The sequence below is a fragment of the Acomys russatus genome, chromosome 15 (assembly GCF_903995435.1).
Source record: "Acomys russatus chromosome 15, mAcoRus1.1, whole genome shotgun sequence".
NCBI classification, from domain to species: domain Eukaryota; kingdom Metazoa; phylum Chordata; class Mammalia; order Rodentia; family Muridae; genus Acomys; species Acomys russatus.
Window position 1 is genome coordinate 8,434,525 of NC_067151.1, and position 72,089 is coordinate 8,506,613.

General features: G+C 40.6%; 2 protein-coding genes across 2 annotated transcripts in view; both read left to right on the forward strand.

Moving 5' to 3' along the window:
* Nucleotides 1-12,287: 12,287 nt before the first annotated feature.
* Nucleotides 12,288-52,598, forward strand: LOC127199608 (SLC35A4 upstream open reading frame protein-like). The gene is made up of 2 exons (XM_051157748.1): nucleotides 12,288-12,413; nucleotides 52,251-52,598. Exons 1-2 carry the CDS (start codon nucleotides 12,288-12,290, stop codon nucleotides 52,596-52,598), a joined length of 474 nt encoding a protein of 157 aa, XP_051013705.1.
* Nucleotides 52,599-68,574: 15,976 nt separating this feature from the next.
* Eif5a2 (eukaryotic translation initiation factor 5A2) overlaps nucleotides 68,575-72,089 on the forward strand; it is a 13,505-nt gene continuing 9,990 nt past the window's right edge. Inside the window, exons 1-3 of the mRNA XM_051157001.1 lie at nucleotides 68,575-68,696; nucleotides 69,263-69,463; nucleotides 69,983-70,087. Coding sequence (XP_051012958.1) covers nucleotides 69,299-69,463; nucleotides 69,983-70,087 — 270 coding nt within the window. The 5' untranslated portion in view covers nucleotides 68,575-68,696; nucleotides 69,263-69,298. The remainder of the gene's footprint in view (nucleotides 68,697-69,262; nucleotides 69,464-69,982; nucleotides 70,088-72,089) is intronic.

The following is a 72,089-nucleotide window of genomic DNA, read 5'->3' on the forward strand; positions in this document are numbered from 1 at the left end:
TATGGTACCACATATATGTATGTGTGTAGGATACGTGCATGTGGATACAGATGCCTCCAGAGGCTAGAGGTGTTGGATCCCTCTGGCCTAGAAGGCTGTGAGCTGCCTCACATGAGTGCTCTGTATGAGCACTAACCAACAAGCCGTCCCTTCAGTCCCAGAGTGAATTGTAACAACCCAAACACCTTGTAGCCTTTGAGTTCCCTTTTAAGACAACCACTGCATAAATTAAGTGTATTCTATGCACCACATAGCCTGCAAAATGGTTTAACTGCATTTATTTGAGGGGTAGCATGCCATGTCATATGTTTAGGGGGGACAGAACTCAGGTCATCAGGCTTGGTGGCATGTGCTCTTACTACTAAGGCATTGCACAGGCCCCTGTATCAGATATCTCTTTAAATAATTTACCTACAGTACATCTATTATGTCATCTTCAGGTGAGCACAGTTATTGTCCCATTATGACAGTCGAGGATTCTCGTGGATCATTCCTTTCCTTTCCTCTCTCTCCAAGCATCCCAGCAAACGCTCACCCAGTGTCCTCGGTGGACTAGCAAGTACAGAAAGCACAGTTCTGGAGGCAGAGAACAAACTATGAATGACATCCTCACAGCTCTAGGAACTTACACCTGCTCTCCAAGCCTTCGGTTTCTCATCTGTAACTGAACTGCTGAAAAGAAAGCCCCCATTAATAAACACTCACTCATTGACTGTGGTTTCCTTCCAAAGAGGGAGCCAGCCCCTGGTCCTGAGCACAAATGATGCAGAGTATATTCCCACTGTAAAAAGTTATAAATGAATTGTTAATAAAATGATATGTTTTTCAAAAATAAATTTGGATTAATACAACCAATCCATACTCTATAATTGAGTGGGAAAGCTTAACATGCTATAATTTGAAAAGTTGTTTTTGAGTTCCACTACCCAAAGGTAGTTCCACCAGTCAGAACCCCAAGCAATGCTCTATTTCCTTCCTTCTCCACCTCTGCATAGGCAGAAATAACTCAGAAAGATGCCAAAAAGCAGAGCGGACAATAGACATTTCACAAAAGAAGAATTGCAATTGACAAACCATCACATGTGAGAAAAGGTCTGGGTGCTAGACAGCAGTGCTTTCATGGCTAGTGACTACAGGAAAGAAGTATTTTTCTTTTTTATTCTCTCTCCTCTCTCCTCTTCTCTTCTCTCTCTCTCTCTCTCTCTCTCTCTCTCTCTCTTTCTGTCTCTCCCCACAAGCACACAAGCATGCAAACACACACGTGTGTGTCAAACACATGCCTGTGTACACACATGCTCATGCCTGCATGTCAACGTCATAGGACAGATTTAGGTGTGGATCTCTTCTGTCACATTCAGTGGGTAAAGGCACTTGTCACCAGGCCTGACAACCTAAATCAATTCCCAGATCCCAACTTTCAACAGTTGCCCTCTGTTCTCCACACACGACAGCCTGGTGTGTCAGGAGAAGCAGAGTTAATGGATAGTAGTAATAGTGAGAACACCATGGGGTGGTTACTGTGACCCTAAGACTGCTGAAGAGTAGGAACTACTCCTGTCCAAGTAGGGAGCTGACAGAGAAGGCCAGTTACTCTACAACAGTTTGAACCACAGCAGCTCTGGGCAGGAAATTGCTTTATTAGACCTTGTGAGATGCTAACAGAAGCCCGGTTATAAAAAGGGTCAGAAGGGGCCCACAGAAATAAAATAGTAATAAAGCTGTATCCCGAAATTCTTCAAGTTACATAGAAAAGCACAATGCAAACATGAATGGAGACTGCAAAATTTAAGGCTGAACTGAAATGGGCTCCACCCAAGTATTTCCGAAGTGACCTCATCAGCAGCTTGCCTGGTCAGCTCTATTTGAAAAGCGCTAGCACCCCCTGGTGTCAAAATCCCAGAACCACCCCGAGAGTCCTGATTTTTCAATCTTTTGAAAGTTTTGAACATCCGTAAAATGTGAAAGAATGCTACAATAAACACTTTTATAACTTCAGCCACGGCTATCAGCTATTTTCCATATTTCTACCGATATATTTGCACATATATGCTAGACATTTGCAAGTAGATGGCAGATGCTAAAAACGGCATGAATATTAATTATGGGGTAACCAACCAATCACTTTCTAATTAGATTTAAGGCAGGCTCTGGAGGAGGAAACACGTGCCTGGTAATTTTAAATCTGACAATGAGTTAAAATGGCTGAGGAGCTCATAGGCTCCATGTGTGAAAATACTACTATTGTTTGCAAACGGACAAAGTATCAAAGCACCCTCTAAATATGTATCTCTTTACCCAGGATCAGTGGAGCATGCAGTCCTTATCAGAGAGGCTTTCTTGGGCTTAGTGGATGGTGTTTAACACAGAAACTCACAATTAGTAAAAACACAGAGAATGAGTGTCTGTGGAATGCTGGGACATCTCCATGTTTGTAAATTGTAAACTGGGATCTAATAAAATGTCCTCCTTTGTCCTGGCTGTGGTTCAGAGGTCTCTCTCGACCTACAATGATCCTTTCTACTGTGAGGGGCTCCCACGGTACTAACATTTATACGGTCAGCCACGCTGTGAAATGGCCCCCTTTCTGCATCTGTCCAAGTCATCATCCCGTGAATAAATTAACATGAACTACGTTGGCAAGAATCCTGTGTACGTGAGTTTTTGCTTTTCTTGCTGCATCGTCTCAGGAAATGCAATGCTAGACTGTTCTACTAAGGGTCTGCTAGTGTCATGAGCGGTGTGCTACTTAGAGAGTGTGAACACCTGCTAACACAGTTTTATGCAAGTTTTAACTTACGCTGGTCATTCTTTCTTGAGTCAGTTGCAACACTAGACTAGATCTCTATGGCTGGCATTCCTTTAACATGTATGGCTAAACAGACAGCAGATTTGTCCTAACAGTAAACCAAGATGATAAAAAAAAAAAGAGAGAGAGCACAACTATGGTACTGGCAGTATCCTAAATACTCTTGGTGAAATCTGTTCCCCTGACAACAGAAAAACATGTACAACTTGGCATATTGTGTGTGATCACACCAGTATTACAATGCTGGGATCATTTTATGTGCACTGTAAAACAAAGCAAATAAATACATTCTTCAAAAGTGCACTTAAAATGAGACAGACACAAATATTGTGAGATGCTGTATTTGAAAACAGTGTAGATCACAGTGGCATCTGGGGGCAGAGAATTATTTTATTAAGACGTTGTAAGATGCAGTTAATTATCAGATATATGTGTGTGAATGTGTGAGCCATACTACTAATTCTTCTATGTTCTTAATGATGAACATTTAATTATGATGTGGTCAAAATCACTTGTTTAATGGCAATTATTTGTCTATATTCTGCCCAAAAAGCATTTCTCCACCCCCAAAAGATAATTTAAATATTTCTTGAGTCTTTATAGCTTTGTTATAAGATTATGATTGGTCTCAATTCCTGTATTTGATACTAGACCAGGCACTAAGATTCTTTTGTGGATATTCAGTAATTACAAAATTATTAGTTGAAAGCACTGTCCTGAGAGAGCTGGAGAAAAGGCTCGGTGGTTAAGAGTGCACACTGCCCTTGCAGAGGATGCAAACAAGGTGTTCCCTGCAGCTGTGGCAGGCAGTGCACAGATGCCTGTGACTCCAGTTGCAGGAAAACCCATACGTCTCAAGGGTCCTTCTTAAGTACTTATGTTCTGATGGTATTATAAATGAAATTAAATTTCCATCAATATTACTTATATAAAAATACATTTACAGTTACATTTGCTTAGCGTGTGCGTGTGGCAGTCAGAGAACATTTTCATGGGCTCTTCCACCATTTGGGTCAGAGTGGGGAAACAAATTCAGACAATCAGGCTTGGCGGAAAGTACCTTTACCTGCTGAGTCATCCTCCCAGCTCACAAATGATGCTTTGCACATGATTTGTGTATTGAGACCCTGATGATAGTTGTGCTATAAATTCCCCATAATTTTCTATACTGTCATGTCTCCTACAGAAAGAGCAGTGGGCAGAGAAAGAAAGAGGAAGGAAAGAAAAAACACAACAGATTTTCTCTTGACCTTTTATCAGTAACATTATCTTGCCTTATTGCTATGATGAGGACCTTAAAAAAAAAAAAAAAACAGAAATGACAGTGGGTATACCTGCCTATTTGTCTCTCTTATGGAAAACACTCCATGTTGTACCATTATGGAGGTTGTTTGCTTCAAGATTTTCATATGTCAATAGTATCATGGAAGTTCTCTTTCATTTGTAGCTTCTAATAATTTTTCACTTAAAAAATGGAGTTTGCCAACATGTTTTTTTTTATTTCATAGTGTTCTTTTTCTGTTAGCATATACAATATGCTTTTATATAATGCTGTATTTGATGTGTTAATATTTCATTATAGATGTTTGTGCCTAAGTTTACGAGAGATGTTGATCACATTTTTGAGTAAACTCTTTCTATGTAGCATGCTAGATTTATGCTGGCATTATAAAATAGTTTGGGAAGTATATTCACATAGGTTATCCAGAAAAACAGAACCAGAGGGATATTGATAATTAGAATGCATAGGCCTAAAAAGTTGGAAAGCTGATTTTGTAAGTCTAAAGGCAGAAGAGACCAATGGCCCAGCTCAAAGATGGTCAGAAATCTTGCTCTAGTTAGGCCTCCAAGTAGGCAAGACCCACCCATATCCGAGAGGGCAGCTTGCTATGCTCACTCCAACAGTTCAAGGATTAATCTCACCCACAGACAACTTCACAGATACATCAAATTTGAAATGAATTTATCTAGTTTTTTGTTTGTTTGTTTGTTTGGAGTTTTTTGGATTTTTGGCTTTTTGTTTTTTGGATTCTTTGGTTTCCTGATAAAGGGTTTCTCCGTGTAGCCTTGGCTGTCCTGGACTCACTTTGTAGACCAGGGTGGCTCAAATTCACAGAGATCCACCTGTCTCTGTCTTCCTGAGTGCTGGGACTACAAGCATGCGCCACCATCCCTGGCTCATTTACCTGTTTTTAATGCCTAATGATTTTTGAAATTTTACCACCGAAGCTTTGGCCTACCCAAAACATTTTTAAATGCTTTCCAAATATTTATAGGTGGAATGGTTATGAGTAAGGCATGGTCCAGTCAAGGTAAGACAAAACTTTTACAGCCATCATAGCACTCCAGTCTCCTCTTGGTCTTCAGGAATAAGCAATGCAGCTACAACATTAAGAGCCCTCTTCGCATACTGATTCAGAGGCCGGAGAAATCCATGGACATAAGGTTGGGTCTGAATACCAGTCTGTGTCTCCGCTGGGTTGAGTGATGCAGGCTGCACTGCAGAGGGCAATCTTCTCTATTCAGCATTGTTAAAGTAACTTTTATTCTCCCGATCTAATTGTTGCCTTAGAGACACGATGTGCAACTCATAAAGGCAAGCACCAAGAGGGTTCTGTTTTCCAAGAACCTGTTCAAAAGATTACAAATACGTCTTCCCATCAAGTATTCGGGTGTTATCAAAAATGTTCTTGCAAAACAATTACCTTGGAAGCATGTGTTTTATTATTTCTTCACTCTTTTTATATGTTTGTTCTTTGAGAATCTCACATACATAATCAATGTGTTCTGATTATTTTTGTCACTCTCCTTTTCTTTCTATCTTCTGACAGCTCTACTTCCCAAATTTGTGCGTTTTTTAAAAATTTATGTTGGAATGAGTATTGTCTGAGTCATTTGTTATGTGAACCTGGATATGTAACTCTCCATTGGATGCTGGTGAGCTTCTATGTGCATACACAACTAAAGGTCGTGATTCACCTCTCTCAGATGCAGGAGACAGTATGTCACAAGTACGAACCCTGATTCAAAAACCCTACATGCAAATATTTCTAAAATCCAAAACATGCGATGACTAACATGATACTATGGAGAAAGATTTCCCACCCCGTCTAATGTAACATGCTATAGTAAAAACACAAGTATATCATGTAACATTTGCTTCAGGATACACACACACACACACACACACACACACACACACACCTCAAATATACAAAATATTTGTATCTATATTTGCTTTCCACCCTCAAGACATCTAATTGTGTATATATGTGTGTGTATGTGTGTATACACATATATATATGCATATGTATATATATTAATCAAACTGAAACCTGTAAATTTTTTTCATTTAAATTTATTTTTAATGTATTCACTTTACATTCCAATCATAGACCCCTCCCTCATCTCTTCCCACTCCCACCCTCCGTCCCTCTTCGCTTCTCCCTCCCTCTTCGCTTCTCTCTCCTATTCCCCTCCCCTCGTCCTCAGAGAGGGGGCACCCTTCTCCCCTACCAACTGACCTTAGCCTATCAAATCTCGTGAGAACTTCCTGCATTATCTTTATCTGTGACATGATAAGGCACCTGCCAGGAGGAGGTGAGCCACCTGCAGGCAACAGAGCCCATGGCATATACTCACTCACAGGGGGATATTAGCCATGTAATACAGAACAATATTACAACCACAGACCTAAAGAAACTAACCTTAACTACTAATTCCAATGTTTCTGATAGGAGATAATCTGCCTTGAAAAAGGAAATAATGCAAATCATCTCTTATATGCTTGATAATCCTCTTCCCATAATATAAACAACAATCTCAAAATAGTTTTAACTACTACTGCAACACAACAGAAGGGGAACAAATGCATTGTCTTTTGAGAAACCAACCACTTTATTTTCCTTTATTCTCAAAAATCAAAATGAAATTCACTTACCTTCCCAACTACACTATATGGCAAATGATCAGTATCTTTTTTTAAGTTTGAAATGAGTTGATTACTATCTTTTAAAACAAAATGTGAGGTTTCCAACTGTGGACTGAAGAGGAGGTGAGAAGAAATAACCAAAAAGGGTGGACAGACTGACGGACAGCTGGGCCATTCACTTATTTCAGGCCTGCATCAGTCAGACACTGAGTCACCAGTTTCTAGGCTGGGAGCTTAGAGTGACTGATCAGAGGAAATGTGCCCCGTTGGTTGTATCTATAATGTGTAGACAAACTCTGTCTTTCACTTTTCACTTTTCTCACAATTTATGGAGTAGGTCTTCAGGGATATTATTCACTGGTGACCAGAAAGTGTATCCTCAACACTGGATAGACTGTTTTATTGATGTGTGTCCTACAGATCATTCATTTACATATTTATGCTATAATATTAACTTGATGAGGTCAGTGCCAATTTCATATCTTTCAGAATAATATGAAGACCATGATCATGGCCCCTGGAGATTATATGCGATGTGGTCACAGGAAACATGTCCATGGTCATACATGACAAAACAATTGTGTATAAGGCTTCAATCACAGCCGTTTTCTCTAGCATCTGCAGGACCACCAAGCAAGACCTACTTGGTAGCAACAGTTTCCCCGATTAGTGCAGGCGTAGTGTCTGTTTTTCATTTCTTCACACTAATTTGGAAGTTATAAGCTCAGAAAGGTTTACATATGTGGCCCCTTCTGAGCAGCCATTAGAATCAGGGATTTTTCCCTCTTGCTTCTATAGTCTATCTGTAAATGTTTTTAATATGTTATTTTGAAAAAATTTCCACAAACTTGCAGTACTCATAAATCAGCTTCAAAGTTGCTAGAATTGCTGGCATGTGCTACCACACATGGCCCTTTTTCAAGTTTGTTGCTGTACTTTTCCCAGATTCAAATAGCAGAACAGCATCTTAAATAATTTATGGTTTAAAACTTCGACTAAAAGATCTGTGGAAAATGTGTACAGAGGAAAGTCCACTAGGCCCGACCCTACTCAAAGAAGTATGTACTGCTGATAAATTCTGAGAGTAAGAGAAATCCTCCGCTGTATATGTTTTGTGTGTGTGTGTGTGTGTGTGTGTGTGTGTGTGTGTGTATAAATCATCTAATTTGCAAAAAGAAAACCAGACCAATTGGTTATCTAATACCAAATGGACAGTCTGAAAACATACATAAAAGTAACATTATATTGAGTAGATTATATTTATGTAGTTAGAAATATATATTTCCACACAGACATACATGTATATTAATATACATATATGTATGTAACAGCCATTAATAATTTTGAAAAGCCATGATTTTAAAAGAGAACAAGGAAAGGGGATATAGGAGGGTCTGGAATAGGAAAAAGGGGGAGAAATAATGAAGTAATTATTATATCAAAAAATAAAAGAAATGAAAACCCAATTTTATTTCTATATGTTAAGGCCTAATCAAAGTGTAGCCTATCATAGTAAGGCAGGCATAATGCACATACTTACAGGTTATTAGACACCAAAACATCACTGAACTAGGAGAGATGCCATTTGCTCCTTGTCCAGCCTCTTCTGAGTTCCATGGGGCCCTGGCGTAGCAAGTTTTGACATATTCCTTCCTTCGGTGGCAAACTCCTCAAGGGTTTCCATGTAGGAAAATAAAGATTCTCTGTTGGAGGTTTGTCTGGTGTATTTTGATGCTAATTACTGCTTGCTGTCTCTGTCCCACTTGTACCTTGGCTAGAGCCTAACCTATTTGACCAATAAAGGGACACCACACCTGGCCGGGCAAATGGAATAGGTGTGGGTAAGGTTCTGGGAGCATGGGGAGACAGGGAGAGTCTAGGGAGAAAGAGGGTTGGGAGGAGAGGGAGAAGAAGGCTGTACCATCCTGGGTTAGCTGGAGGAGAAGCATATGGCTGGCATGGACGGAGACTTGGCCCAGATGATGATAATTAGCAAAAATTTGGGATTATGGAAGGGAAGTAAGTTGATAGAAATCATTAGAAGCAGATGGCATGAGATTGGGGCAGGTATCCCATACCTGTCCCACTATGGGAAGTAGTTTAGGGGATTAATATCTGCCCTGCCCCAGGTCAACTAAGGCTATTTTAAAATGTAACAGGTGTTTGTGTCTTGATTGATTGCTAGCTGGTTAGAAAATACTGTCATAATAGTAATTATAGGCTTAATAATGAACATTTTTAGGCCATACTGGTGAATTAACCACAACAATTCTTCTTCCACAGGTATCCACCTAAGAGAATGGGTATTCAGTGGATAAGTTAGAAGACCGACACTGATACCAAATTTCAAAGGGTACCTGGTGTTAAAACACAGGCTCAACTCTCAAAGCAGGATTCTGCTGTGTTATAGGCAGATTTAAAATGGAATAGAGGAGGTCACTTAGGAGGGAAGTATTTGGTAGAGATTGAAGAAGCAGACTTTTTTCAGAAGTTATTGACTTGAGGGTCATGAGAAGAGCTGGAAGATCGTGACTGGTATGGAATAGATCAGTGGCTCTCAACCTTCCTCATGTGGTGACACACAAACGAAATTATTTCATTGCTACTTCATAACTGCAATGCTGTTACTGTTATGAATCCCAATCTGATAGGCAGCCATCTACTACGCCAACTCTAAAGGAGTCAAGACCAACAAGTTGGGAACCAGTGATCTAAAGTGAGGAAAGGGATGAGCAACAACATAATTCTACTTCAATTGAAATAATTTTTAAAAGTTGAATAATAAAGAATACCCACTGATTTTAAGAATGGGGTTTATTCTTGACTTAAAAATAAAAGCAGCATGGGATAAACATTGAGATGTAACAAGAATAAATTAATTTTAAAAAATGGGAAAAATAAAAAAATAAAAGCAGCAAACACATTGCAAGGCATAATAATGGAGAAAAAAATAAATAATCAAATACCAGAGGGATTCACAAAAAAAAAAAAAAAAAAAAAAAAAAGACAGATTCATGGCAAACAGGAAATGAAGGCAAAAGTAGGTGACTCCTAAAAATTAGCTATTGGAGTAGCAACATGAATGTTGTTATTTAAATCTAGCTGCAATAATATGTGTGCAACAACAGGACGGATACTTGTGTAAAACATTGTGAAATTTACATTTATTCCCATATATTAATTTCTAATACTCTTATACCATCAAAAGTCCACTTGAAAAATACAGCACAGGATATTTTAAAGAGCAAAGTGCTTTCCTGAGATGGAGTCAGAAAGCTGCATGCACAGCAAAGTCAGACAGCTTCGAAGTCTATAGAGGAGGATGCATACTCAATAGCATAGAGAAGAAGACATGCTTATTCATACATAGCAAGGTTCACATAGTAAAGCCTAGAGACACAAAGAATTGTGATGGAAACACCCGGGGAAATGCTACGTAAAACTCATAATTCAATATGTAGTATACCTTGGACACATGACAGTCATGGACATATCATGCAACATTAGAACGCCTAGCTCTTTAAAATGATGGAATTTTGGTGATATTGTGCCTTCTCAAAATTGTGTAGTTTCATTAATGTGTGTAGTTATACAGAAATAATTATGATAGCAAACATTTTCTGCTGAATAATTCTTCTTTTAAATGACTGATATATTATAGTAAAAAATATAAAGAAATACATCTGTTGGGAGCCGAGAGACCCTGGCTGAGCTGAGAGACCCTGGTTGCGTTGAACCCCAGCTGACCCTTTCCAGCCAGCCTATACAGAAAGAACTAATCAAACATTTTGCCTGGCAACGGACAAACCCCAAACATCGTGCTTGGCCCCAGGAGAGGGAACTTGGCCCTGAGAAAAGGAGCACTCAGTGTACCGTGGCTTTGTAGCCTTTCTCAGAAGTCACGGTACATGAACATCTGACGTGCTGTGGTCTCTGGGAGAGGACCGCGGGGCCACCTGTCTCCTCCCCCCGCCCCACACATTGTCCCAGGGGTTCCTACCCCAGAAGATTCTGTACTTTTCCACTGCTCTCCCTCCTTCCCCCGCCATCCCTGAAGCACACTTTAAAAATCATACACCTGCTTTCAGTAAATGACTCTTGATAAGACATCCTTTCTTGAGTCGTGTCTTCTCTTGCCCGTTCTTCATTCACAGGCCGCGACCCCCTTCGAGACCCCGAATAACTGAACCCGCAGGACGGGGACATACATCTATGTATCCAAATGCCATAACTAAACCCATCCATTACTTTGGGAGTGTACACAAATAGGTGTGAAGAAAATAATTAAGTTTTCTTTATTATTTAAACTACTTCATTCATAGGGAGCATGCATACCTAGAAATAACAATCTCTATTCTCCTCAACGTGGCATACAGAGGATTTATGCAGGCTAGAAACAAACAAAGACTAAACCAAGCAAAATAAAATAAAAAAAAACCAAACAGCTGCATTCATCAAGAATTTGTGAGATAGGATGTGTTCACCATGAGAAGTCATTTCCCATGTCTCTGGCAAAAGAGACATATTGCTCTCCATTGACCTGTGCCTCCTGTAAAGGTATCGACACCCATGCTGGCCTTCAGGTTAACTAAAGGGAAGTAAAAGTGATTGTTATACACCACAAAACCCCCACTTCTATTTCTGTCCCTTCCCAAACATTTCTATCTCATCTGTACTCTGCTTACTCCCAACATGCTTTAAACCCCCATCTCTTTATGAAGGGACAGTTCCTTTACCTCCCCCCACCCCTGTCTCTGCTTTTCTCTCCTGATAGTCTCTTTTCTCTCCTAGACAAGCATGGTCCTATCAAGTCTGGTGTTTTTCCTCTGGTCTGAACTCTTCCGGATGTCTCTGAACATTTTTCCTCTCAAATCCATATATTTTAAGTGACCAAACATGTTACATCTTTCAAAGAATACATACATGTATACCATAGTTTTTACTTAGAAAGCACTAAAGAAAGATCCCTGTGAATCAAAGTGTGGAAAAGACACAACAGCCAATGGTTGTCATCACACACATCAAGCAATGATGTAAAGGTATGTTAATAAATAGTACCAACGAGTTTCTTGATAACAAAATTGAAAGTAAATTAACATGTTCGGAAGTCATTCCTGCATAACATAATCTGAATCTGTAAAAATATTAAGAATTGGGGGGATTCTAAGATGGCAGTGAGCGGTGTGGACCTCGGTTAGATGCCAGAGAAATCAAGTCAGAAAATTGGACTTATTTCTTTTTTATTTTTAATATACTTTACTAATTTATTCATATTACGTCTAAATTGTTATCCCATCCCTTGTATCCTCCCATTCCTCCCTCCCTCCCATTTTCCCCTTACTCCCCTCCCCTATGACTGTGACTGAGGGGGACCGCTTCCCCCTGTATATGCTCATAGGGTATCAAGTCTCTTCTTGGTAGCCTGCTATCCTTCCTCTGAATGCCACCAGGCCTCCCCATCCAGGGGACGTAAGTTCCCCACCCCACTACAGTGGGAGAAACTATAGGGCGCCAGAAACTAACTAGGGGCAATCTTGTGCACCCCCAAACATGGGGAAAAAGCACAGACCCCCAGGGGAGCAGAGCAGCCGCAGTGGCGGCAGCGACAGCGACAGCACAGTGACAGTGATAGCAGTGGGGGCTGTGGTGCCAGCAACACCAGCGGCGCTTGCTGAGGTAGGCTGTGGGGAACAAAACACCTGCAGTGGTGACTGGTGGCGGGGGTGGGGGGTGAGGTATTGGCGAGATTAACAGTGGGAAGTGGCAAGCAACAGGGGCTGCAAGAGTCTGTGAGCAGCGACGGTGGGTGACAGAGAGTGGACCAGCACCTTGTCTCAATAGTGGGCTGCAACCAGCGGGGAGAAAGGGAAGGTCAGATTGCTGTATGGATCAGTGCACCAAAGCAGAGTGGCCTGCCTACAGAGCAAAAGATGAACAAAACAGAAGTCACACCGCATCTGACATCCAAATCACAGAATCATTGTGTGATGAATCCCTCTGAGGAGACAAGCAGCCAGAGGAGCCCTATAAAACCATGGAATCTAGGTGGCAGAGCTCAAAGAAATATAGATACAGGAAGGCAGAGTCTGAGAACCCAGTATAGAAAACAGCTCTCTATCAAAGGTACTCATCCCCGAGACCACTAGCTCAGAAAGCCCAAGCCCTCTAAGCAAATGCCTAAAGGAAAGAATAAGAGGTCTAATAATAAAAATCAAGACATTATGGCTCCACCATAAAGCCCAGAAACCAACAGATATTCTACTATGGCATGGCAGAGTCACAGGAAGATGACCTCAGAACCATGCTTATACAGCTATTTGAGAACTATAAAGAGGAAATGAATAGATACTTCCAAGAATTCCAGGATAACACAAACAAACAAATAGAAGCCATCCAGGAGAAACAAGAAACCACAAACAAACAGGTGAAGGAATTAAATAAAGCAAGTCAAGATATGAAAACAGAATTAGACAATATTTTTTTAAAATCACAAATCAAGAAAAAAACTGAAATGGAACAATTAAAAAAGGAAGCAGGAATCCAACAGACAAGTATAACTAACAGAATCCAACACAGAGAAGAGAGAATCTCAGGTGCTGAAGACACAATAAAAGAAATTGATTGAGATATATATATATCTCAATATCTCAAAGAAAATCTTAAAACAGAAAAATTAATGACACAAAGCATCCAAGAAATCAAGGACACCATGAGAAGGCGTAATCTCAGGTTTATAGGAGTTGATGAAAAGAAAGATGCAAAGTCCAAAGGACCAGAAAATGTCTTCAAGAAAATCATAGACAAAAACGTCTCCAATCTACAGAAAGAGATACCCTTGAACATACAAGAGGCCCACAGAACACCAAATACACTAGACCAGAAAAGAAATTCATTCCGGCCCATAATAATCAAAACACTAAACCTGCAGAATAAAGAAAAGATACTAAAGGCTGCAAGAGAAAGGCAAAATAACATAATGGTAGACCCATCAGAATTACACCTGACTTTTCAACAGAGACTATGAAAGCCAGAAGAGCCTGGACTGAGACCACAGATGCAAACCTAGGCAACTATATCCAGCAAAACTTTCAATCACCATAGATGGAGAAAACAAGATATTGCATGACAAAACCAAATATAAACAGTATCTAAACACCAATCACGCTCTACAGAAAATAGAAGGAAAATGTCATCACAACGAGATCAGCCACACCCAAGAAAATGCAGCATACAGATAATTGCACATCAGCAAAACCAGACAGACACTGCCACACATAATCACCACTAACTCCACAATAAAATGATCCAATAACCATTGGTCAATAATATCTGTCAACATTAATGGCCTCAACTCCCTAGTAAAAAGGCACAGACTAAGAAAATGGATGCAAAAACAAGATCCTTCAATATGTTGCATTCAAGAAAGACATCTCATCAACAAAGATAGATATTATCTGAGAGTAACGGGCTGGAAAAAATTTTTCAAGCAAATGGTCTCAGGAAGCAAACGGAAGTAGCCATTTTAATATCTGACAAAATAGACTTTCAATTAAAACTGATCAAGAAAGATCAAGAAGGACACTTTGTCCTAATCAAAGATAATTCCACCAAAAGGACATCACCATCCTAAATATCTATGCCCCAAATATTAGGACACCTGTATTTGTAAAAGAAATACTTTTAAAGTTTAAACCACTCATTGAACCCAACACAATAATAGTGGGAGACCTCAACACCCCACTATCACCAATGGACAGATCCTCAAGGAAGAAGTTAAACAGAGAAATAATCACACTAACAGAGGTCATGAATCAAATGGACCTGACATTCACAGAGCTTTTTACCCAAATAGAAAAGAATATACTTTATTCTCTGCACCACATGGAACCTTTTCCAAAATAGACCATATAATTGGTCACAAAGCAAGCCACAATAGATACAAAAAATTCAAATAATCCCTTGCATCCTATCAGACGACCATGCCCTAAAGCTGAGCATCAACAACAATAGAAATAAAAGGCCTACAAACACATGGAAACTGAACAATCTTCTACTCAGTGACAACTGGGTCTGGGATGAAATAAAGAAAGAGATCAAAGACTTCCTAGAGTTTAATGAAAATGAAGGCACAACATATCCAAACCCTTAGGACACAATGAAAGCAGTGCTAAGAGGAAAATTCATAGCACTAGGTGCCTTCACAAAGAAACTGGAGGCATCGCATATAAGCAACTTAATGAAACACCTAAAACTCTAGAAGAAAAAGAAGCAGACACACCCAAAAGGAGCAGATGGCTAGAAATAATAAAACTCAGGGCTGAAATCAGTAAGTTAGAAACAAAGAAAACAATTCAAAGAATCAACGAAACCAAGAGCTGGTTCTTTGAGAAAATCAACAAGATAGACAAACTCACCCTTAGCCAAACTCTCTAAAAGGCAAAGGGAGAGTGCACAAATTAACAAAATCAGAAATGAAAAGGGAGAAATAACAACAGTACCAAGGAAATCCAAAGAATCATTAGATCTTACTTCAAACGCCTATATGCCACAAAATTTGAAAATCTAAAGAATATGGACAATTTCCTTGATAAATTCCACTTTCCAAAGTTGAATCAAGATCAGGTAAACAAATTAAACAGTCCTATATCCCCTAAGGAAAAGAAGCAGTCATCAAAAGTCTCCCAACCAAAAAGAGCCCTGGGCCAGATGGATTCAGCATAGAATTCTACCAAACCTTCATAGAAGAACTAATACCAATACTCCTCAAACTGTTCCACAAAATAGAAACAGAAGGAACTCTACCAAACTCAATCACCTTAATACCTAAGCAACACAAAAATCCAACAAAGGAAGAGAATTTTAAACCAATCTCCATTATGAACATAGATGCAAAAATACTCAATAAAATTCTGGCAAACCGAATACAAGATCACATCAAAAATCTCATCCATCGTGACCAAGTAGGTTTCATACCAGGCATGCAGGGGTGGTTCAATATAAGGAAATCCATCAATGTAATTAATCATATAAGCAAACTGAAGGAAAAGAATCACATAATCATCTCTTTATATGTGGAAAAAGCATTTGACAAAATCCAACACCCTTTCATGTTAAAAGTCTTAGAGAGATCAGGAATACAAGGCACATACCTAAACATAGTAAAGGCAATATACAGAAAAATCTATAGCCAACATCAAGCTAAATGGTGAGAAACTTAAGTCAATCCCACTGAATTCAGGGACATGATGAGGCTGCCCATTCTCTCCATTGCTCTTCAATATTGTACTTGAAGTCCTAGCTAGAGCAATAAGACAGCTAAAGGAGATCAAGGGGATACATATAGGAAAGGAAGAACTTAAAGTTTTCCTTTTACAGATGATATGATAATATACATCAGTGATCCCCAAAAGTCAACCAAAGAACTCCTACAGCTGATAAACAGCTTCAGCAAAGTGGCAGGATACAAAATGAACGCAAAAAAGTCAATAGCCCTCCTGTATACAAATGACAAAAGGGAAGAGAAAGAAATTAGGGAAACCATTCCCTTCACAATAGCCTCAAACAATATAAAATATCTGGGTGTAAATCTAACCAAGAAAGTGAAAGACCTTTATGAAAAAACTTCAAGTCTGTACAGAAAGAAATTGAAGAGGATATCAGAAAATGGAAAGATCTCCCATGCTCATAGATTGGGAGAATCAACAAAGTAAAAATGGCCATCCTACCAAAAGCAATCCACAGATTTAATGCAGTCCCTATCAAAATACCAATATAATATTTTACAGAACTGGAAAGATCAATCCTCAACTTCATATGGTAAAACAAAAAACCCAGGATAGCTAAATCAATCCTATACAATAAAAGATCTACGGGAGGAATCTCCATCCCTGATCTCAAGATGTACTATAGAGCAACAGTAATAAAAAACAGCATGGTACTGGCATAGAATTGGCCAGTTGACCAATGGAATTGAACTGAGGACCCAGATATACATCCACACACATATGGCCATTTGATTTTTGACAAAGAAGCCAAAACGATACAATGAAAAAAAAAAAAAGAAAGAAAGAAAGCATCTTCAACAAATGGTGCTGGTCCAACTGGATGTCTACATGTAAAAAAAAATGCAAATAGATCCATATTTATCACCCTGCATGAAACTAAAGTCCAAGTGGATTAAAGACCTCAACATAAAACCAGACACACTAAATCTGTTAGAAGAAAAAGTGGGTATGACCCTAGAACTCATTGGCATAGGAGACAAATTCCTGAACAGAACACCAACAGCTCAGGCTCTAAGATCAATAATTAATAAATGGGACCTTATGAAGCTGAGAAGCTTCTGCAAGGCAGAAGACACTGTCAGCAGAACAAAGCAACAGCCCACAGATTGGGAAAAAAATCTTTACCAACCCTACATCTGACAAAGGGCTGATATCTAAAATATATAAAGAACTCAAGAAATTAAACACCACCAAACCAAATAACCAAATTAAAAAATGGAGTACAGAACTAAACAGAGAATTCTCAAAAGAGGAATATCAAATGGCTGAGAAACACTTAAAGAAATGCTCAACATCCCTACTCATCAGGGAAATGCAAATCAAAAGGACCTTGAGATTCCATCTTACACCTATCCAATTAGCAAAGATCAATAACTCGAATGACAACACATGCTGGAGAGGATGTGGTGAAAGAGGAACACTTCTCCACTGCTGTGGGAGTGCAAACTTGTTCAACCACTCTGGAAAGAAATATGGTGCTTTCTCAGAAAATTGGGAATAGCTGTACCCCAAAAGCCAGCTATACCACTCCTGGGCATATACCTGAAAGATGCCCCACCATGCAACAAAGACATTTGTTCAACTATGTTCATAGCAGCCTTATTCGTAATAGCCGGAACCTAGAAACAACCGAGATATCCCTCAATTGAAGAATGGATTTAAAAATTGTGATACACAATGGAATATTACTCAGCTATTAAGAACAAGGAAATCTTGAGTTTTGCTGGCAAATTGATGGAATTAGAAATGATGATCCTACGTGACATAACCCAGACCCAAAAAGACATGCATGGTATATACTCACTCATATGTGGATTTTAACCCAACATAGATATCCTAGTGGAGATTCCACCCAACAGAATATAGGGACAGTTACAGAGACTTAAAGCTGGACACTGGACAGAGTCCCGAGTGTGTAGGGTGGCCCAGGCAGGCCACAGAGGAAGAGGTCATATATAGCACAGAGGATACTAGATAAACTAAGATCAGATGTTAGGGGAGGAAAGCTCCCCTATCTAAGGACTAAGGGAGGGAGCGAAAGGGGATGAGAGAGGGGATGGGATTGGAGGTAGATGAGGGAGGGGGTAGGATCAGGAGGGGATGAGAGAAGGGGCCACAATGGAGATGTAAAGAACTCAAACTACAGAACAAGCAGGTAATTTACATTCCTAATCCCACTACACGGGAATAGTTCTGAGACTGGCAGAGATATAAATGTAAAGGCATAGAGAGGCCTCATGTTGACCACAGATTCTCTGTGACTTAGTATTAGAGGCCACTACTAGTAAGGCAAGAAGGAAGATTTTCAAATGCCTTATGTTGACCCATACAATGACCAGAAAACTAGCTTTAATTGTTCTGTGCATCCCGCATACCTCATACAATTATGATAGAACTGTATAATGCTTGTGAGAAATTATGTTTTCAGAACAAAATAACCAGCTGGATCAGACCTGACAGGAATCATTCCTCCCAGCACAATGGACACTGATATCATGCATCCTCCTAGTTCCAACCCTGGATGATTCTGTTGCTTTTACTCATCAGAGTTGGACAGCTTCCTGGACAACATTGTAGAAAACTTCTGATCCAATTTGGACCACCATTTCAATCTCCTACTAAGCCTGGAATCTCTCAACATTTAGAAACCATTATCTCCGATTCTCGGGGGCCCACTCCAAGGTATTATGTGCCCCAATTGAACCTGAAGCAACCTTAAGAGAACAATGCCCCATTCCCTCAAAGGGGGGCGGGGGTTGTATAGGTTGCTGTTTGCTTGCTTGATCTACAAATGCTTATTCTCATAAGTTATTATTGGTCTTAATCAGAGAAAAAATTAGGGGAAACACAGAAACGTCTCTCTTTGCCTTTATCTTGCATATGTAGGCAAGGAGATGGGAGCTGAAAAGAAAGAAAGGGAGATTTCGGAACATAGAGAGAGGATAGAACAAAAGCTAGATGATTGAACCTACTCCTTAACTCAAGGCCTTAATTGTTACTTATAATGAAGGTTATATCTAAGTCATTGCTATAGAATTTAGTATATTGATACAAAACATGGGCATGTCAAATACTTGGCAGATTTTAACACAAGAATATATAACCTAAGTCTAACAGATAGATATAACTCTATTGATTTAAGAAGTAAAATAGTTGAATAAGGTCTTCAAAAGCCTCAGAGACACACAGAATATGGCATTTAAAGTTACAATCCTAAATTTCTTTGACAACAAGACAAGTTAACTCCTGACAACACCCAGCCAACCTCAAAGATGATGATGAGCATCAAAGAGCCTCCTTATGGACATGGCTTCAAAGGTGGCAAAATAGCCACAGGGCAAAATGTCCTCATTCCTGCCACAAAAAGAATCTGCCTAAAAATGGGCAACTTAATGCAGGCAGAGTCAACAGCCACACTCTGCCAAGTCAGGGTAGGTGAGTCCTCAATACTTCCTGCCCTGCAAACAAGTCTGGCAGAGATATTAGACCAGAAAACTGAAGATGAGGCTCCAACGTTATAAAGTGTATTGGGTGACTGGTCCGGCAGTAAACTGCCTTAAGTCAATTTGTACAATTTGGAAGCTGCTAATCCACACTGCTGGTTCACTCAGGAATTTAAGTTTTATTCCTTCTCAAGTCTCTGAGGGGCATTGAAGACAAGATAGTGTAGTTTTATAACCAAGTTTAGCTGGTTAGGGGACAAGATCATTTTGGATCAAGATAAAGAAGTTAAGCTATTAGAGTTGAGATAGGATAGATATTGAATCTCATTCAGAAATTTAGACCCAACAAACAGGAAAAACACTTACTTCAAACGAGAGGAATGCAGATGGCCAAGCCACTATGAATGTAACATGTATAGAACTCATTATTCTCATGATTGTCACATGGTTCACCCTGCTGTATGTAGTTTGTTTTATACATGTGTAATAAAATAAAAGTATTAAGAATTGGACTCAAAAGAACAAAATATATTTTGGAAACAGTAACAATTTGCTGAAAACCAAAGCATTCTTAGATTTTTGGCTTGAAATCTGACCAGTTACCAAGTAAGCTTTCTGGTCATAGTAGATAAAACAATTAGATGGAGCCTCTCTCATAACCAGAGCAGATATTTTCTGAAGATATAGAGACACAACTCTCTTGTGTAGCTCAGAGCACACCTTGATGACATGATAGCTTTATTTCTTTGGGGTAATGGTACAGAATATTATTATCATGAGTAGCTATTCATGAAGCCACTGCTGACTCAAAATTGGTTCACATGATCTAGAGGATTAAAGACAGAACCCTTCCTGAAACCACTGGTCTATCATGAGAATCAAACAGTTATTAAAAATACCTTTACAGTAGAGCCTGGAACGGAGATCCTTTCAATGGGCACATAATAATCTTTTTCTTTCCTGATGCCAAACACCAAAAATAGCTTCAGCAGTTTGTAGACCAACCACTGAAGTCTAAAGATTCTGTAGTAGTCAGGGGAAGAGACCACTGTGATGTCAAGATTCCAAAGTCATGACATAACTGACAAGGTGACACATACACTTATTTTTACTATCAGTAATTAATTTTGAACAGTTTTTAAGGCACATGTGTTTGTAAGGACTAACAAATTTTTACAACCATATGTACATATATGTATTATAAATATATGGTTTGATATATATGATAGATAAAAGATAGGTAGCTATATGGAAAAATGTTAGATATGTAACTGCAATAATATGTGTGCAACAATAGGAGGAATACTTGTGTAAAACATTGTGATATATACACTCATCTCCAAAGATTCTCAATTTGTAATTATTTTAACCTGTTAAAGGTGCAAATAAAAGAGGGCAGCAGGCAGAAGTCATTACCCCTGTGAACCTTAGAGTCTATCACGTGCAAACATCGCAGCGAATTGTAAAGATGAATGTGATTTACTGAGATAGAGTCAGAAAGCTTCCTGCACAGAGAAGTCAGACAGCTTTGAAGAGTACAGAGGATACATGCTTATTAGTGTAGATAGTAAAGTTTATATTCTAAATCCTAGAGACATAAAAAGTAGTGACTGAAAAAATGTGTGTGATACTCTGTAAATCTCCTAATTAAATATGTAGTATTCCTTGGACAGATAATAATCATGGACAGATCATCTAAAATTAGAACGCCTATGTCTTTAAAATGATTGAATTTGGTAATGCTAATAACCTGTGCCTTCTGCAAACTGTGTAGTTTCATTAATATGTGTAATTACACAAATTAAGATAGCAAAACCTTAGCTAACTTTTAAGTTATTCATAAAGGTTTTTTGCTCTATAATTCTGGTTTCAAATTACAGATACATTAAAGTGAAAAAGTTTTTTTAAAAAATATGTGCATTGATGTGACATATTAAAACTCATCCAGTACTTTGTAAGTGAACATAAATAGATGTAGAGAAAACAATCAGATTTTCTAATGATTTAAACTAGTTAGGGCTTAGGGAGTGAATATATTCAGATATAACAGTCTCGGTTTAGCTCAGGATGGAGTATAGAAATATTTCTGGTGATTGGAAACGAACAAATCAAACAAAACATAACGGACCAAAAGCTGCATAAATAATTTGTGAAATGATTCTTCTCCAGGAAAAAGAGTCACTTCCCTTGCCTCTGGCAAAAAGGGACCTATTGGATTCCATTGGCCTGTGGTTCCTATCATGGTACCAACACCCATGCTGGTGTTCCTTGAAGGAGAAGTAAAAGTACTTCTTGTACATCTCAAACCCCCTCATAGATTCCTGTCCCTTCCCAAGCATCCTCATCGCCTTCTGTACCATGCTAACTATTAAAACGTTCTTTACCCACTCTTGCTCACTTAATAATGTCAAATTTTTTCTCCTTGTCTCAGCTATCTACACCTTTCTGTCCTGATATCCCCCCTCTCTCCTGAACAGCCTTGGTCCCATCAAGTCTGTTTCTTTTTCTCTCTGCTCTGAACTCTTTTAGGTGTCTCAACATTTTTCCTCACTATCCACAATAAATTCTTTGCTCTAATAATAGAATGGCTATGACTTTGGTATATTTTTAACGTGCCCAGCTCATAAAATTGATATTTAAAATCTATATTTTCTTAAGTGAATATTAATCTGACCAAAACATGTTACATCTTTCAAGGAATATGTACAGAGATACCATAGCTTTTACCTAGAAAGCATTTAAGAAAGATCCCTGTGCATCAAAGTGTCAAAGAGAGACAACAGCCAATGGTTATCATCACTCACATCAAGCAATAATGTAAAAGTATGTCAAAAAAAATAGTACCGGGGGCTGGAGAGATGGCTCAGTGGTTAAGAGCACTGCCTGCTCTTCCAAAGGACCCGGGTTCAATTCCCAGCACCCACATGGCAGCTCACAACTGTCTGTAACTCCAAGATCTGACACTCCCACAGGAACGGACATAAAATAAAAATTAAATAAATAAAGTTTAAAAAAAAAATAGTACCAACAAAGATGCCCTGAAATAGTCAGGGACTGGAAGGGGTGTGTTACTGATCCCCTCTTCTGGGGGCTAAAGATTCTGGCCCAACACCTTGAGATTAGACAGGGAGCCCAGAGAAACAGAGAAACCTCAAGTCCCTCCATGTATGCATCAAAATGACAGCAGTGACTATTCAGAAACCTAAGGATCAATCTGAGAACCACAAAACACCAGTACTAGTGACCCACACGTGAGACGGGTCCAAATTATGTGCAGCACAGTTGGGTCCAGCCTCCGGCCACCCAGCAAAATCGCAAAGTCTCTGGTCCCACAGAAACAGGCGCTCAGCCTCTGAAGACTAGCACCATGCACCTGGCTAATGGGCAGCTCTTGAACTTCCCAAGGCGCAGAGCGAGCCAGGGACAACAAATCACCATCGTCTGTGTCTAGCACCAAGCAGGCACCACAGTTGGGAACACTAGTAGATCCAACCCTAAGTCACCCAGAAAAGCCACAGAAAGCTCCTGGGTGTCTAAGCAGTCACCACGCACCCACACAAATGCCACACGCATCGCTGGGGGACAGCTCTTGAACTCCCTGTGGCACAGAGGAATCCTGGGCCTGCAAAAACACCATTGTCGGTGGGTTCTAGCACCTAGCGGATACCACAGTGAATCTGACCTCAGGTTACCCAGCAAATCCACAGAAAGTTCTGAGGTCCAAGCAGGCACTGGACACATGTTCCAAGCACAGACATCACAATGGGAAGAGGTCAGCATAAGAACACAAGCAACAATCCCCAGGACCATTTGATACCACCAGAAACCAGCAGTCTCACCACCACAAGCAGCCCCGGAGATACTATCACAGCTGATGCAAAGAGGAAGATTTCAAATCTGAGGTTATAAAAAGGATAGAGGTTTTAAAGGAGTAAGATAACTCTCTCAAACGAGAACATGAATACACAAAGAAAGCAATGAAAGAATTGAGCAAATCACTTAAAGAAACTACAATTAAATAGGAGAAGGAAATGAATAAAAGGGTTCAAGACTTAAAAATGGAGATAGAAGCTATGAAGAATGTACAATCCAAGGTAATCCTGGAAATGAAATTCCCTTGAGAAGAGGAGAGGATCTACAGACACAGACATTATCAACAGAATTCAAGAGCTGGAAGAAAGAATATCAAGGATAGAAGATATGACTGAAGAAGTGAATACAGGAGTCAAAGAAAATGTTAAATCTAAAAACTCCTGACACAGAATATGCAAAAAATCTGGGACACTATGAAAAGACCAAACCTAAGAATCATAGGGATAGAAGAAAAAGAAGACTCCAACTGCATGGTCCAGAAAATATTTTCAACAAAATTATGGAAGAAAACCTCCCTAACATAAAGAAAGAAATGCCCATAAATATATAAGAAGCCTACAGAACTCCAAACAGATTGAACTAGAAAAGAAAATCCTCCGGCCACATAATAATCAAAACACTAAATGTAAAGAAAGAAAAAAAATATTAAAAGAAGCAAGAGAAAAAGGTCAGGTCACATATAAAGGCAAACCTATCAGAATTACACCTGACTTCTCAACAGAGACTATGAAAGCCCGAAGGGCCTGGATGGGTGTCTTGCAGACACTAAAAGACCACAGACACCAACCCAGACTACTATAACCAACAAAATTTCAATCACAATACATGGAGAAAACAAGCTATTCCATGATAAAACAGAGTTCAAACAGTACCTAACCACATATCCTGCTTTACAGAAGATACTAGAAGGAAAACTCCAACCCAAGGAGGGTAACTTTACACAAGAAAGCAAAGGAAATAATGCCACTTACACAAAAACAAAAGAAAGGAAGCTTTCACTCTACTACTACCATCAAAATAATAGGAACCAATAACCACTGGTTATTAATATCTCTTAACACCAATGGACTCAACTCCCCAATGAAGAGACACAGGCTAACAGAATGGATGTGAAAAGAGTATCCATCATTCTGCTGCATACAAGAAACACACCTCAGGAATAAAGATAAACATTACCTTAGAGTAAAGGGCTGGGAAAACATATTCCAAGCAAACAGACCCAAGAAATAAGCTAGAGTATCCATTCTAGAATCAAATAAAATACTTTTAACCAAAACTAATCAAAAGACATGGGGAAGGACACTTCATACTCATCAAAGGAAAAATACACCAAGATAATGTCTCAATTCTGAACATCTATCCCCCAAGTACAGGAGCACCCATATTCATAAAATATTACTAAAGTAAATCACACATCGAACCCCACACTTTAATAATGGGAGACTTCAATGCCCCACTCTCACCAACAGAGTACCACGGCAGAAACTAAGTGGAGAAACAACAAAACCAATGGACAACATGAATCAAATGGACCTAACATATATACAGAACTTTTCACCTAAACATGAAAGAATTCACCTTCTTCTCAGCATCTCACAGAACCTATACTAGTGCACAAAGCAAACCTCAACAGATACAAAAAGATCAAAATAATTCCTTGCTTTTTGTCAGACCACCATGGATTAAAGCTGGAACACAACAACAACAGAAACAACAGAAAGCCTACAAATTCATGGAAACTGAACAACTCCCTACTCAATGATATCTGGGTAAGGAATAAGATAAGAAATTTAAAACTTACTAGAATTCAATGAATCCAAAGGCACAACATACCCAAACTTATGGGACACAGTGAAAGCAGTACTAAGAGGAAAGATCATAGGACTAGGTGCCTTTATAAAGAAGTTGGAGAGATCTCATACTAGCAACTTAACAACACACCTGAAAGCTCTAGAACAAAAAGAAGCACACTCATCAAAGAAGAGTAGATGGCTGGAAATCATCAAATTCAGGGATTAAATCAATAAATTAGAAACAAAGAGAACAATTCAAAGAATCAATGAAACCAAGAGGTGGTTCTTTGAGAAAAACAAGACAGACAAACCCTTAGCCAAACTAATTAAAAGGCAAAGGGAGAGTAATCAAATCAAAAAAGTCAGAAATGAAAAGGGAAACATAACAGACATTAAGGAAATCCAATGAATACTACATTGTATTTCAAAAACCTATATGCCAAAAAATTTGAAAACCTAAACAAAATGGTCACTTTTCTTGATAGATACTAGCTACCAAAATTAAATAGTTCTATATCTTCTAAGGAAATTGAGGCAGTCAACAAAAGCCTAACAACAACAACAACAAAGCCCAGGGCTTGATGAATTCAGCACATAATTCTACCAAATCTTCAAAGAAAAGCTAATACCAATTCTCTTTAAACTATTCCACAAAACTGAAACAGAAGGAACATTACAAAACTCATTCTATGAGGTCACAGTCACCTTGATACCTAAACCACAGAAAGACTCTACAAGAAAGAGAATTTCAGACCAATTTCTCTTATGAACATTAATGCAAAAATACTTAATAAAATACTCGCAAACCAAATCCAAGAATACATAAAAAAAATCATTCATCGTGACTAAGAAGGCTTCATTCAGGCATGCAGGGGTGGTTCAATATTCAGAAATCCATAAATGTAATCTATCATATAAGTTAAATGAAAGAAAAAATACATGATCATCTCCTTAGATGCTGAAAAAGCATTTGACAAAATCCAATAGCCATTCATGTTTAAAGTCTTAGAGAGAGCAGGGATACAAGGCACATACCTCAACATAATAAAGGCAATATATAGCAGCCTATAGCCAGCATCAAACTAAATGGAGAGAAACTTAAATCAATTACACTGAAATCAGGGACAAGACAAGGCTATCCACTCTCTCCATAGCTTTTAAATATAGTACTTGAAGTCCTAGCTAGAGCAATAAAACAACTAAAGGAGATCAATGGGATACAAATAGGAAAGGAAGAATTCAAACTATCACTATTTGCAGATGGCATGATAGTATACATAAGGGACCCTAAAAATTCCACCAAGGAACTCCTGACACTGACAAACACCTTCAGCAAAGTGGCTAGTTACAAAATCAACTTTAAAAAATCAGTATCTCTGCTGTACACAAATGACAAATTGCCTAAGAAAGAAATTAGTGAAACTACACTCTTCACAATAGCCACAATTAATATAAAGTATCTTAATGTAACTCTAACCAAGCAAGTGGAAGAATTATATGAAAAAACCCTTCAAGAATTTAAAGAAAGAAAATGAAGAAGATGAAAAGATCTCCCATGTTCATGGATTGGAAGGATCAATGTAGTAAAAATGTCCATCTTATGAAAGGCAATTAACAGATTCAATCCAATTCCTTTCAAAATTCCAAGATAAAGTTTTACAGACCTTGAAAGATAAAATCTCAACTTCATATGAGAAAACAAAAAGCCAAGAATAGCTAAAACAATGCTGTACAATAAAAGACCTTCCATAGGAATCTCCATCCCAGTTTCACACTGTACTATAGAGCAACAGTAATAATTAAAAAAAAAAAAAAACAGCATGGTAGTGGCATAGAAATAGACTGGTTGATCAACAGAATAAAACTGAAGACCCAGAAATAAACCCACACACCTATGGCCATTTGATTTTCAACAAAGAAGACAAATCCATACAATGGAACAAAGATAGCATCTTCAACAAGTGGTGCTGGTCTAACTGTAGAAAAATGCAAATAAATCCATATTTATCACCCTGCACAAAACTAAAGTCCAAGTGGATTAAAGACCTCAACTTAAAACTGGACACCCCAAATCTGTTAGAAGAAAAAGTGAGGAAGAACCTTGAACTCATTGGTACAGGAGACAATTTCCTGAAAAGAACACCAACAGCTCAGCCTCTAAGATCAACAATTAGTAAATGGGACCCCATGAAACAGAAAAGCTTCTGTAAGGCAAACAAAACAGTCAACAGAACAAAACGACAGTCTACAGACTGGGAAAAAGATCCTCACCAACCCTACATCTGACAAGGGGCTAATATCCAATATATATAAAGAACTCAAGAAAATAAACACCATGAAGCCAAATATCCCAATTTTAAAAACGGGATTCAGCGTTAAACAGAGAATTCTCAACAGATGAACACTGAATGGCCAGAAACACTTAAAGAAATGCTCAACATCCTCAGCCATCAGAAAAATGCAACTCCCCGCTCTCCACTCAACTGTGGAGAATGTCCTGTCCGTTGGCTAGATCTGGGTAGGGGTTTGAAGTTTATTGCACATATTGTCCTTGTCTGGTGCCATAGTTTGAGCAGGACCCCTGGGCCCAGATCTGCCCATCATAATGTTGTTCTTGTTTGACCATGTCCCCTGGATGGGGAGATCTGGTGGCACTCAGAGGAAGAATAGCAGGCTACCAAGAAGAGACTTGAAACCCTATGAGCATATATAGGGGGAGGAAGTCCCCCTCAGTCAGTCATAGGGGAGGGAGTAAGGGGAAAATGGGAGGGAGAAATGGGAGGATACAAGGCATGGGATAACCATTGAGACATAATATGAATAAATCAATAAAAAAATATTGAAAAAATAAAAGTAAAAAGTAAAAGTTAAAAAAAAAAAAGAAAACTCCAACTCAAAACAACTCTGAGTTTCCATCTTACACATATCTGAATGGATAAGATAAAACATTAAAGTGATAGCACATGCTGGAAAGGATATGGAAAAAGGGAAACACTCCTCCATTGCTGGGGCGGGGGCAAACTTGTACAACCACTTTGGAAATCAATCTGGCACTTTCTCAGGAAATGGGAATAAATTTATCTCAAGACCCAGCCATACCGCTCCTGGGTGTATACCCTAAAGATACATACATACAACATGCAACATACAACATACAACAAGGACATTTGTTCAACTATGTTCATAGCATCTTTGTTCATAACAGCCAGAATCTGGAAACAACCTAGATGTGCCTCAACCGAAGATTGGATAAAGAAACTATGGCTCATTTACACAATGGAATACTATTCAGCTATCAAAAACAAGGGAATCTTGAAATTTGCAGGCAAATGGAGGGAACTAGAGACAACCATCCTGAGCGAGGTAACCCAGACCCAGAAAGACACATATGGTGTATACTCACTCATAAGCAGATGTTAACCACTTAATTCAGGTTAATCACATTACAATACAGAGACTGATGCACCAACCAAGGTCCATGTATGATGTGGACCTAGACGCTCTGCTCAGATGTAGTACATAGGCAGCACAGTCTCCTTGTGGGTCCCACAATATGTGGAGTAGGAACCACTTCTGGCATGGAGCCAGGCCTCCCAACATTGATCACTTTCTCCCTCACAAGGTGGCTTTGCCAGGCCACAGAGGAAGAGGGCACAGGTAGCAAAGATGACACTTGATAGGCTAAGGTCAGATACTAGGGAGGAAGGCTCCCCTTTTTAAGGACTAGGGGAGGGAGGGAGAGGTGCTGAGAGAGGAAGGGTGTGGTAAGGAGGTGATGAGGGAGGGGGCTACAATTGTAAAGAATTCAAACTGCAGAACAATCAGGTAACATCGCTAATCACACTACGTGGGAATAGCTCTGAGACGGGCTGAGACATGAATGTCTATGCATAAACAAGGCTTCTTGTTGGTTACAGAATCCCTGTAACTTATTATTAGATGCCATTCTTCCTATGACATGAATGAAGATTTTCAGATGTCTTACTTCTGTTCATACAAAGAGCAGAGAACCAGCTTTAATTGTTCTGTGCATCCTCCACACCTCATGTGTTTATAATTTTTGGACTGTATAATGCTTGTGAGAACTTGTATGTTTTCAGAACAAAAGAATTGAACATTGATGCTGGATCAGACCTAACAGGATTCATTCCTCTCAGCATACTGGATGCATCCTTCATGTTCCAGCACCAGGTGCTTCAGTTGCTGCTGATTCTCAGAACAGGACAGCTTCAAAGAAAGTTTCCAATCTTGATTGGTCAAGCATTCAGACTGTCCCACACAGGACTCCTATTAAGCCTGGAATTTCTCAACATTTAGAAACTGGACCACAAATACTATTCCTGGCTTCTTTAACCATCTTCCCCAATTTTATTTGGGCCCCTACAAAGGTAGTATTTGTCCTAAATCAGCCAGAAGAAACCTTAAGAAAATGATGCCCCATTTCCCCTAAGGGGGTTGGGTTTGCTCTCTTGGGCTACAGATGCTTATTTTCATTGGGAGTTGATTATAAGTTATTATTGATCTTATAGAGGTGGGACTCGGGGATGTCTCTCTTTTCCTTTATCTTTCGTTTGTAGGTATGGAGATAGGGGTTGAAAAGAAAGAAGGGGGGCTATAGAAATATATAGGCATGATCAAACAAAAAGTAGATTATTGAATCTACTTCTCAACTTAAGACCTTAATTGCTACTAACAAATAAGGTTATTTTTAGTTCATTGATATAGAATTTTGTATATTGATGCAAAATAAGTTTAATTTTGATACATTGGTATAGAATTCAAATTTAAAATTATTCTGCACACACACATTATATATATTTCCACTCTAATATGAGGTATTGTACCCATTCAACTCATTTGTTTCCAATGCCTTGAAAGTGGTAATACAAGCTAATTGTCGGTTGATCAAATCACGGTCATGTCAATTACTAGTCTGTTTTTATCACAAGAATATATATACTAGCTGGGTGGTGGTGGCACACACCTTTAATCCCAGCACTTGGGAGGCAGAGGCAGGTGCATCTCTGTCTTGAAAAACAAAAAACAAAAAACAAAAAACAAAAAAAACCAAAAAGACAAAGACAAAACAAAACAATATATATCCCAGGTTTAGCAGATAAGATTCTATAGATATAAAAGGTAAAATACTTATATGTGTTTTCAAAAGCAAACTGTCTCTACCATTTTTTCATTTTGGAAGCTGCTAACATGCACTTCTGATTTACACATGTAATTAAGTTTTATTCCTTCTGATCCAGAGGGTTCTAGAAACCTACAAGAGGAACATTGTGACGGGTGGATCAGGGCCCAGGAGGGTCTGCTCAAACTATTATACTAACCAAGGACAACGCAAATAGTAAACATCAAACCCCTACTCTGATCTACCCAATGGACAGGACATTCTCCACAGTTATGTGGAGAGTGGAGACTGACTCTAACATGAACTCTGGTGCCCCATATTTGACCACCTCCCCTTGGTAGGGAGGCTTGGTGGCACTCAAAGAAAGAATAAGCAGGCTACCAAGATGAGACTTGATAGCCTATGACCATATAGTGGGGAAAGTGGTCCCTCTTGGTCATAGACCTAGGGGAGGGTAATAGAGTGAAAGCAGGAGGGAGGGAGGAACTGGAGGGTACAAGTGATGGGATAACAGCTGAGTTGCAATCTGAATAAATTAACTTTAAAAAAAAAGGTTTATTCCTTCTCAAGTCTAATGGTGTTGAAGACCAGATAGTTTAGTTTTATAGTTATGCTAGTTGTTAAGGGGTTAAGATGCCTTTACATCTAGATAGATGTTTTAAGCTGATAGATGTGAGATATGATAGATATTACTCTTCATTCTGATTAGGCTCAACAAGATAGGAAAGATGTCTTCTTCAAGGTTGCCAAATACAAATAGCCAAATCTCTATGAATGTAACATTTATATAATTCCTGATTGTTTTGTGGCTCTTCTTGCTGTATGTAGTTTATTTTATTTATGTGTAATAATATAAACTTATGTTAAAAATAAATATAATTTAAAAAGAAAAACATTACCAACTCATTCCATGATAACGAAATTGGAAGTCTAGAGGTCATTTCTTATAGAATCAATGTTAAAATATAGAGAAATAAGCGCCAAAGAAGACAATATATGTTTAAAACAACAATTTGCTGAAAACCAGAGAGTTCTTATGTGGGGTTAAAATCTGACCAGTTTCCAACAAAGATTTTAGGTCATAGTAGATAAAGCAATTAGATGAAGCAAAAAATGATACTCTCTTATAATTTGAGCAGATATTCTTTGAGGATATATAGACACCATTCTCCTGTGTAGCTCAGAGCATACCTCTCCTGACATGATAACTTTGTTTCTTTGTGGGAATGATACCGAATATTATTAATGAGTACCTTTTCATGAAGCCACTGCTGAGTCAAGAATTAGTTCACATGATCTACAGGATTCAAGATAGAACTCTTCTGGAAACCATTAGACTATTATGAGAATCATAATAGTTATTTTAAAATACCTTTACAGGAATGGAGATCCTTTCAATGGGCATGTAACTATCTTTTTCTTTCCTGGAACTAAACACCAAAATTGGCTACAGCAGTTTGTAGACCAAACACTGAAGTCTGAGGGTTCTGTAGTAGTTAGGGTGAGAGACCACTGTGATGTCAAGATTCTAAAGTCATGACATAACTAACAAGGTGACACATTTCATTTCCTTTCACACTTTTGGATTTCAAAAGTATTATTGAACCATTATTGAAACACATGTGTTTGTAAGGAACAACAGATTTTTCACACCCATATGCTATCAATATATATGATAGATAATAAACACATAGAATGTAGATGAATATACAGATAGATGATAGATTAGATAGATAGATGATAGATAGATAGATATGTTAGAAGGATAGATAACATGTGTAAAGCAATAAGCAGAATAAATGTTTACAATACTGTGAAATTTATAATCATTCCCAAAGATTCTCAATTCCTAATTTTTTAAACTATTAAAAGTCTATGTGCAAAAAGGCAGCATGCAGAAGTTATTACCACTGTGAACCTTAGAGTCTAACAGGTACAAAAATCAGCATATTTTTAAAATGAATGTGTTTTACTGGGATAGAGTCAGAAAGCTTCCTGTACAGAGAAGTCAGCTTTGAAGATGATTAACACAAATAATTCTGACTGAAACAACCTAGAAGGTACTCTGTAAATCTCATAATTTAATATGTAGTACACACTGTACACATAGTAATAGGGACAGATCATTATACATAAGAACGCCTGTGTCTTTAAAAATAATTGAATTTGGGTGATAGTAATAAATTGCACCTTCTGCAAGCTTTGTAGTTTCACTGATATATGTGATTATACACTACTAATTAAAATAACAAAACTCTACCAAACTGGGAAGTTCTTCATAAGGTTCTTCTGCTGAATAATTCCGATAGCAAATGACTGATACAGTGGAGTACAGTAAATGAAAGCAAATCAGAAAGAAATCTATGTGTTCAAAATGCCAGAACTAAATGCATTACATTGTTAGAAAACAAGTAGATGTAAAGAAAATTGTCAGGTTTTCCTAATAATTTAAACCTGTTATGTGTCACAGAGTGCATAGATTCAGAAACGCCAGCCTTGGATCTACTCAAGATAGAGTATAGAAGGATTCTGTTGATCAAAAACAAACAAATAGCAGATTTTAAAAAACAGCATTCATCAAGATTTTGTGAGATAGTTTATGTCAAGCCAAAGAAGTCACTTCCTTTGCCTAGGACAAAAGGGATATATGGTTCTTATCAGGATTGCAACATCCATGCTGGTGTCCAGGTTCCCTCAAGTACATGTACTGTTATACATCTCAAAACCCCCACCTAGACTTCTGTCCCTTTTCAAACATCCTCATTTCCTTCTGCACTACGCTAACTCCCAAAATGTTCTAGAAACTCCACTCTGTCTCTTTTTAACACAATCGTTTATTTATATATTCATTTCACACCCTCATCAGAGCCCCTCTCCATCCTTTCCTTCCAGTCGCACCTTAACACCCTCCATTCCATTCTCCCTGTATCCTCAGAAGGGGGAGGATCCCATGACAACCAACCCATGGTAACACATTAAGTCGCAGTAGGACTAAGTGCACACCCTCCCACTGAGGCCAGACCAGGCAGTCCAGCTAGGGCAAAGAGCCCAAAGACAAGCAACAGAGTCAGAGACAGCCCTCCAACTGTGTGGGACCCACATAACGGCCAAGCTGCACATCTGCTGCATATGTGTAAGAGGTCTAGTCCAGCCCATGCATTTATGAAGGCAAAGTGTCTGTTTTTGTCCCAGGTATCTCTGCTAGTCTGTGTTCTCCCTCATCTTGACAGCTGTGGTCACATCAAGTCTGCTTCTTTTCTATCTGCTCTAAACTCATCCAGATGTCTCTTAACATTTTTCCTCTCAGATCATAATAAAATAATTCCTCTAATAATGTAGTGGCTACTGTTTTGGTGGTTTCTTTACTTTGCCATGCTCATAGAGCTTGAATATTTAAATATATATTTACTTAAGTAAATATTACTCTTCCCAAAACATATATTACATGTTTCAGGGAATATATATACCATAGCTTTTACCTAGAAAGCACTTAAGATCCTTGTGAATAACCGAGTCAGGGAGAGACAACAGCCAAGTGTTGCCATCACACACATCAAGCAATAATGTTAAAAAATAGTAGTAACTGAGATTCATGATAAACAAAATAAAAAATAAATGAACATTTTTGTAAAGTCATTATATTTAATCTGAATCTACATCAAATATTGAGAATTATGTTCCAAAGAGCACAGCATATGTTGGAAACAATATCAATTTGCTAAAAACCAGAGAGTTCTTAGATGTGGGGTTGAAATCTGACCAGTTTCCAACGAAGATTTGTGGTCATAGTTGCAGTGGGTATAAACATGTTTTTGTGGTGATCCCAAGTATGGGATATGAAACATACTTGTGTGTAAGTGTGCAGTGCTTGTCCACTGGAAAGAAACTGGAGAGAACACATGGTGTTGTCCACTAGAAGAGGAACTGCCTCTTGCGGGGCATGGTCTTTACCAGCCGATAAACATCCTAGTACAGACTCTGAGATGAGATATATATGAGCCCAAAACCAGAGGCTTAGCTTTTGGCTTTTGGCATTGCTTCCCATCATTTGACTGTTCGTTGCTCCACTTCAAGATGCTCCGACAGAGAAGCGCTCCAAAGAACTCTTCAAGGTTCCGGGTTCCAGCTGCTGCTCTGGGTTCCAGCTGCTGTGGTTGTGGTCACGCTCTGAATTTCTGGTTTGCCATTTAACAGGCCTGCTGGAATCCTGGCAAGGAAGAGTGGAATCTACCAAGGAACTGAGTCTAAAAAGTTCTACTCCTCTTGTCCCCACTAACATCTTTTCTCTCCTATCTAGGGTAGGTGGGTTGGAAGGGGGTATAGGCATTAAAGAACCCCAAATAAAGTGGGTTTGTAAAAGCTCAAAGCATACAAGTGGCACCCAATGTGGCTGGGGCACAATCGGTAACTTAATTTCTAATGCTGTAGAGGAAACTGAAGGTTTTGAAGGTATAAAGACACTGTTTCAGAGTGTCAGTAAACTCACAGCTCCTGACACAGGATTCTCTCCTGCCTTGCGCCTTGAGGAGATTTTGGTTTTGTTTCATAGTCTTCCTTTATTCCATTTTTTAAAAGGTTGGAAAAGCTACTGAACAATTAGAAAAGTTACAAGTTAATGATGAGTCTGAACAGCACAAAGTGGATGGCACAAGAAATTGAGCAGAGAAGGTTCAGTCTCTTCTCTGTTGTTGGAAAGGACTGCAGAGCTGGCTGTGCAACAAGAGAGTTTGCAGGTCAAGTTTGAAATGTTTTAAAAACAAAAAGTGCTAGAAAGAAGAGATAGTTCAGGCCTGCTGTCTGAAGGTGGGAAATGATTGAAGGTTGAGAGATGGAAGCCAACTGGTGTCTAAGGCAGCCTGCCACCCTGCAATGCTCCACACACTTTCACTGCCAGGTGCCAGGAGCCTCTGACTGAGGCAAGGGCCTGAGAAGAACAGCAGGCTGTACAGGGCAAAACGACTTATACTGAGGCAAATGCTTCGCCAAGGAGTTGCCTGGAACTACATAGGCACCTTCAGCTTTTCCAGTATTTATATAACATATACTTCCTAATGATATGATGAGATGACATGATGCCCAATAGAAATGTTAGACTTAAAATGTTTTAAAGAGTCTATTGTGTCCTGTGGAATGCATTTCTCTTTCATTAAACAAATATTAAGTAACTGGGCTCTGCAGAATAGAATTATTCTCCAAGATTGGAAGGGATTGGTGTGAGCTCTACTAGAAACTGATCAGCAATTATAGTGGTTGTCATGGTGGAGAGTTGAAGCTACAAAAATGGAACAGTGTAATATAGCAAGGGGGATAACTGTTGTTAAAGATCAACTAGTAAAGGGCATTATGCTGACCTATAAGAACAAATCTGATCTGATAACACTGTGATAGAATAATGTCACAGTGCAGATTTAAGTGCTTGGGATATGGGTGAAGAGCCAGATAAGAGGTTTACTTCATTACTAAAGTTATACAAGGCCCTGGGGACACTTTCACAGACTTCTTACAGAGATTGACCTCTTACAGAGATTGACTTCAGATATAATTAGAACTGTATCACACACTCATGTCAGACAAGAGTTGATACATACCTTGGCATTTGAAAATGCAAATAGTAAATGTCAAAAAGTAATTAGACCATTAAAAGCATGAACAGCCGCAATAGATGAATGGATAAGAGACACAACTCATATTGGCTGTCAGGAGCATCACGTCAATATCATAGAACAAGCCATAGCAAGAGGTCTCACATATCAAAATGTCTGGTGCTTTAATTGTGGTGAATTTGGCCACGTAAAAAGAAATTTTAAGGTTAAAGGAGGCAGACTTCAAAATAACAGGTGCATTAGCTTTGGAGAAAATGTAGGAGAGAACAAGGAGCTTCTGGCCGTAATGGTAATGGTATGCCAAGACTTCCAGAGTGTTGTAGCCACTGTGGGAAGGGAAAACATTGCTCTAGGGATTGTCAATCCAAGAGAGACATACGAAGTAATCTCTTGCCATCATGAAATGAAACAAAGGGCCTGTTAGCTTGAGGCACCACAGCAAACAATATGAGCCATCTTTCTTTGGTCAGCTAGGAGGTAACAAGTAGACAGAAAGAGGAGAATTAGGTGTTGATGATTTAATGCATGCTACTGAAGGCAGTGTGGCTTTGGATCTGGCCTCAGATAAATCTCTTATGTGCTCTCCAAAGGATGAAGGTTACAAAATAACCACTGGTGTTTATGGTCCTTTACCATCAGGAACAGTAGGAATAATCTTGGGAAGAAGTGGATTAATTTCTCAAGGCTTTATTGTACACCCAGGTAATATAGATGAGGATTATCATGGCATATGTTTAAAAAGGAGATACAAATTAATGCAAGGGCTAGAATGCTCAGCTGTAACTATTTCCTTACATCAAGGGCAGAGCAGCTCCAGTAGAAAGAACAGGTGCATTTGGGAACACTGGAAGACATGTACTCTGGCAAATAATGGTTAGTGATCAGAGAGCAAAATTATTGGTACAAATGAATGGTGTTGAAATAGAAGATCTGGTAGAGACCAGAGCAAATGTGAATATGCTTTCCCAAAAGTCTTGGGATCCAGATTGGCCACTTCAACAGGTTTATACACAGTTCATTAGAGTTGGTAAATTATCTCAAATAAGACAGTGTATGATAGATCACGTGTGTGAGACTAGAAGAGCAAACAGGGAAGTTGAGACCTTATGTGGCTGAAATATCCATAAATTTATTCATATTACATCTCAATTGTTATCCCATCCCTTGTATCCTGCCATTCCTCCTTCCCTCCCACTTTCCCCCTTTTCCCCTCCCCTATGACTGTTCAGCCTGCTTTCTTATAGAATCCAGGACCACGAGCCCACATGTGGCACTGCCCACAATGTGCTGAGCCCTCTCTCATTGATGACTAATTAAGAAAATGCCATAGAGTTGTATCTCTGACATAAAACTAGCCAGTAGAAGAACTGATCGAATGAACGAGTGTGTGTGTGTGTGTGTGTGTGTGTGTGTGTGTGTGTGTGCGTGTGCGCGTAAGTGAAAACAGAGTTGTCTCTGGCTACAGGTTGTTAGCTGATATGTTGGCCACTAGTAATAGATCTCAGCTCTGAGTGGGTGCAAGATACCAATACTAGAGGGCACAGAGGTGGAAGTGTCAACCTTATGCTCTTAGTGGCACTGACAACCAGAAAACGTCACTCCTCCAGAACTCAGGGAGCAGTTCTGTCCTTGTGCAGAGGTTGGGGTCTCCTTTGGAGTTGGTGAATACTGCAGAACAGGCTGCCATCAGGGGTCCTTCTTCAGGGAGCAGACATATGTGGGAGCTACCTCTACCCTCAAGCTGGACTCTGGATAAGAGAGGGACTGAAGTGGCCAAAAGGCTTTGCCCAAGGGTATATATAGACCCAGGCTCTGACTGGCAGGGAGTAAGAAAATGAGGGAGAAAAATAACAAATTATCATGGCTCAGCAGAGAGCACACAAAAACCAATAGAGTTCTAATTTAGGGCTATGTTCAGTTTCTCCTCGGCTCCCACACCTGATGATATGGCAGAGGCAGGGAAGCTGAAACAAGGACAGCAGGATGCAACTCTGCTTTTCTAATCTGTTCCCTGCTGCTGAGTCTGGTAGCAGGCAGGTTTTTTTGTGCCCAATCCTCCCAGACTCCAGCTATGATCACAGCCAGGGTCTCTTCCTTGCCTCTTTTTAATACATTTTTAAAATTGTTTAATTTTAAATTTTTAATCTTAATTTATTTAAACATCATTGAATTAACCATTTAGTGGCCGTACAGCAACAAAAATACATATCTCATTTGCATCTGCTTGCCCATCTATGGCGGGAACCACCCTGTTTTCCATTAAGCATACAGATTATGACCTTAGGACATGCCTATGGCACAATGGGAGACACCAGCCTTTCAAAAACAAAGCAATTAGATAGGCATCTATAAATGAAAAGAATCACAGAGGGATCAAAGGCTCAATTAAGAATTGCAGCAACAGAGTGGAGCAAAGGACAGGAAAAATAGTGTTGAGCAGACTGATGGCCTATCATCACAAATATGATATCTGGTGAAGAACAGATGAAAGGAGGGTATTGGCATCAATCCATGTCACCATACTCCCCAGTGGCCTCTTCTACAGAAAAAAAGAAAAAATGGCAGTTTCATCACATGAGATAACCAAAACCCATGGTTGCCATGAGCTCCAAAAGAAGCTGACACTACCACCCACCATCCAAAGAAGTGACTCTTACACCACTGAGACTGGCACTTTACCCAGCTCCAAGTGCATCCTGGGCTCTGGAGCTGTGGCTTTTCTACATACACCCATGCTGCAGACACTAGAGCCACTGCCATTACAGGCAAGCCCTATCCTGCACCATACAGCTGTTATCACTGAATATGCTCAAACCACAGGCCATGCTCCTCACAGGCATTGCCACAGCAAGGCAGCCTGCCCCTGGTGCTCGGGCCATGGCCTCTGTTTGTATGTGTGCTCCAGATTCTGGATCAATGGCTGCATTGATAGTTCCAGTTGATGCGACATGAACCCACTCCAGCCTCCAGAGCTGCAGCGTGTGTGCACCTGTGCTTATGAGTGCATGCGCCTTGCACACATTAGCAGGCCAGCAGTAAGGGAACATGCTTTCCAGACACTTGTACTGCCATGTCCCTCTATGCTCAGACATGCCTGTACATACTCTGTGGCCACCAAGTAAGAATCACTCATCAGATGCTGGCACAGTCACTGCCAATTAGCAGGACCCTGCTCCAAAAAAGATGACTCCAATCATGAATTCTCCTAGGGGAGAAGGAAAATCAGAGCCATTCCAGTGGCCTTCACTATCAGAGGCCTCCAGAGTCCCTGCTGCCATGCACTTTCTTATGGACACCCACAGCCTTCACAAGGGTCAAGGAACAGAGCTGCACAGAGAACAAGCTACTGTCCCCTCACTCACACCAAAGCCACCATGCCATGTTGCACTTAGTCAATACCCTCATGCCCACTAGTGTTTCTGAACGCTTATAGAATACGTTCCCCGTGGCATTTTCAAACAGTCTTCTTGTTATTTGTCCTTTCCTCCCTCTCCCTGTGATGGCTTGCTTGAATTTTCTTCACACATTGTTTTCATCACGTCTCCTGTTGGCATTTTCTATTGTATGTTTTTCATGCTATTTATTACATTCTTCAGTTCAGTTTTTTCATAGTTCTTATTACTGAAAGGATAAATAGCAATCTGATGTCTGTACATTTAATGAAGCAGTTGTCTCTTTCAGGCCTTGCAGACTGATAGCAATGGGAAAGACCTTCATCTACATGTGGAGCAATTGAGCTGGAACTGTCCTGAAAACTCCTATGTGGTGACTAACTCTGTAGTGTCTGGAAGTGCTAAGGCCCCTGTATAGTAAGGTAATTAATTTTATTCCTTCTCAAGTCTCTGATGGGATTGAAAACCAGATAGTTTAGTTTTACAATTAAGCTTAATTGTTTTGGGGATAACATGTTTTTAGGTCTAGATAGATGTTTTAAGTTGATAATGACAAGATATGATAGATATTGATTTACATTCAGAATTTTAGATGCACCAAGATAGGAAAGATGTTCTCTTTAAGGCTGTCAAATACAAATAGCCAAAGCACATTTATATAATTCCTGATTGCTTCATGGTTCTTCTTGCTGTAGGTAGCTTATTGTAAATATGTGTAAAATATAAATGTATATGTAAAAAAATTTACAAATTAATAAAGACAGAAAGTGCTATGGAAGCTGCCGAGGGAAACAAGCAGTAGCTAGTCCTACACAGCTATACACCAAACACCGCAAGAATGAGCAGGTGCACAAGGCAGCCCCAGTGACACAACAGTGGCATGTTATGTGGTGAGTGACAAACAGCCCACTCAGTAGGAGACAATTCTGACATAAAATTAAGACCTATGTAAAATGACAAATTTCTTTTGTTCATGAAATAAGCAGATGCAATATTATTAAGATATCAATTCTCCTTAAACTGATTCCTTTTTTTTTTTGTTTGTTTGTTTGTTTGTTTTAGTTTTTCAAGACAGGGTTGTTGTCCTGGACTCACTTTGTAGACCAGGATGGCCTTAAACTGATTCTTAAAGCTACTGTAATATAATAACCAAAAATAAGTTTGACAAAGATGAGCAAAGTTGAGAAAATTAATGCCTGATACTGTAATCCTAGGCAACTTCATATGGCTAAAAAGTTCACAAACCCTAGAGAAGACCTACTGTTTCAATGTTCACACACCAATATCATTCTAAGTGCTTATCCTTATACCCACAGATACATGTAGCTCCTATTCCTTATCAAAGAAGCATCTTTTTGCAGCAGGTAGAGGCTACTACAGAAACCCACAACTACTCAAAAAGCAGTAAACAAGTGCCATGGGGTGCCCAGTCCCCAACTGGTACACCTACAGTATTACCCTACACAAAGGCTCGGGGAATTTCATGGACAGAAGACCAGGACAACCACCGTTAGGCAGTGTTTCCTAGGTGTGACAGGGGGACTGCATTCACGGCATCTCACTGGTGCAGTTGCATAATGACACCGTCAGCCGACTGCTAACTTGGATGGAGCCATTACACAATGCCCCTTCCCTACCTAGACAAAGAGGCAATCAATGGCTGCTGAGAAGGGCATAGCCTTCTCTAGGGAAAAAAGAAGTACTAAAAGAAATGAGGAAAACACGAAACATTCATATTCTAAAATTTATAGAAACAAAAGAAATACAGGGACACACAGTTTATTTAAATGAGTGAGTGAGTAATTTCCAAACCTGGAGAAAAACAGGAATATTTAAGTGCTTGAAGCTCAAAAGCATCCAACCAGACTCAACCAAAGATTTTGCCATGACACATTATCTACAAATATCAAACATTAAGAGACTTTTAAAAAAAAAATTGTATGCCTATATGTGGATGCCCGTGGAAGCCATAAGAGGACAGTAGATGCCCTGAAGCTGAATTTCCGGGTACTTGTTGCAGTGCTGACATGGGTGCTGAGAACCCAGCCTGAGTTACCCCACAATAGTGGGACTATTACAGCAGCAGGCACATCCTCTCCAGCGTGTGACACTTCTCCCCTGACACACTGCATGGCACTTCCTGGCATTACAAAAAGTAGCCAGCAGAAGAGGGAACTGATCCCATCACAAGATTTCTCCACGTCCTATAGTGTGTGGTGTGTTAAACACTGGGGATTCGCCATTTAGTCTTGGCACGCAGCTAAGAGCCATGGCAATGTCCTTAATATATCAGGAGGTGGCCCAACCTGATGGGGGTAGCTTCATATAAATTCTATAACTGCGATCTTACTTTCTTCCAGTGATTTTACAAGCATCTAATAAATGTGTTTAGCAAGGTGGGGTGATACAAGACTAATATACAAAATTAATTAGATTTCTATTCAAAATGGCTGTTCTTTGTCAAGGACTGTGCAGGAGGAACTGCAACACAGCTTGAGAATTCATGGAATGTGGGCCCTCGGTTAGCACAGCCTCGATGGGTGTGTCTCAGAGACGCAGAGACCCAGGATCACTGTGCTGATGACTTTACACTGTTGTGGAGTACAGCTCGGCTTGCTGCCCTTGCGAGCTTCACATCCTTCTTACTTTACGAATTGCATGAAAACTCTAAGGGGGCTTCTGGCTCCTCATTGGGCAGTGTCACTGACACTTATGACAATGGTGCTTTATCTTTTCCAAGCATTGCTGCAGGAGCAGATTAATGATTCACTCACCACCGTCAGAAAGCACAGAGAGATGTACATTGGTAGCAATGCCCACCACCCTTAGAGAGGATTTGGAGAAGTAGACTGTTAGTAAGGTTAGGTTAAGATGTTTTCATTAATGGTCTTGACATAGAAAATCTTGGGGAGCAATTTGAAGTTCAAAATGGCACACTCTTAAAAGTTGAGCTAAGGATTTTTTGAGGACAGAGAAAAAGAACAATTGAAGCCCAGTTGGCACTGGCTGATATGACTCTGGGTATAGCTGGGCTGGGGATCAAGGTGATGATTAATTTCTTGTACCCATTTTTGCCCTCAACTTCCTGATATCGTTTAATAAAAATGTTAATGAGTAAACGTTCAGCTTGAGGATTTAAAGTAGAAATGACTGATTATTTTCATACAAAAGTTTAGATTTGTGATTCTTTTAAGATTTTTATAAGCTTACTTTTTAAGATAAATAATAAAATAATTGATTCTTTGTAACTACAAATTGCAGCCTGCCAGTAAAGAGAAACCAACTGAGAAAATTACCTTGCTTGCTTACAGTTTGTTAATCCATAACAGATTTCTTAGTTAGGAATGTATGTGGGTTCTTGGAAATAATTTGTTTTCCTCCCTGTAATATGTAAATTGGTTTTCATGTAAAGGTACTGGGGCACACTGTTTTTTCATGACCATTCACTAAAAGAAAAATAGAATGTAAAGACATTGTAATTTTTATACTGCTTGAAAGATCTTACTGGGATATATAAGCTGTGGGAGAAATAATAAAGTTGGTTGGAGTTTGTTCATTGGAGTTTGCTCCATCCATCCTGTGTGTGTGTGTGTGTGTGTGTGTGTGTGTGTGTGTGTGTGTGTGTGTGTTTCCCACTTTTCTTTTTCTATTTTGCTGGCCACAAGAAGTACCAGCCCCAGTAAGTTAAAAGAATATTTCACCAGGTACAGGGAGTACCAACCCCAGTGAATCAAGCTTTATTCTCTCAGAGAAAAGTCTGCTGGATAATCAGTCACCTACTGTACACCTCACCTCAGTTTTCCACTGGATGCCGAAACCAGCCTTGACAATACTTGCTGTATTAAAACTAATTAAGATGTCTGGTTTATTTTGGTATATGGCTTTTTATTTGAAAGTTCTTTATAATAAAATTTTAATGAAAATTTCTATATGGGGCTAGAGAGATGGTTCAGCCATTAAGAGCACTGGTTGTTCTTCGAAAGGATAAAAGTTCAATTTCCAGCACTCATATGGTGGCACACAAACAGCTAGAACTCAAGTTCCAGATTCAATGGCCTCGTCTCATCTTTGCAGGCACTAGGCATTCATATAGTACACAAACATACATTCAGGCAAAACACCCATACACATAAAAGATATAAAAATTTAAGAAATTCTACAAACTAGGAGCAACAGTCAAGAGAAAGTTTTGAAATCACTAAATGTTTAGAGATAAATCTAAAGAGATTTCAAAAATGTACACTGATCTCTCAGAATATTTCTGCCATAAAATTAAGACTTAAATAAACTGAGGAATACCTTTTGTTCATGGATGAGCAGACTCAATATTATTAAAATATCAATTCTCCTTAAACTGATTCTTTTTTATTATTATTACAATTTATTCACATTATATCCCAATTGTTATCCCTTAGCTGTTATCTTCCTGTTCCCACTCTCCCTCCCTCTTCTTCCCTATTCCCCTCCCCTAGACCTCTGACAGGTGCAGTCCTCCTCCTCTGCTGTCTGACCACAGCCTATCAGGTCTCATCTGGACAGCCTGCATCCCATTCTTCTGAGTTCCCACAAGGCCTCTCTGCCAAGGGGCAGTGATCAAGTCACAGGCACCAGAGTTTGTGTGAGAATCAGTCCCCTGCTCTCCCGCTCCCCATGTGATGTGAAGAATGAGTTGAACACTGGCTACATCTAAATAGGGGTTCTAGGCTCTCTGCTTGCAATGCTCTTGGTTCACGCATCAGTTTGTGCACGCCTCCCTGGCTCCAGATCTGCCAGCTCTTGATAGTCTCATTATTGTCTCCTGACAATACCCCCTCTCTGCCCCATCTTTCCATCCCCCAACTCTTCCATACAACTCACAGTCCTTTGCCCAGAGTAGAGCAACAAGTCCCAGTATCTGTCCTGATCCCCCACTGGGTGGAGTCTCTCAGAGAACTTCTATGTTGGGCTGAGTATATGCCATGTGTGTCTTTCTGTGTCTAGGTTACTTCACTCAGAATGATCATTTCTAGTTTCATCCATTTGCCAGAAAATTCTAAGATTTCCTTCTTTTTGATAGCTGAATAGTATTCCATTGTGTAAATATACCAGAGCTTCTTTATCCATTCTTCAGTTGAGGAACATCTGGGTGGTTTCCAGATTCTGGTTATTACAAATAGAGCTGCTATGAACATAGTTGAATAAATGCCCTTGTTGTATGGTGGAGCATGTTTCAAGCATAGGCCCAGGAGTGGTATGGCTGGGTCTTCAGGTAGCACTATTTTCAATTTTCTGAGAAAGTGCCATATTGATTTCCAAGGTGGTTATACAAGTTTGAACTCCCACCAGCAATGGAGGAGTGTTTCCCTTTCTCCATATCCTCGTCAGCATGTGCTGTCATTTGAATATTTGATCCTAGCCATTCTGGTAGGTATAAGATGGAATCTCAGGGTTGTTTTGATTTGCATTTACCTGATGACTAAGGACTTCAGCATTATTAAAGTGTTTCTCAGCCATTCAATATTCCTCTGTTGAGAATTTTCTGTTTAGCTCTGTACCCCATTTTTAATTGGATTATTTGGTTCGGTGATTTATTGAGTTCTTTATATATTTTGGATATTAGCCCTTTTGTTGGATGTAGCGTTGGTGAAGAACACTGCAGTGGATGTAAACATGTTTTTGCTTTGATCCCAAGTGTGGAATACGAAACAGACTTGTGTAAGGGTGTAAGGTATTTTTTCACTGAAAACAGACTTGTGAGAGAACAGGTGATGTTTGTCCACTGGTATTTGCCAAATGATAAACATCCTAGTATATAATCTGAGAGGGTGTGTGTGTGTGTGTGTGTGTGTGTGTGTGTGTGTGTGTGTGTGTGTGTGTGCACGCCCCAAACAAGAGAACAAGAGACAGGGCTTTTTTTGGTCTTGGCTGTTCATCACTCCACTTCAAGACATTCCTAGAGAGAACCACTACAATGAAGGTTTCGAGGCTCTGGGCTCCGACTATTGCTGTGGGCTCCAGTGGCTGCGGTTACAGTCACCTTCACTGAATTTCTGGTTTACTATTTAACTGATCTATTGGAATCCTGCCGAATATGCCAATGGAATTGCTCCAAGGAACTGCGTATAAAAGCTCTATCTCTTCTCTTCCTATTAATCTCTTTTTTCTCTTATCTAGAGTAGGTGGGCTGGAAGGGAGGTGTAAGCATTAAAAAATTCCAAATAAAGTAGGTTTGAAAAAGTTCAAAGCCCATGGTAGGCTCTCGTTTTCTTCTGCTGACAGTGTCCTTTGTCTTACAGAAGATTTTCAGTTTTCTGAGATCCCATTTGTTAATTTTGACCTTAGAACCTGAGTTGTTGGTGTTCTGTTCAGGAAGTTATCTCCTGTGCCTGAGTTCAGGGCTCTTCCCCACTTTTTCTTCTAACAGATTTGGAGTTTCTGGTGTTATGTTGAGGCCTTTAATCTGCTTGGAATTTAGCTTTGTGCAGGGTGACAAATATGGGTCTATTTTTCTACAATTAGACCAGCACCGTGAGTTGAAGATGCTTTCTTTTTTTCCATTGTATGGATTTGGCTTCTTTGTCAAAAATCAAGTGTCCATAGGTGTGTGGGTTTATTTCTGGGTCTTCAATTCGATCCCATTGATCAACCAACCTATTTCTATGACAGCACCATGCTGTTTTTATTACTGTTGCTCTATAGTACTGCTTGAGATCTGAGATGGAGATTTTTCCAGAAGATCTTTTATTGTATAGGGTTGTTTTTACATATGTTGGGTTTTTTGTTCCATATGAAGTTGAGAATTGATCTTTCAATGTCTGTGAATAATTGTGTAGGAATTCTGATGGGAATTGCATTGGATCTGTAGATTGCTTTTTATAAGATGGCCATTTTTAGCATGTTGATTCTCCCCAATCCATGAGCTTGGGAGATCTTTCCATCTTCTAATATCTTCTTCAATTTCTTTCTTCAGAGACTTGAAGTTTTTCATACAATTCTTTCACTTGCTTGCTTAGAGTTACATCAAGATACTTTATATTATTTGTGGCTATTGTAAAGAGTGTAGTTTCACTAATTTCTTTCTTAGCCCATTTGTCATTTGTATACAGCAGAGCTACTGATTTTTTAAAGTTGACTTTGTATCCAACCACTTTGCTGGAGTTCTTTGGTAGAATTTTATGGTCACTTATGTATACTATCATATCATCCATGAATAGTGATACTTTGACATCTTCCTTTCCAGTTTGTATCCCCTTGATCTCCTTTAGTTGCCTTATTGCTCTAGCTAGGACTTCAAGTACTATATTGAAGAGCTATGGAGAGAGTGGACAGCCTTGTCTTGTCCCTGATTTCAGTGGAATTGATTTAAGTTTCTCTCTATTTTGTTTGATGTTGGCTATAGGCTTGTTGTATATTGCCTTTATTACGTTTCTTAAACTGATTCTTAAAACTATGCTATATAACCAAAAAAGTTTGATAAAGAAAAGCAAAGTTGAAAGGTAAACACTAGCTGTTTTATGAATTATTTTAGAACTATAGTAATTAAATCAAAACAATATTGGCAAAAATGATAGTAGTATAGATTTAGGTACATAACAGAAAGACCAGAAGCAAATCTACATATATAGAGATAACTGATGCACAAAGCTTAAAAGCAACACAGTGGAGAAGGTAGAGCTTCTTCAGAAGATGAAGAATAACTGAATAACCATCTGCCTACAAAGAATTAATATTCATATCTTGCACAATAACCAAAAAGAAGAAGGAAGAGGAGAGAGGAAAGGAGTGAGATAAGGAGGGAGGGAGGGAGAGAGAGAGAAAGTAGAGGGAGAGAGAGAAAGGAGATGAAGATGCATTACAGAACAAAATTGAAAACATGGTGCTGAAAATCTTTTAGAAAAAGCATACAAGAAAATGTAGTAATCCAGGCACAGGAATCCAACTACATTGGAGGCCTAGGGTATGCACGGATGGCTCAGTGGTCCACACTGCAGGATGGCTCAGTGGTCCACATTGGGGGGATGGCTCAGTGGTCCACACTGCAGGATGGCTCAGTGGTCCACACTGCAGGGATAGCTCAGTGGTCCAAATTGCTGTCCCAGAACACTACAGTTCAGTTACCCAATACCTATATTAGTGGGCTCACATGCCTGTAATCCCCAGTTCTAGGGGATCTGACACCTTCTTTTGGCCTCCAAGAGCACCTTCATTCATGTGCACATACATGTATACAAACACATGTGCATATAAACAACAAAAATTAAGCTGGGCAGTGATGTTGCATGCCTTTACTACCAGCACTCAGGAGGCAGAGGAAGGTGGAACTCTGAGTTGGAGGCCAACCTGGTCTACAGAGCAAGTTGTAGGATAGCAAGGACTACACAGACAAACCTTGTCTCAGGATGGGGATGGGGGTGAGGGTGTGGAACGACTCAAAAATAACTTCAAGGACTTCTTGGGATATGTAGTAAGTTCAAGACCTGCAACTAATTTAGTGGTACAGTGTTTATCCAGAATACACAAGGTCCTATATTCATTCTCCAATAACAAAAAGTATATGCATGCAAATGTATATGAAGAAATCTTTGTGATGTGATCTTGACTCAGGCAAAGATTTGCAGCTCTGGTGCCAAGAACACAACAGATGTAAGAATAAATTAATAGGGGCTGAGACGATGGCTCAGTCAGCAAAGCACTTGTCATGCAGTGCAAAGACCTGAGTTTTATCCCCAGCACTCACATAAGGACAGGCATAGTGGTGTGCCCTTGAAATCCCAAGGCCAGGGAGATAGCGCTAAGCATGTCTCTGGCCAGATAGTCTAGCTTAAAGCCAGGGAGAAGCAGTACCTCAAAACAAAGCGAACAGATTCTTAGGCCTGACACCCAAAGTTAACTTCTGACACTACTCATATGTCCACATGCACACCCACACATCCATTGCACACAAACACCAATATACGCACACTGAACAAATAAATGAAATGCTATCAAAAGCAACTTGAGCTAGAGATACAGCTGAATGGTATAGTTTTTGCCTAGTTTGTACACGGCCCCATATCAATCTGTGGCACCATTAAAATGAAAAATAAGAAAACAGCTGAATAGGAATGTAAGTGCAGAGGTGAGCAGACTCTTCAAATGCAATAGCTATATGGAAGAAAGAGCACCTTCATTATTAGGAATACAAATAATATATCAGAAATGCAGTACATTTGTTGTGTCTCTGTGATAAAATGCTATAACTAAAAGCAGGTTGGGAAGAAAAGGTTTACCTCGGCTTACTGTTGTAGCCCATCAGGCTGGAGGGCTGAAGGTGGGAAAGCCCATCAGGCCAGGAATTCAAGGCAAGAACCTGGTGGCAGGAACTGAAGTGGAGGACATGGACAAACACTGCTTGCTCAGCCTCCTTTCTTACACGCCCAGGACCACTTGCCCAGGGATGGCATTGCCCACAGTGTGTTGGGTCCTTCCACATCCAACATGCTCATCTCAAAGGAGCATTTTCTAAACTGAGATTCCCTCCTCTCAGGTGACTCTAGCTCATGTTGAGTTGACAAATCTAACATCAGAATAGCCAAAATAAAAATATTCAGTTGCTATAAATGACAATAATAATTTAGAACCCATGCTCACACATGGCTGGCACGCAAGACTGCACAGCCACTGCCGAAAACATCATGACAGTTCCTTCTGAACACAGGACCCAACCATGGCAATCCCAGCTATTTTTTTCAAGAGACATGAAAACTGAAGTTTGTATCAATTTCCAGACACAAATGTCTGTAACTTTATGAATACTCTCTTGAAATTGAACAGCAACCCCCAGTTAATGGATGAACACAGCACAGTCAGAACAGAAAATACTACACAATAAAAGGGCATTCAGAATCGATTTGTGTGGCTAGACAGGTTAGTCTTAAATGCATTTTTGCTAGTCAAAAGAGCCAGACAAGCTGGGAAAACTATTATGGTTTATGACTCCATTTATATGACATTCAGGAAAGTATAAAACTACAAGCAAGGGAAACCCACTGATAACTGCTAGAGGGCTGAAGGTGGAAAGCATCTGATTACAAAATGACAAGAAAGGAAGCTGTGACTAAACTGGGTGGTTTATACATTTGGAAAAAAGGTACAAAACTGCATTATCATGGAGGAAGCCTCACCATAGGCCACTATTTGTAATTCAACCAGTGTTTTGGAGAACTCTAAGATGTAACACCGACTATAATGAAATAATCCAACAGGATTATAAATACGTAACTTCACTACAGCAACCTCGGAAGACAGGAGCTGAGCTGGTTGATTACAGACAACAGTGTTCTGGTGGGACTCTGTAAGGCTAAGAGGACAAGAGCGATTGCAGTAGAAACAGTACCCTAGCTGGTGATTCTCACAAGAGTGCGTGCTGGCGATTTCAAAACTACTTTACATATATATTAGAGTTAGACAAGTGAACACACTGCAGTTGACAGGGATACTGTGTCTCACTGTCAGAGAGGGAAGCAATGGGAGCACAGAATAAATCTTGTTTTAACCAGAAATAGGAGTCTGAGCTCATGTTTAATACATTAATGATTAAATAAAATAAAATGTCTAAATGTATGTGCAATGGAGAATTAGCTCAGCAGGACTATTGCTCAAATCCTTCCTGTTCTAGAAGACCCATTTCCATGACTGGCCTTGGTTTGCTCCTGAAGTTTGAGGGCCTGGAATATTCCGAAGAGCATGTTGCCTACTGGAGGCTTCGAAGTCCTGCACTATTTTGTTGAGATGATGTGTGCAATCAAGGTAATTTGTGCAATCAGTGTGATTTATGCTAAATGCTTTCCTTCCACAAATGTGGAACTTTAGAAACCACTTAGTGTACACAACTGTATATATCCAATCAGAACCCTTGATTTCTAGGCTCAAGCAAACTTCCCTAGTAGACAGCACTGTGAATACTGCCAGGTAGCCATGGGGTATTGCTGGAGCAATCAGCTCTGCACTTTCTGGAGAAGTTTCCAACTAAATTCCTTCAGACTTCATTTCAAGATGCCTTCTCCTTTGCTTATTTTCATTTCTATTCATGAGTATGGTGAGTTTGACATTTTATAAGTACTTTTTCAAAATACTGAATCTAGGTACTCTTGGGAATTCCCAACACATGTGAAATGTATACAATTGGTTGAATATTTATACCTTTGTTTATCTTGTTCTGCCCATTGAAAGGGTCTGGAAGCATGTCTGGTAGCAACAAGATATTTATAAATAAATATTGTGTTTGAAAATACAAACTGTTTGATTATTGGTTTATGGGATTGAGTGCAGTCTATAAGCTCAGAAATGAAGAGAGGAATGGAAAGATACAAAGAAAGGAAGGAGGAAGGGAGGGAGGAAAAAGGAGACAGACAGACAGAGTGACTGAGCGACTGAGAACCCATCCCAAAACCAAAATGAACAATATTTTGCAGTCTGGACAAAGATATAAAGGATCATGGTGTTTAAATACACAAAGAATAAAATTAATACCCTTGAGCACATTAGTCATCTAAAGAAAGGTAATTTGGTGGCAAATATTTATAAAGGAATGTCAAGTGCCAGCAAGATGGCTCAGTGGGTAAAGGCATTTGCCACCAAGCCTGATGGGCTGAGTTGGATCCTAGCGACCCACATGGTGTAGGGAGAGAGAGGATTCCCCCAAGTTGTCTCCTGACCTCCACATGTGCACCTATAGTACACCCCTTACACACGAAATCAATATTTATAATGATTTTAAAGAATTTCAAGTAATAAATGAAGAAAAGAAAATGGAAACAGAAAATCACTACGCAAAAACCACAATAACAATTTATGTGCATAAGACCAACAAGTGAACACTCTATTACTAAGAAGAAACAGGACATCTGTAAGGACTGAATATGTACTTCAACATATTTACTACTAATCTGGGGGCTCCTTAAACATGTCCACAAATTATTTGATGCTTATCCTAGTAAGAGGTGGATTTTAACTTCTCTTCTTCGGTACATACTGGGCTTTGTGATTTTGCATCTAGTAAACAGACTATGCAAAGGGAACATAACAGAGAATCATAATATTATTACATTATTATAGACATATTTGATTATATGTCCATATTCTATACATATGTATACTATAGACATATGTAATATGTCCTATAATCATATTACATTAAACAATGACTCAAAGTTAGTGTCATAATACTTGTCACATTGATACCACATATCCCTGAAATTGTAAGATGAACATATTAGCCCATGGTGCTCGTGCCTATGGATGCCCCAGTCTCAGGTGTTGATCCTCACGTACCATTCACCTGGCGTTTATTTTGCTTTACTTTTGGTTTTGGTTTTGATTGGTTCATTGGTTTGGGTTTGGGTTTATTTTAAGACAGGGTTTCTTGTTTGTCTGGATCTCTTGGCAAGTAGACTAGGGCTGACTAATCAGAAAGCCTCAGGATCTACCTGTCCCTCTTCCCAGCGAGATGATACGTATCTGTCACAAGCCCCAAGATCTACTTGTCGCTCTTCCCAGCAAGATGACAAGTGTCTGTCACATACAGATTTTTTATGTGGGTTCTAGAACTCAAATTGAATATTCTCTCCAGCCAATTTTTTTTTTTGAAAATGGTATTTTATATAGTATATTCTCATGGTTTCCCATCCTTGGTCTCCTTCCCAGATCCTCCAACACCCCCCCCATCCAACTCCATACTTTTCTCTCTCTCTCTCTCTCTCTCTCTCTCTCTCTCTCTCTCTCTCTCTCTCTCTCTCTCTCTCTCTCTCTCTCTCTCTCTCTCTCTCTCTCTCTCTCTCTCTCACACACACACACACACACACACACACACACACACACACACACAAGTAGGCCAACAAACAAGCCAGAATAAAACAAAGCAAGCAAATAAACAGAATTTTAAAAAGAAAAAGCACAAGAAACACATACATAGGCAGACATACACATACATGAATATGAACATACACAAAACCCCTAAAAACACAAGATTGAAAATCACAACAGAGGCACATGTGCAACAAGTTCATCAGGGGAAGATGGCGATGACAAGGCTTCTCTGCCGAGGCTTAAGGACCAGACATGTCTCATGAACCACCTGGGGCACCCATGGCAGCCTGTGAAAGACAAAGTCAACAGTGGTGTAGGCCAGGATGGCTCACTCTTGCTCTCCTCATTCCTCAAGGGATTCCTGGCAGGCTATGTGGTGGCCAAACTGAGGACATTAGCAGTATTGGGCTTTGCAGTGGGCACTTGCACTGGCATCTATGCAGCTCAGGCCAACATGGAGAAGACACTGAAGAGCTACTTCAGGTCACTACAAAAGGGGCCTGACTAGACCCTCTGGGGAAGGCAGGATGAGCGTGTTGGGCCTGCAGGTAGAGACCTTTCTGTCACAGACACTCTATCTGGCTCCCCTGGGCTATCGTTTATTTGCTGTCCCCGCCTGTTCTGCCTCTTTCGTCCTTGCAGAGAATGGACAGTGGTTCGTCAGCCTGCACGTTACACTCCTACCCTCCCCAGTTCCATGAGACTGACCCTAAAACTGTGGGTCATGAGCCCCCTCTTCAAGACCTAACTGTGGAATGTGCAGCTGGCTCTGACCATCAGTATTCTCTCTGATGATGGGACACAGATCTGTACTCAGTTTCCTTCAAATGTGTCCCAGTCCCTCTGTCCCTTGCTAGCTACACAGGGCACACAGGGTCTGGTGTGGGCCATGAGTGTAGAAGATGGGGGTATGCCAGGCCTAGCCCGACCAAGACAGGCTCGCTGGACCCTGATGCTATTCCTGTCCACTGCCATGTGTGGTGCCCATGTGCCAGTCTTAGCACTGTGCCATGTAGATGACCGAGTGTCCTTCTGGCCCTCCTCAGCTGTGTTACTCACTGGGCCTACCAAGCTACTGCTGTGTGTCTTCTCCCTAGGAGGCGAAGTTCTTCCCACTCTTGCCCCTTCTTAATGGTGTCCCAGCTTCCAGCAGTTTGGGAGGACTCTGCAGACTAACCAGGGACCAGGTACAGAAAACGTTTATTGATAATCAGTGTCTAACTCCTTCAGCAATAAGGTCTTAATAAAGTGTTCTAGGGTGTAGGGTGCTTCCTACAACCACCCCCCCCCCCACAAAAAAACAACATAATAGATAAGAAAAAGACAAGTTTTTTAAAAAACATTACGATGAGAGAAAAGCTCTCCAAAAATATCATGGAGCTTGTTTTGTGTTGACCATCTACTGCTAGACCTGGGTCTCCCTGAAGTATGGTTTGTATACCCAACTAGGCTCTCGTGGAGAAAACTAATTTTTTCTTTATGTGTGGGTTAGGGATGGGAGCTTGTGTCCACTTGCTCTCTCAGCGCTGGGACATCACCCGACTTAGCTCTGTGCACACTGCCACAGTCCCTGAGTTCATGGGCACCACTCCTGGTGTCTGGAGAACACTATTTCCTTGGTGTCTTCCATCCCCACTACCCAGCCCAAAGTTTTAAAACTTTTCAACAGCAAGCTTCAGTTTATGGTAGTTACCTACATTTTATGGTATGATACAACAGCAGTTCTCAATCTTCCTAATGCTATGGCCCTTTAATATAGTTCCTCCCGTTGTGGTGACTCCCAACCATCAAAATATTTCAGTGCTATTTCATAACTATAATTTTGCATTGTAACGTAAACATCTGATATGCAAGCACTATGGGGGTCACGACCCATGGGTTAAGAACTTCTGATGTAGAATATGGTGCAATGGGTTGTCAGTTGGCTTTAATCAACCATGATTTAAATAAATCAGGAAAAAATAGTCTTTTCTATTTACCTATATACACTGTCTGTTCAGACGTTCTTCATCCTTCCAGTACATTTACATTTTCCTCTGTTTCTTCTGTTAAGCAATTTATAACTCTCATCATTGTACTCACAAAAAAATCAGTTACAACTGTCTTTATGTAAGGATTTAATTGCTTCTTTTTTCTATTTATTTTATTTATTTATTTAAGTAATTTATTCAGATTACATCTTATTTGATATCCTCTCATTTGTATCTTCCCATTGCCCCTCCCTCCCTCTTTTATCCTATTGCCCTCCCCTAGGTCTGTGACAGATGGGGACTTCATCCCCCACTATAAGATCACAGCCTATCAGGTCTCTTCCTGGTAGCTTGCTTACTCTTCCTCTGAGTGTCACCCTGCTTCTTATTCTTGGTTACAAATCCAAATAAACATATTAAAAATTATGGGTTGTACTATCCAGTTCAATACACTCAGTTTTCAGGAGGGTATGTACAATGCAGGTGTGTGTGTGTGTTTGTGTGTGTGTGTGTGCGCGCGCGCGTGCGCACGTGTGTAGGCTAGAAGACAATCTTGTCATTGTCCACCTTGTCTTCTGAAATGGTCTCTTACTAGCCTCAAACTCACCAGGGTCCCTGCACAGGTTACTTGACCTCACACCATTTCCCAGGCCCTAAAACTTCCAAAAGTTGGATATTTCCTTTGTTCTTGGGATCTGTTCTGAAGATCTGTTGGAGAGACTGATTCATTCTGAAAGGACATTGCCCTTCCCTAGTGTCCAGTCACTGTGGCTGCCTGTCTCCCTCTCACCTCCCCCTGACACTCTTGGTGACACGCCTCTCTGTGTTTTAAAAGGAAGGCTCTTCTTCCCTCTAGCACACATCATGATTAGATTTGCACAAATTGAATTGTTTTTGTGAAATTCTCTTGTTTGTACCTTAAGGCCCAGTCCTGGTCTCAAGGCCCTTTCTCCTAATAAACTGCATCTTCTGAAGGAAACCACATGTCAGCTTTCTTTCTAAATGTATTGCTGCTGTTTTATTATTAATATAAGAACTTTTTATTAAATACAATTAACTTATTATTAAATATAATAACTTCTGTTGTATGTAATATGGAAGTAATGTAAATGAGAGAGTAAAGGAATACATATGACATGAAAATATGAGAGGACTACCTAGGGGATGAAGGGGACCAGGGAGGAGGCAGGGGAAATGAGGGAGGACAGTGGGGGAGGGAGAAGAAGAAGAAAATGCTATGACATACATTTACAAAAAAATCCATAATGAAAGCCATTACTTAGTATGCTAACTGTGAAAAATTAATAAAAAGAATTGTATAGAGCCAAGAAAATGCCACTGTACTGTCTGAGCCCATGCTGTGAGACAGGACAGGGTGGTCTGTACCTCACGGGGGTAGAGCATATCCACCAGTTCTCTCCAGGGCCGCATGCCAACTAAAAGAGAAAGTGTTGCTGGAGAGAAATGGCAGCTGCCACAGAATAATGCAAAGAACTTAAAGATTGAGCAGAGTTCTAAAACTTCCAGTTAAGATGGTTAGTTTAAGTGCTGTGGTACTAAAAATGAAGAGAAGGTTAATATCTAAATTCTACCTTAAACAAGAAAAAAAATCTAACAAAAGGCTAACTCTTGGTTTAGCAAGATGGCCCAGGAGAAAGCCTAACAATGTGAGTTCAGCTCCAAAGGGAGTGGCTTGAATCTGGCTAGTTGTTCTTAGACCTACAAACACATGCACACTTGGGCACACACACATCAACACACAGACATACACATGAACCCACACACCCAGAGAGATGTGTACACACACAGACACACAGGCACATACATGTACATACACACAAACATGTACACAGACACACACACAGACAAGTACACACACAGAGAGAAATGAAATGTACACACACATACACAAAGACATGAGGGGGCGTAATTTTTAAAAGGCTACGATGATTTGAAGGATCAAGCTTTTAATTGTGTACTGATGATAGTAGCTGATCTCATTTGTAAACCTAAAATGCCTAACTAATAGGAAAGAGCATTCCAGAAAGAATGGGGACAGTTGGACAATAGAAGGTGAGGTACTTCACTCCCTCTGAAATCACTGTCACATGCCTGACTGAAAAGTCCCTGCCCTGTCTGATGACATGCTTACTCCCTGGGGAGGAAACAACAGTCCCCTTAAGCTCAACATTTCATTGTTACTTAGTCCAGAATCAAACTCTAAATTAGAGACTGGAAGCAAAAACACAATCACATCTCATGATTCACATGCAGTAGTGCCCTCTTCTCTGCAGGGGCTAGGCTCCAAGTCCTCTAAGGAATGTCTGACATCACAGACAGGACCAGGTCCTGTAAGGTAATTCCTTCACCACTTGACCAAACACTCCCCATACTCTGTGCTTATAAGACTCACAGTCGGGGGTCTGGAGAGATGGATGAGAGGTTAAGAGCACTGGCTGTTCTTCCAAAGGTCCTGAGTTCAATTCCCAGCAACCACATGGTGGCTCACACCATTTTTGATGAGATCTTGTACCCTCTTCTTTTTTTTTATTTTTTATTATTTTATTCATATTACATCTCGATTGTTAGCCTTCCCCTGTTTCCTCCCATTTCTCCCTCCCTCCCACTTCCCCCCTTCTCCCCTCCCCTATGTCTGTGATTGAGGGAGACCTCCTTCCCCTATATATGCTCTTAGAATACCGAGTCTCTTCTTGGTAACTTGCTATCCTTCCTCTGAGTGCCGCCAGCCCTCCCCATCCAGGGGACGTGGTCAGAAAAGGGGCACCAGAGTTCGTGTGAGAGTCAGATCTCACTCTCCACTCAACGGTGGAGAATATCATGTTCGTCAGCTAGGTCTTGGTCTGGTACCCTCTTCTGGTAATAATGTATAAATAATAAATAAAGAAATCTTTTTTTTTAAAGACTCACAGTCTGGTATGTTAACAACAAAAACTAGCATGGATTCCTTTTCCCTTCTTCACAATTTCCTGGCTGGGAGCAAGATCTTACCATAGATCTTAGTAAGCACAGCATGCAATTGTTTGCTTCCTGCTTTTCACTCAGCAGAACTCCTTTACAGCCTGGGATGGGCATCAGAGACATTATTAAATAAAATAAGGCTTACTCGCACTCTGATACCTCAACAGTTGATCTGAAAATTAAAATGGCTCCTGACTGGACATACCAGTCCAGACAAAGGGTTGGTTCATGTCCATGTCCGGGGCAGGAGGAAGCAGGATGGTGTGAGACAGACAAAGGGTTGGCTCATGTACGGGGCAGGAGGAAGCAGGATGGCGTGAGACAGACAAAGGACTGGTCCATGTCCATGTCCAGGGCAGGAGGAAGCAGGATGGCATGATACAGACAAAGGACTGGTCCATGTCCATGTCCGGGGCAGGAGGAAGCAGGACAGCGTGAGACAGACAAAGGGTTGGTTCATGTCCGGGGCAGGAGGAAGTAGCACAGCGTGAGACAGACAAAGGACTGGTCCATGTCCATGTCCGGGGCAGGAGGAAGCAGGATGGCGTGAGACAGACAAAGGGTTGGCTCATGTCCGGGGCAGGAGGAAGCAGGATGGCGTGAGACAGACAAAGGGTTGGCTCATGTACGGGGCAGGAGGAAGCAGGATGGCATGATACAGACAAAGGACTGGTCCATGTCCATGTCCAGGGGAGGAAGCAGGATGGCATGATACAGACAAAGGACTGGTCCATGTCCATGTCTGGGGCAGGAGGAAGCAGGACGGCGTGAGACAGACAAAGGGTTGGTTCATGTCCGGGGCAGGAGGAAGTAGCACAGCGTGAGAGTTCACCATTCCACTCTAAATTTCCGATGATATAAAACTCATCAATTATTAATTTCTGACATTTACCATTTAATATTTTCAACCATGGTTGGTTACAATTAATGACTAAAATGCAGAAAATCATTAACTGTGGATAAGGGCATATAACCACATTTTAAAATGGAAATTGCTTATGGAAAGAGGGTACACAACCAACTTAATTTGATGATTTGGGTATCTGTTCATCTGTTGTGCTGGTTCTTGAGTGTCCCCCAAAGACCCACTGGTTAAAGGCTATACCAGAGTAGCCATAGTGGGCAGCAGCAGAAGCTGTGATAGGATAGTGGGGACCACTCTTTTGTCCCCACTGAGATGTCCCCCTCTTTTGTTTCTAGGCCATGACATAAGTGGTTTTGTTGTATCACACAGTCCTCTTAACACACAGTCTCATCACAAACCTGAACACAATGAGGTCAATTCATTAACTGAGATCTCCAAACCTGTGGGCCTAAAGGAAACCATTTCTCTTTATAAGATGAATCTATATATTATTTGTCATAGTGACAAAAGATAATATACTGATTTAGTTGATGCTATTTAGAAACTTGTGCCATTCTGTTTTGTTTTTTATATCAATAAGGCAGAAACTTGGATATAATACAGAGTTAGAAAGATGACCTTTGGAACAAAGCACCTTGTCAAGGAGTGGCTAGGAAATGAAAGCTAAAGTGACTGAAATTCCATCTGTCAAACAATCGCTTCCCCACTTGTAGGTTGCAACCCCTTTGGGGGTCCAATGATCCTTTCACGGGGGTTCCCTAAAACCACAGGAAAAACACAGATATGTGCATTATGAGCCACAACAGTAGCAAAATTATAGTTATGAAGTTGCAATAAAAAATAAATGTCATGGTTGGGGTCACCACAACATGAGGAACTGAATTAAAGGGTGGCAGTGTTAGGAAGGTTGAGAACCACTGCTCTAGAACATTGTTTCTTGGCATCTCTCTACTGATCCAGAGGTTGAATATTATCACAGCATCAGATGAGATGGCTCTCTTTATAGAAATGGAAAAGATGGCTTCTGTCCCAACAGGCCTCCCTTCAAAATCTGAATCCTTTTGTAACATCCCCTTATACCTGCTTCCTGTTTAAATTTGTTGTTGCTACAATTCTACCTGCTATCCAGGAAGCCACTCTGGCACCAGAGACCCCCAGGTAAGAGAGCCCTACTCTATGCCCTATGCCCACCAACTCCTCTTAAAGTACACCCAACAGCTGTAAACTGTACCCCATCCCCTGAGTTCCATCTCCTGGCCTACAAGTTTGGCAGAAGCCCTCTAATTTCCTGGAGGCCATGACAGTTCTAAGGACCCCAGAGGCAACATTAGCACCCAAAACCCCAGAGGCCACATAGTTCACAAAAACCCCAGCAAAGACACCCTACTGGACCTGAGGACTTGCTGGTGACCAGAGCCCCAGGCCACTCAAACCAGACTAAGAGGAAATAGAAACTTAGCGGGGGGAGAGAAGACATAAAAAAAAAAAAAACCAGCCATCTAACAAAGATAAACTCTGAAATCAGCCCTTAAACCTATAATTACCCCAAAACCCAGATGGCTAGAGGCCAGTGTAAGAACACAATTGACACCCAGGGCAATATAGTACCATCAGAGCCTAGCTATCCTACTACCACAAGCCCTGGATATCCCAACACAAGGCAACACAAGAAAATGACCTTGAATTCAATCATGGGAAGATGATAAAAGCCTTTAAAGAGGAAGTTTATTAATCCTTTAAAGAAAAACAGGAAAATACAAACAGGTGAAGGAAATGTATAAAACCATTCAGTACCTAAAAATGGAAACAAAAGCAATAAATAAAACACAAACTGAGGGAATCCTAGAGATGGAAAACCTAGGTAAGAAAACAGGAATTACAGATGCAAGCATTGCCAAGAGAATACAAGACATGGGAGAGAGAATCTCAGGTGTAGAAGATTTTTTTAAAAACCTGACAATTTATCAAAGAAAATATTAAATCCAAAATCCTGACATGAAACATACAGAAAATCTCAGACACTATGAAAAGACCAAACTTAAAAATAATAGAAATGGGGGGCTTGTGGGGGAAAAGAACATTCTCAGCTCCAAGACCCAGAAAATATTTTCAACAAAATCCAGAAGAAAATTTCCCTAACCTAAAGAAAGAGACACCTATAAAGGTACAAAAAGCTTACAGAACACCAAATAGATAGGGTCAGAAAAGAAAGTTCCCCCTGCCACATAATAATCAAAACACTAAATGCACAAAACAAAGAAAGACTATTAAAAGCATCAACGGAAAAGCCAGCTAACATACAAAGGGGGACCTATCAGAATGACACCCAACTTCTCAACGGAGACTCTAAAAAAGGTACTGGGTAAATGTCTTATAGTTTCGGAGAAACCACAGATGTCAGCCCAGACTACTATACCCAGCTAAACTCTCAATCACCGTAGATGAAGAAAACAAATACTCCATCACAAAACCAAATTTAAACAATATCAATCTACAAATCTAGCCTGGCAGAGGATACTCTGACCCAAGGAGAAAAACTCCAACCCAGGAAGGTTAACTACACCTAAGAAAACACAGGAAATAAAATTTCATACCAGCAAACCAAAAAAGAGAAGGGGAATACATGTGTGTGTGCGCGCGCACACACACACACACACACACACACACACACACTACAACAACTATCATTAATTGATTTCTTACAACGAAGCTAAAATTATACAATAGAAAACAGAAAACATATTCAGCAAACGGTGCTGGTTCAACTTGATGTTGGCATGTAGAAGAATGCAAATAGATCCATATCTATCACCCTGCACAAAATTCAAGTCCAAGTAGACCTCAGCATAAAACCAGATACACTGAACCTGATAGAGGATAAAGTGGGGAAGAATTCTGAACTCATTGGCACAGGAGACAACTTCCTGAACAGAACACAAACAGCTCAGACACTAAGATCAACAATTAATAAATTGGACCTTTTGAAACCAAAAGGTTTCTGTAAGGCAAAGGCCACCATTAAAAGGACAAAACGGCAGTCTACAGAATGGAAAAAGATTTTCACAACTTCACATTTGACAAAGGGCTTATTTCCAAAACATATAAAGAGCTCAAGAAACTAGCCATAAACAACTCAAATGACCCAATTAAAAAATGGGATACAGATCCGAACAGAAGTCTCAACAGAGGAATATCAAATGGCTGAGAAACACTTAAAGAAATGCTCAACATCCTTAGCCATCAGGGTAATGCAAATCAAAATGACTATGAGATTCCATCTTACACCAGTCAGAATGACTGAAATAAAAAACTCAAGTGTCAGCTTACGCTGGCAAGGATGTGGAGCAAGGGGAACACTCTTCCATTTCTGGTGAGAGTGCAAACTTGTATAGCTACTTTGGAAATCAAATTGGCAGTTTCTCTGAAAATTGGGAATAGTTCTACCTCAAGACCCAGCTATACCACTCTTGGGCATATACTCAAAGAATGCTCCATCATACCACAAGGACACTTGCTCAACTATATTCATAGCAGCTATATTCATAATAGCCATAATCTGTTAACAACCTAGATGACCTTCAAGCAAAGAATAGATAAAGAAAATGTGGTACATTTACACAATGGAAAACTACTCAGCTATTAAAAACAATGATATCATGAAATTTACAGGCAAATGGATGGAACTAGAGAAAAATGGATGGGACTAGAAAAGAAGTAACTCAGAGGTAGGAAGACAAATATGGTATGTACTCACTTATAAGTGGATATCAGCCACAAAGTACAGGACACCCATGCTACAATCCACAGACCCAAACATGCTAAGTAACAAGGAGGGCCACAGAGGGATGCCTGAATCTCACTGAGGAGAAATAAAATAGACATCGTGGGTGGATGGGGGAGGAGGCTGTACAAGGGTGAGGTTGGGAACAGGAGGAATGAGGTGCAGGAAGAACAGAGGAAGAGAGTACTCACAGAGACAACTGGAATCCATAGTGAAGGGGCATCTTTGGGATCATCTAGAAACCTAGGGCAATGGAAATTCCCAGCAACCTATAAGGGTGACCCTAGCTAAGACTCCTAGCAATGAGGATATGGAGCCTAAACTGCCCTTCTCATGTAACCAGGCAAGACCTCCAATGTAAAGTCTCAGAGGGAAGCAAAGACTCTCCGAGCCCTATTTATTTATATGATATCGTGGATTAAGACTCGGGCTGAAGTCAGCTAGACCTGAACACTTGGACAAGAAGAGACCCGCTAACATTGAACGCTTTGCTTTGCTGGGACCTTTGAAATCTGCTGGGAAGTGTTTCCTCGGGGTCAGACCACAGAAGCTGTGGTCCGGAAGCAGCCGAAGCTGCATCTCGTTTTGGCAGCCAAACTTAGAAGTGTAAGAAGGAAGGGTCCTTCTATTTCCCCATTCTCCCATGCTTCTCTCACCTAAAGTCCCAATAGGATGTCCTCCCCTCTGTCCCACTTTCCTGATAAGTGAAGACTTTCGTGGGACCTGCCGCTTGGGCTAGTGTCCAGATATAAATGAGTATATACCATTTGACTCTTTCTGCTTCTGGGTTAACTCACTCATTATGATCATTCCTAGTTCAATCTATTTGTCCACAAATTTCGGGAATTCCTTGTTTTTAATAGCTGAGTAGTATTCTATGGTGTAAATGTACCACAGTTTCTTTATCCAATCTTCTACTGAGGGACCCTTAGGCGAGAGAGCATGGGAGAATGGGGAAATAGAAGGATCCAGAGGGTCCTAGAAACCTACGAGAAGAACATTATGATGGGTGGATCTGGACCCAGAGGTCCTGCTCAAACTATGGCACCAGCCAAGGACTATACATGCAGTAAACTTTGAACCCAGACCCAGATCTAGCCAAGAGACAAGACATTCTCCACAGTTGAGTGGAGAGTGGGGTCTGACTTTCACATGAACTCTGGTGCCCCATATTTGACCAGGTCCCCTGGATGGGGAGGCCTGGTGGCATTCAGAGGAAGAATAGCAAGCTACCAAGATGAGACTTGATACCCTATGAGCATATACAGGGGGAGGAGGTCCCCCTTAGTCCCAGACATAGGGGGGGGGAGTAAGGGGAAAGCGAGAAGGAGAGAGGGAGGAATGGGAAGATACAAGGGATGGGATAACAATTGAGATGTAATATGAATAAATTAATTTTTAAAATTTTTTTGAAAGAAGAAGGAAGGGTAAGCATCTCTACGTGCTAATAGGTTTCGAAGGCATGAAGGGGTCATGGCGAGCAGCTGAGGCTTGGCACCATAGGAAAGCGGGGCATTGGTGAAGGTGCACACTCAGTAGCAGTAAAAATCCCAGGATTAAAGCACTCAGGGAGAGAAGCTGAAGTCAGCACCATGGGGCAGGGCAGAGCCCAGGACAAGGTGTGGTGATCCCAACATTTTAGAGATGCCAAGTACTGTGGGACCACCACCAAAGACAGCAGCAGCTGTGGTGCCCGGCTGAACCTAGGAGATAAGCTGTCTGTGCTGCAGAAGGCAGAGCCAGAGAAGTGGCCCAGGCCCTTTGGAGCCCAGAGGTCATGAGTGGGTCCCACATTTAGCACTGAACTTCTTATAATGTTGACCTTGCTTTTGCTGTGATTGTGACTGTGCCCTGGATCTTCCCCCTTGTAGTAAGAACATACTTATTTTGATTTTCCAGGAGATCACTGTTGAGAAACTTTGAACTTTAAAGAGACTTAAGAGTTTTAGAGAGACTATAGAAATTTTAGAGAAACTTGGAACTTTGAAAGGAACTTTGGTTATTTTTAAAAGACTGAGGTTTCAAAGTATTTGGAATTTTAAGGACCGTGGGACCTTTAAAGTTATTTATCCTTTATGTTGTGATATTAATGTTAACACGCCATATTGGGGACAAATGAGAAAAGAAAGGTTCTAGTTGAATTGTGATGTGTCATATTAACAAGGTGCTAATTGTGCTTGCTAATTTTATATTAATTTGACAAAAGCTAAAGTCATTTTGAAAGAGGGACACTCAATTGAGAAAATGTCCTACTAGATTGGCAAGCCAGTCGTGCATTTTCTTGGTTAGTGATTAATTGGAAGGGCTCAGATAAGTGTAGGCGCTGCCACGCCTGGGCTGGTGGTCCTGAGTACCAAAGAGAAAACAGGTTGAGCAAGCAGTGAAGAGGAAGCCAGTTAACAGCACTGCTCCATTGCCTCAGCATCAGTCCCTGTTTCCAGGTTCCTGCCCTGACTTCCCTGGATGATGGAGCACCTGCTGCAAGCTGAAATAAACCCATTCGTCTCCAAGTTGCTATTGATCGTGGTATCCAAGCAACAAAAGTACTAAAACAACTGTGCCTGCTCATTCCAAGGCAGTGCATCCACTACCATGGCTATAACCATCACACCATCACATACATGCTGATGATTCGCCGAAGTATGTCTGTAAGAATTTTCAATTTACTTTCCCTCAAAGTGAACTCTTCTAAACTTTCCATCCCAGTAAATGGAATAGTAAAGAGATAAAAGAACGTGTCTTAGTTTAATTCTTTACACCATGTGCTTCTCCATCTTGACCTCTAACATTCAATCATGACACTCTTCCCAGTCTTCCCTTTTAACGCCCTTGGTTGTGTCTCTTTACAATCACAACTTTGCTCACTAAAATAATCTTTATTTTATCTATAATTAATTTCCTACTCCTAATAGTTTTCTCCCCTACAAAGGTTACTGAGTGGTCTTTCTAAATTTAAAAAAAAAAAAAAAAAGCTGCCATTTAATCATGTGTATTGTTTTAGTGTTTACTGTCCTTAAAACATAGAAAAATTCACCAACCTCTTCACAGTGCATACTAAGCATTTGCAGAGAAGATAAAATCAAGATTGTGTCATCTGGGCTCTCTTACTCCCATTGCATTTAGTTTAAAGACATTCTCCAAGCCCCTTCTGGACTAGCTTTTTATCATTGTGGCCGAAATGCCTGACCTAATGTCTTCAGGCCAGAAGTATTTATTTTGGCTCATGGTTTGGCCCCATGTGCTGGAGAACATTAGGGCCTGGGTGTATGTGTCAGGAAACACAGAGAAGACAGAAAGATGTCAGGTACGATAACATCTAAGGCGCACCTTAGTGATCTGCTTCCAGCAGCCAGGTACCACCTACTGACGTTTCCAGCAGGCTCCCAAAGTCATGCCGCCAGCTGGGGATCCAAGCCCTCAGTCTATCAGCCTTTGAGGAGGACTACAGATCCAAACTGTTAACAGCTTCTTACTGTTAGCTTCTACCCAAACTCCAACCCTCAAATTAGACTGTCACCTCCAGAGAAGCCATAGCTGTGCTTTCCCATCTGTGATGTCCACAGACAAGCCACCAGCCCCATACAGCTCACAGTGCGCTTGAAATGACAAGCCACCAGCACACACAGCTCATGTGGCACCTGCACCACCGACACACACACACACACAATAACACAAGAGAGCAGCAGCTGCAGCAGCAGGCACAGCAGCGGTTTATTATACTTCTCTCCAGAGTTCCAAAGAGCCTTCTTATAGGCAGCTAAACAGGAATCCTCCTCCCAGGTGAAATCCCTCAAGAGGTGACTGCACACAGGACAAGTCTCAAGGAAGGGAGGGGCGCGTTCTCAGAGCAGTAAACATGACTAGCCTATAAACACAGACATGGAAGCTGCTAGAAACAGGACATGAAACAGCAATACAGGCAGGCAGCCCAGTCGGGCCTGGTTCCTACAAGCTCACAGTGCACTTGAAATGACAAGCCACCAGCCACATACAACTCACAGTGCACTTGAAATGACTGACAAGCCACCAGCCACCTATAGCTTACAGTGCACTTGAAATGACAAGCCACCAGCCACATACAGCTCACGGTACACTTGAAATGACAAGCCACCAGCCATATACAGCTCACAGTGCACTTGAAATGATTGACAAGCCACCAGCCATATACAGCTCACAGTGCACTTGAAATGTGGCTACTCTGAATTTAGCTGTTAAGGGAAAATACACACCAGGTTGGAAAGACCTAGTACTAATGAAAAAAGAATGTACCATAGCTTAGGAATAATTTCATATTATTACATGTGAAAGAATATCTGGACATATGTATTAGGTTAAACTAACACATTAATGGGATATTAATTCCAGCCTTTTAAAAATCCTTTCAGTCTGTCTGTAGGAAGCTCAAAACTGCATGCAGACTGCCTTAGACTCCTCCTAACCAAACCCAGGCTACACAAGGAGGCGCTCCTTTTGTCAGCATTCTATAGCTATGTTTGTACTATTTACCTTTGAAAATCACTGGACTGACAGACAGCAAACAGACGAGGGTCTGACTCATCTACCTGGAAATTCCAGAAGTTATAATACTAAAAATAAATATTAAATAAATACATACAATAAAAAATAAATAAAATACTCAGTCCTCAGTATTTTTGGATTCCACATTTATGGGTTTGCATACACACACACACACACACACACACCTCACAAGTAACCTCGAAAACAATGTTTTTTTCTGGATCATCTGCTAATGTCCAGAGATCTGAGCTATCCACACTTTTCTAGCTGAGGTCAAACACAGCAGCGTTGTCTTTGAATGTTTCAACTATCAAATTGCACATTAGTCTTCTTTTCCCTCTATTTACTACTATGTTTTTAGGGCTTTGTTTTCTGTTTTGCATTTTATGCCTTCTGTTGTTGATTTCCCTGCTTAAAATGCCCCCAAATATCATGCTGAAAAGTTCTCTGGAGTTTCTACACACAAGACTGTGTTGCTCCAAATAGAGAAGACAAGAGTATACATAAAATATCTTCATGTTTGAACTATAGTGCTGTAAGCCACACGCCCATTGTTAACAATACATATGAAATAAGGTGTTTTTAATAAAAATAAATGTGAACAATTTCCCATTAAGAATAAAAAAGAACCTAATCCTGCTATTTTCCTAGAATCAAGGGCTCAGAATTTGCTACTTCCGTGTTCTGAAGTCCTCAGGAGAAGACCCTGTATTTGTTGAATTTAACAGTAATTCAATTCCATACACAAATTTTATGTGAATGTGTGAATATGGTGATAGACAAAGCAGTAATTTCAACTTTAATTCTCTGACTGATAATACAAGTTACATGATTCAGAGCAAATTGCTTCATTTTTCCCTGCCTTTTCCCATAATTCAAAATCCAGCTAAAAGAGTAACTGCTGATGGTTGCCACGGTCCGCCTGGGTGTGAGGTGGGGACAGAAAGCGGCTGGTGACCAAAAGGCACAGGAAGTTTTGGAATGAGGAAAATATTTTCTATCTTGATTATGGGGTGGTTTTTTTTTTTTTTCAAAACTCAGAATTATAAGTAAATCTTATTTTATATAAATTCTAATTTTAACCTTAGTTTAAACAACATTAGTAGTCAAGATTAAATTACATAGTATACTATGTAATTCTTATTTAAACATTAGCAGCAATAATAATAATAGGAATAGTAATAGGGGATGTTGGGTGGTGTAAGGAAAGGCAGAGAGAACTCAATAGCCTGGGGCTCTAATTTGGCTTTCACATACTAACAATAAGTGATGTTTACTTTATGAAGCTATATGCTCATCACTTCTAAACAACACAAGCAAAATACATTCTGCGTACATGTTTATATGTATACACGAATATGAGTCTAGATTTAATTACAAGGCAGCACTACCAAATCACTGAAGGACATGAACTTGATTGTGGAATGTAAGTTAATTGCCTAGATTCTCTTCAAGGTAAAAGAAATGCAGCAGCTATGATGAAACACACCTCTGAAGAAGCTTTGCCTTTACTCCTTAACAACACAAACAGCTAAAAAAAAAAAAAAAAAAAAAAACAACAACAACAACAACAACAAAAACTCTAGGGCACACCAATGCCAGGAAAATTGAAGGGCAGAGGGAGGGAGGCTGGGAATGGGAAGATAAGAGGGAGAGGATAACCATTGGGATGTAATGTGAATAATTATAATAAAGAAAGGAAGTAAGGAAGTAAAGAAAGAAAGAAAGAAAGATTGAAAGGCAGAGTAGCGTCTCTGGGCACTTGACATCCTGAAGGATTTCCTAACCCTGGGAACACTGCTGCTCTGGCCAGGCTGTACCAGCACGGGTGTCTGGAGTCCTCTGAGGACCTACAATGCAGAGTCATGAAATAACACAGCGCACCTCGCACTCTTCTTCGAGCTCCAAGCACGGATCCCAACCCCAAGGAGGGCTGCAAGCTGTACCGGGGGCTTAAATCAAAGTTCCACTCCATCGCCACCCGGGACGGTTGGAAAATGTGGGGACTCCCCAGTTCTGAAGACTATTAAGTGACTGACTGCATCCCTGCACCTGAGTGCCAGGACCCAAGGCGAGTGACCTGGTCCTAAAGGCTGTCCCCAAGGCCAACCGACCCCGAGCTGAAGATGTGGGCGCAACCCACCCGGTAGCACAGCGAAGCTTCAAGCAGTCGACTGCGACCAGCTCTGCACGCCGGAAGTGCACTAATCCGCAGCACGTGGGGTTGCCAGGGCGCGCTTCACGTGACGGGGCGGGGACTCGGGAAGCCTCGAGCCAATGGGCGACCTGGGGGCGGGGCCTGTGGCGGGCCGGGGCCTATCCCGGAAGTGTGGCCGCGGCGGGGCGGGCTATGGCAGGGCGGGCCGGGGCGGGGAGCCGGGTGTGGGAAGCGTGGCGGCCCCGCCCCGTCTCCTGGACTAGCCGCGGCCGCCAGCGCCGCCGCAGCCGCAGGGACCGGCGGACGCAGCAAAGGCTTGCGGTGCGGGCCGGAAGGTGAAGACCAAGGGTCGGGGTGGCAGGGCGGGAGCTGCGGCCCCGATGCTGGGGTCCGGATGAGGGGCGGAGCCGAGATGCTCGGCACCTAGCGGGAGGGCAAGCGCGGGACCGCCCGGGCTCGGCCCTTCGCCTCTGGGCCGAACCGGGATGCCAGGGCGGCGCCGCTGCGGGTGCTAGGCGCGCTGAGGGCCAGGTGCAGCGGACCTGCGGCCTGGCTGACGCCTTGGCAGCGGGGATGGGGTGGAGGCGCCTGGCCCCGCATCCCGGCGCAGGAAGGTCGTGGGCACTTCTTGTGTTGGGGTGGAGGGGATCGGACCTGCTGGCTCAGCGCTAGTGTCGCCTTCACTCCCCAGCCAGCTTCTCTGCGGCTTCCCTCCGTACCTACCACCAAGGGCTGGAAAAGTTTCTAGAGGCCTGAATGGCAAACTACACACCACTCATAGCGAGTGTCCTATAAATGCAAAATTAACGAGCCAGTGATGCTCGCCTTGTTCCTGTCCCCAAAATGAGACATTCCCTGCCTGCCTGCCCGTTATTAAAAAGCAAACAAACTTTTTGCATAGTTCCCTCAGGAAAACCACACATCTCCGCAGCCCACCATGGCAGACGAAATTGATTTCACTACTGGAGACGCAGGGGCTTCTAGCACTTACCCTATGCAGTGCTCAGCCCTGCGCAAAAACGGCTTCGTGGTGCTCAAAGGACGACCATGCAAAATCGTGGAGATGTCAACTTCCAAGACTGGAAAGCATGGTCACGCCAAGGTAAGCCCTTTCAAGCCTTTATTCGGCTTCAGCAATACGATCAGTTGTGCCCCATTCTACACCAGGAGGCTTCTAGATTTAAAATAACTTCTTTTTCTTCCATCAATCTCTGGGTGACCAGCTATTAGTCTGAGCCCTCTCTTTTAATTGGGCCCTTAGAACGTTGCATTAACATAAAACGAAAGCTTTCTTGATTCAGGTGGTCAAGAACATCTTGTTTATAGTTGAAACAAACCTGTTCTTACAGTTCTAAGAGATCTGGTCTTCGTTATCTAAGGACTCTTGTAACTGACGTGCCGAGGTCTGTAGAGCATTGAGTTCTGATGCCATGAAACTGTTCAGGTTTCAGGTGTTTTACCGAATCTCAGTTCTATGCCGCTGCAACTTTTTAAAAGGAAGTAAGATGACCTTGGAAGAGGTGAAAGGATCCGTTCCCTTCAGGATTGGGATTGTGCGCCTGTGTGATGCGTGCCGTACTTGACAGAGTAAACGTGCTTCCTGTTGTCCTCCTCTGGTTAGGTACACCTTGTTGGAATTGATATTTTCACTGGCAAAAAATATGAGGATATTTGCCCTTCTACTCACAACATGGATGTCCCGAACATTAAGAGAAATGATTATCAAGTAAGTACTGACTTCCTTAACGGTGTTTCAGAAGTGTGCAGGCATCCTCGTCAGTAGTGTGCAGACAAAACTTGAGAGTGGTTTTATAGGGTATTTTCCTCACCAACTACTAGAATCCGCTCATCTTCCAGATCGGAGAAAGTGTGTTTTGTTTTACTGTTAGTATTTTTAAATTTTGAAATAAGGATCATATATCTCAGGCTGGCCTTGAACTCACCGTTCATCCAAGGATGACTTTCAATTTCTGATCCTCCTGCCTCACGTTGCACTAACAGGTATGTACCTTCATGCCTGGTTATATTGTGCTGGCAATCAAACCCCAGGCCTCCCATACTCCAGGCAAGTACCTTTCCAATTGTTCTGTATCTGCAGCCTCTAACCCTGCATTTTACAAATGCTGTATTGGGCCAGTGGGAGCTTGCGGTCACGCCTGACCCTGGAGCTCAGTTCCAGAGAGGTCAGACTCCTGTGACCTCTGACCTCCACACATGAGCTGGGAAACAAGTGCCCACCTACATATGTCCAGTAGGTAAATAAACAAATGTAAGTAAAAATTTCAAGTGTGCAAAGACGTACTCTTACTGTGAATAAATCCAATATTTAGTAAAACTGCTATTCTCTCTTGTAAATATTTCAGATTTAGATAACTCCTTCCCAGGTGTTATTTCTTTTCACTGAACAGACCTAAGACTTTCAAGACTGGAGTTCCTGCTCCTACTAACCAGGTTTTTACGTTAGTAAGTTTAAGTCACAATCTTGTATTCTTAAGTAGGGAAGTAACTTGAAAGCTATAACTAAGTTGCCTGGTCACTGAGTGCAAAGAAGAAATGAAAAGCCGTGTAACTGATTTATTTATATCCACTAATTGTGACCTTTTATTAAATTACATATATATAACCTCCGAGCTTTGTTGCAATGACACGTGGAGGTAGGTCGCATTCAATGACAGCATTTTGTGGTTTGGAGTGTTGATGTTAACCAACTTTCTGGAATATGGAAGTTCTGATTGATCATAGCTAAAGCAGGACTTGAAAGTCTTCTGGGTTTTGTACCAAATACAAAGTAAAAGAACTTGTCATCTTCTCTAAGTATCAGCTTAACCCCAATCCTTAAGTGGGTCCCTTTCTAGATCACTCACCCAGTATTGACGAGGTTGGTACCAACTGTATTTGCTCAATATTTTCCTTTGGTGCTATCCATGTGTAAAACCTATTTTTCTAGTCTTAATTTGCTGAACAGTTTGATATTTTCACTGTGTTTTCTAGATTGAGTCTGTACGGATTTAGAATATTTTGATAATTGTATCAAACACCAAAGCAAGTGATGTTTTGAGTCAAGTAGATCTGGTAGTGGCACTTTCTAGCTAGATGGGCTTTTACAAAGTTTGTGTTTTCTCTGAACTCCTGCCTTTCAGTCTACGCACCAGGGTGGCACGCAGGATGGATGAGAAAACGTGTGCCCATTAGTTGCTGTGTACACCAACAAGGACTTCTGCTTTCCTTCACAGTTTCTATATAAAAATCCTATTTGATCATTTCATTATTCTTAGGTCACAGGCTTTAGATGTGGTACACAGTGGTAGTCAGTAAACCCTACCTAAACGCATCTTTTTTCAGTGTGGCAGTGTATAAGATTGACATGTCAGATTAAGGCTAAGTATAGAATTTACTTTAGCCAAAATGGCTTTCTTTTCTCATCTTGACTTGTGAATGCTTTGAATACTCAGTACTTATATAGTTGTTTTTTATTCGAAGCTTCTACCTGTTGGATGCTTATTATCAAATTAATGAGTCACTGATTGAACCTTAAAATTTAACATAAAAAGACTAATGTGGTTTGGGTTTTATGTGGTGTTTAGTGAGGCCCAAGTGCATGCCCCTCACCTCGTGTGCAGAAGTTAAGCACAGGCAGGTCTAATAACAACCCAGGCCATCTAGTAGCCTAGGGCAATGGGAGAATAGGTCATTGTGTGTCCTTTTCAGAGTCTCGTTTGTTATGTGAT

Excerpts from the sequence above, each read along its gene's own strand:
- LOC127199608 (XM_051157748.1), top strand. The coding sequence starts at position 12,288 with ATGGGGAAAAAGCACAGACCCCCAGGGGAGCAGAGCAGCCGCAGTGGC. Across the intron at positions 12,414-52,250 it reads CACCAGCGGCGCTTGCTGAG|ATTGAAAATCACAACAGAGG; the intron begins GTAGGCTGTGGG and ends TAAAAACACAAG.